Here is a 70,573-nt window from a genome sequence, read left to right as displayed (position 1 = left end):
TTACATGTGGACCAGGCCAGAGTGAAATGAATAGAGTTTATTACAACAACAGAAGGTATTAAAACAGCAGACCACATTCGCACAAACACCTGCGTTTGCTCTCACTCTCTCACACACACACACACCCTGGCCAGCCTGCAGAGAGATGACTGCCATGTTGGAAATTTAAAACCAAAATGACACTTTTCAGTATCTTAACTTTTCAATATGTGGCCTACAGAAACAGGCTTTCTATTCTGCATCTTGCCTTTGATTTCATGTCTGTCTCCCTCTCACTGACTGTCTCTCTGTCTGTTGCTCACTTACACACTCTCCCTCCAACCCAGATTGAACTAAGCTTTACAGTGACATGGCACACAGACTCTGCAATTCGCTGAAACACAGATACCCGTGCACGTACAGACACACTTACACAGACTCTGCAATTAGCAGAAACCTCAAAATCATGCACACACATCCACTTTGAAAGGGGTGCAGCCTGGGCATGCCAATTTTTGATGATGTCTCTTCCTGGCTTTGCTGCCATGATTCATGAGGGCAATCCAACAGGAAGAAGTGAAGCCGAGGCCCCAGAAATCCGAGCCCCCGAGAGTAAATGAAAGCCCAGGTGAGTGAAAAAATAATAAATGCAATCAGGAATAAATAATATATATACTTTACTTTTGTTAACTAAATGTCTGTCAGTCTGTGATTTGCATGAAGTGGAATAAAATGAATGGAAAGATCCCAAAGGAGCTATTGCTCTGAAAACACGTCGAGCACATTCCCCAATACAGCCCAGTCCAGAAAATATCAAATGGATTATTCTGAAAATAATTAAAAAATATAATGGGGTCAATTTTAACTCAGGTGCGGGGAACTGTCAGGTTCCCCGAATTTAGTGTTTCCCACATGAATCTAAATGGGTCTGTGAGATTGATGCAATTTTAACTCAATGGGCCAAATAATTTCCAACGTGTGGGAATACTTGACAATTGAGTATTTCCAGTCAGAAAGTCGCACAATATGACGTCATCATTGCTGCTGCTTTTAAGGTCCACAGCAAGACTTGCTTCTTCTGCAGGCTTCCAACCTTCAACATTAAGATGGCACAGGAGCCTGTAGGAGCAACGGCCAGCGGGAGGGCAAGAGCTGTCCCAAAATTTGATGAGGCTTCACTCCAGGTATTGCTGGATGGTGCTAGGGCCCACAGGGAGGTCCCATTCCCTTCTTCAGGGAGGAGGATGCCTCCCAGTCAGACCAAGGCTGTGTGGTTACAGGTGGCTGGGGAAGCCAACTCCTTGGGGCTCACACAGCGCACCTGGATGAAGTGCAGGAAAAGATTCCATGAACTTGATCGCACTGGAAATGTACGTACTGTACAAAGTTTCCATCACCCTCAATCTGATCCCCATTACCTTTCCTCACCAGCATTCAGCTTTAGCAATCTCTTCCTCCACATCCCACTTGACACTCACATCCATGCACCGTTAGCCATTCCCTCTCTCTATAGATCCTCACATTCACCTAACTATTAGACCATGCAGCCCTCACACTCCCTCTCACTCTGATGCTTTGAACACAACTGACAACACACAGGGAGGGCCCTTGGTCTTGCAATCTCATTGCATCTTTGTCTCCTTCTAAGTATCTAAGCTATGCAATCTCTGCACTCACTCCTTCATTCTCACTCAACCTCCACTTGTCTCCCTCATTGCAGGAAAAGAGAGCTCACAACAGGAGAGAGCGAGCCAGGACAGGAGGAGGGCCGCCCTCATTAACCCAGCTCACCCCCTGGGATGAAGACGTCCTTGAGATTGTCGGGGCTGACAGAGATGCTGAAGTTGGGGATGGACAGGCAGATGCATCCCCGCAAGCTGGTGACAGAATAGTTTTCCATCTCTCTCATTGGCATTGCATGAGTCGCTGATAATGATTCTGAAGCTATATCATATGGACTGATCATCTGCAAAATGCAATGTGCATGCAACCTTGGCATCACGTCTCTAACTTTTTCCTTGACACCCTCACAGGACCATCGCGTGCCCCCGTCCCCACTGTCCAGGAGTAAGAGCCTGAGATGCCAGAATGGTCAGAGGAATCTGCAACCTCTGAGGGCACAGCATCAGCAGAATTCTGCGCACCCAGCACCAGCGCAGACACTCACACCTCGGTGGGACCTTCGGGACATAGAGTAGTGATGTCACCTGGTATATCACAGCTCATAAGTGAGCATCAGCAGATTGTGGAGACAGGGACAGCAATGGAGTGCTAGTCGGAGGGCGCAGGACTCTGCCAGCTCGGCTCAGCTGCATGTTGACCCTCTGCCTCTGGGTCAATCCATAAGATCAGCGGGCTGCAACTCCAGGAACAATATATATTAATGATCTGGACGAGGGAACTAGGTATAATATCTCCAAGTTTGCAGATGACACAAAGCTGGGTGGTCGTGTGTGCTGTGAGGACGATGCCGAGAAACTCCAGTATGATTTGGACAGGTTGGGTGATTGGGCAGAATCATGGCAGATGCAATATAACGTGGATAAATGTGATGTTATCCACTTTGGTGTCAAAAACCGGAGGGCAGATTATTATCTAAATGGCAATAGATTGGGACAAGGGGAAGTGCAACGAGACCTGGGCGTCCTTGTGCACCAGTCGCTGAAAGTAAGCATGCAGGTGCAGCAGGCAGTTAAGAAGGCAAATGTTATGTTGGCCTTTGTAGCGAGAGGGTGTGAGTACAGGAACAAGGATGTCTTGCTGCAGTTGAACAGGGCCTTGGTGAGGACACATTTTTGAGTATTGTGTGCAGTTTTTGTCGCCTTATGTGAGGAAGGATGTTCTTGCCATGGAAGGAGTGCAGCGAAGATTCACCAGGCTGATACCTGGGATGGCAGAAATGACGTATGAGGAGAGATTGGGTCGATTGGGCTTCTACTCGCTGGAGTTTAGAAGAATGAGGGGGGATCTCATCAAAACTTATGAAATTCTAACAGGACTAGACAGACTAAATGCTGGAAGGATGTTCCCGATGGTCAGGGAGTCCGGAACCAGGGGTCACAATCTAAGGATAAGGGGAAGCCATTTAGGACAGAGATGAGGAGGAATTTCTTCACCCAGAGAGTGGTGAACCTGTGGAATTTTCTGCCAAAGAAGAAGTAGAGGGCAATTCATTAAATATATTCAAGAAGGAGTTGGGTATATTTCTTAAGGCTAAAGGGATCAAGGGATATGGAGAGAAGGCAGGAATAGGATACTGATCATTGAATGGCGGAGCAGGCTCGAGGGGCCGAATGGCCTACTCCTGCTCCTATCTTCTATGTTTAACAGATGTTGGAGTCTCTGGCAGGTTTTGTCTCCAGGGTCACTGTGATTGTGAAGCGAATGGAGGAGTCCATAGCAAACATGAGCAGAGCCTTTGTAGAGTCATTGGCGCTTGAACGCATCACCATGGAAAGGATGGCAACCTGCATGGAGGAGATAAGTCGCCAGGGTATGGAAAACATGGTGAGTGTTCATAATAGAATGACATCTCTTGAGGAGCGATGGGCATCTATTGAACAGAGAAACCAGACCTTCATGGAAGTCCTTCTGAGTAGGACTGCCAGTGCAGAAATGGGTCCCCATGATGTGCAAGCAACGTGCTCTCAAGCCACTTCCAAGTGCTTGCCCGTTCTGGCCCGTTCAGCTTCAGGTGGGTGAGCAGCAGCCTGGTGCTCCTGTTGCTGCTATTGTTCTTCCTGGTGCCACGGCTGGTGTTCGAGGTCATCTAATGCCCAGAAGGGAAGGAAATTAATGGCTCCCATGCTTCTGGTATATGCCTCTGTTGAGGAAACGCTGAGTGAAGCTGGCGAGCAGGGTTTCGCAGGAGGTCACACTGGACATGTGTGTGAGGCTGCAACCTTCCACAGGTGTTGTTAAGCCTGGTAAAATTTGCCCCAGGCCTGAAACAACAAAGTCCTGCCACCTGCAAATGATGACTGATCAAATCTCCTCTTTAATGGTTGACATGGTTGACCTGCAGCTAATAGTCAGCAAGCCAATAGTGCTCACGCCAGGTTTCACAGGCGTGATCCGCACCAGGCGTGTTTTACGTGGGGAAAGGGTTAAACAGGCCTGTTAAAATGGGATAATAATGGCCAATTAGTGCTATTTAAGCACCCTAAAGACCAGTCCCGCCTGTTGCAGGCGGGACTGATTCGGGACCAGCAGACACACCTGGGATAAAATGGCTAGGTATCTGGAACCAGGCGGGGGGGCCCGACCCCCAGGTTCTGTGATTTTAACCCCTCACATGCCTCAAAGCCCACCTGATGGCTGAGTTAAAATTGAGCCCAACATATATATAATTTGTTTTTACAAAATTATTGTCTTGTTTGGGTTGATCTGAAGGGGAGAGTAAAATCCCACAGCAGGATATGCCATGAAACACTTCACAAACATTCCCTGAGAAAGTCCAGTCCAGGAAAGTAACACACACACACACACACACACACACACACACAAAATTGCCACAAATCACTGTCAGCCATGAAAGAATGTTGAATTCGCTCATTGCTCTGCTATGTTGGGCAGTTTAAAAGCGAACTGACACTTTTCAGTATCCTAACTTTTCATTTCACGGCCTACAGAAACGAGCTTTCTATTCTGCATCAAAAGCAAAGGCTGTGGATGTGGGAAATCTGAAATAATAAAAGAAAATGCTGGGAATACTCAGCAGGTCAGGCAGCATCTGTGGAGAGAGAGAGAAACAGAGATAACGGGCACGATTTTCTGGATTGTGCGGGAAATTTTCGGGTTCCCCGAATGTCGGGTTCCGACCCGAAAATAAATGGGTCAGCCAGCTGCACGCAATTTTCCCTCAAGTGGCCAATTAAGTTCCAGCATGTGGGCAGCCTTGCTAATTGTCCATTTCCAGTCAGAAAGCCCCACAGTATGATGTCATCATTCGTGGTGCTTTTAAAGTGTCCAGACAGCTTCTCAACCTCTGCAGGCTTCTCAACCACTCTTGCAGAATTGCAGAGGAGCCTGCACCAGCTGCTTCCAGCGGCAGAGGCCGAGCTGCCGCCAAATTCAACGAGACGTCACTGCAGACATTGGTGGATGGGGTAAGGACCCATAGTGAGGTCCTCTACCCACACTCAGGGAGGATGAGGCCTCCCAAAGAGACCAGGGCTGCCTGGATGGAGGTTGCTGCAGAGGTCAACACTCTGGGAGTTACCTGTCGCACCTGGATGCAGTGCAGGAAGCGCTTCCATGACCTTCACCGCACAGGGAAAGTACGAACGAAGTTTCCATCACCCACAACCTGATTCCCATTGCCTTTCCCCAACAGCACTCAGCTTCATCAATCTCTTCCTCCACATCCCACTTCACAGTAACATCCATGCACCCTTACCCATTCCATATGTCTCTATGCACACATTCACATCTCTATTCCACCATGCAGCCCTCACACTGCCTCTCACTCTGATGCTTGGAACACAAATGACAACACACAGGGAGGGCCCTTGTGTCAGGGTTGCTGTCACGGGGCCGTGTAGACACGGGGCCATGTTGTCCAGGCAAGGCTGGTTCTGGACCCAAGTGCAGACAGACGAGGCGAGTAGCAGGTATGCAGTCTTAAATAAAGGTAATTTACTAGAATCACACAGGTAAAGAGTACAAGTATAGGAGCTCAAGACAAGCTACCACATAGGCAAACGACTAGTCAAGATAGGAACACAAGACAAGCTACCATGAGGCAACCGGCTTGTCAAGACTGAGCTCGAGACAAGCTACCACAGGGCAACCGGCTTGTTCAAACTGAGCACCTTATCAAGACTGAGCAACTTGTCAGCACCTTGTCAAGACCGAGAACAAAGAGAAAAACCACAGAACTTAAATACAATCAAAACATAACACAGATAAACAGTTATAGCGGCTCACCACAATCTTATCAAGGGCAATTAGTGATGGGCACTAAATGCAGGCCTAGCCAGCAACGTCCGCATCCCATCAATGAATAAAAAAAAAAATGGCTTGTCAAGACTGAGCTCGAGACAAGCTAACACAGGGCAGCTGGCTTGTCCAAACTGAGCACCTTATCAAGACTGAGCAACTTGTCAAGACCGAGAACAAAGGGAAAAACCACAGAACTTAAATACAAGCAAAACATAACACAGATAAACAGTTATAGCTCAAGACAAGCAACAACTAAGGCAACCGGCTTGTCAAGGCAAGCTACCACAGGGCAACAGGCTTGTCGAGACTGAGCACCTAGTCAAGACAGAGCACCTTGTAAAGACTATCTCCCTTGTCAGGACTGAGCACAGAGGGAAGAAACCACAGAACTTAAATACAAGCAAAAACACGTGAAACCAATAAAACAGATAAAAGGCAGTTAAATAATAAACACAGGAGAAACTAGTCAATTAACAAAGGGAAACCAACCAGTGAACCTCACACAAGCTCATTTTGGACCTTGCAGTCAGAGGAGCAGGTTGTGTTGCTGAGCTGCTCCTGCTGCTGTGGGGAGAGAGTGTTTGGTTGCCTTGGCCTGGGAGTAGAGTGGAAGGAAGGAGTGACCCCAGGCCACCACCACCATCAACCATCTACTAACATCATCTACCGAGGTGCCTGTAGAGAGAGGAGGAGAGGGAAAAAGGAGGCCAGCATTTACAACAAGAGAGGCTTTTCCATCACTGCCTCCCCAAATTGGCCACCATTCCAGGAGAGGGAGAGAGGGGAGAGGAGCGGCCTTCAACACCCACTAATTGCAAGGAGGGTAGGAGCAACTTCTTTTCCATTTGAAACTTCTGCAGGGGGGGCGTCATTCGGTGCATTCCCCAAAGACTTTGTATTGTGGGTAGGGGGAGGAAAGAAGACCGGGCCGGAAGACCAAGGGGTGTCAAAAGTCCCTTCCTTTGCCTGGCCTGGGTTAGCTGGAGCTGCCCAGGTGAAGCCTTCATCGCGAAGACCTGGTGTGGGGCTGAGCCTGGGCTTTTCTCCAGCTTCCCAGGCGAAGACATCTTCTCCCCCTGCCTGAAGGCCATCCGCAGAGACTTTACTTATTTTTCCATCGGGGAGTGCACCCCCTGCCGACACCCACCCACCGTCTACCATCCTTGAGTGGGGACCCTGCCTTTGCGGGCCCCCCTCCTTCCCGCCCCCCCTCTCTCTCTCTCTTTGTCCTCTCTCTGCCTCTCCAAAAGGCACCTCTTTTCTCATTTTATTATTACCAATTGAGCAGAGGGAAGGAAGGGCCCCCTCCCAATTTATTCCATCAAGGGGAGAGGTGGCCCAGTACATTTACACTCCCTCTGCTCAGGACTCTTTTTCCGAGGCCATTGAAGACCTCCAGGCCTGCGACAAAGTTGGGGTGTGTGTAGCTCTTTTTTAAGAACCACCCCATGATGGCCAGTACTTCTTCGGCGGTGACGGGGCCGGCGATGACCTATGCGGCGGCGACGGCCAAAGCCTCGGCTGCTCCCGCTGCCGCTGCTGCCCCGTCGCCGTTCCGGTTGATGACCATGAAGCTCGGGGTGAAGAGCTACACCCACCCCAACATGACTATTGAGGCGTGCGTGAAGGCTATGGCCGGGGTTGTCGGCCCTCCGGCCATAGTCGCCGCCTCAAAAATGTACGGGAAGGCTGTCTTCTTCCTGGAGTCCGAGCGGGCGGTGGCCCTGGCCATCACCCAGGGGCTCACCGTGGGCGGGACTTTCCTGCCGGTGGACCCGCTGGAGGCCACCGCGCAGAGGGTCGTCCTGTCGAATGTCCCGCCCTATATCGCCGGTGAGCTCCTCCTCCCCCACCTTCGTCAACTTGGGGAGGTGAGGTCGGGGATTTCCCCGATCGCGCTCGGGATCCGGGAAAGCAGCCTTCGCCATGTCTTCTCCTTCCGGCGCCAGGCCTTTGTCCAGCTGGCGCGGGAGGGGGAGACGGACGGGGCTTTCATGGTCCTCCATGGGGGGACCCTGTACCGCGTCTTTTGGACCACGGACGGCGTGCGGTGCCACGCCTGTAGGGAGGTGGGGCACGTGCGGAAAAACAGCCCCGCCTCCAAGGCCGCCAAGTCATCTGGCGTGACCAAGGCTGGCGCCGCCGCCGCTCCTCCCTCCGGGTCTAGCCGCGCCCCCTCCCGAACAAAAGCTAACGGGGCGCGGTCGTCGTCGGAGGCCATCGTCATCCAGGCCTCTGGCAGGGGGGAGGAGGGAGGTCCGGTCGCGAAGAAGGCGCTGGGAAAAAATAAACACCGTAGGGTGGGTCCCCCCGAGGAGGGCGAACCCTTTAATATGGACCCCCTGACGCCCGAGAGCATCGTGGCATTGTTAGTGGAGTGCGGAGCTGGGGGGGACCCCGTGCCTGAGCCCGTGGCCGCGACCGCCGAGGCGGGACCACCAGAACCTGCGGCTCGGCTTGGGTCCGGGGGACCCAAAGAACTCGCTCCTCTGGAGGGAGCAGGGGAGGCCCCTGAAGACATGGAGGCCTCCCTCTACCCCTCCGCGCTCAAGCGAAGGCGCGACTCCCGGGACGAGGGGGGGGACCGGGAGGTGGAAGGTCCCTCCGGTCAGGGGGAGTCGTCGCCCACCGCGGGCGCTGCGCCCCACCCCACCGCTATCACCATCGCGAGCGAATGGCAGGGGTCGCCTGTCCCCGGGGAGGCTGAGGCAGAAGCATCTGCCCAGCTCGTGCCTCCCGGGGACGGGGACGAGACCCTGCCCGTGGGGGGGGTCGCGGGACGACCCGCGGCGGGGATGGATCCTGTGTTGGTGGTGTTACCCCTCGACGGGTCGGGCGGCCAGGGGACCGGGCCGGGCGAGTCATCCGATGATGAGCTCGCCCAGAGCGGCCCGGAACTTTCCCAGGTGCTGCTCGACTTCGTCGAGGTCTGTGGGAAAATTACCCCATCTGCTGGGTCGGAGGCCGGTGGCGTAGCAGAGTGGGGCCCTCCGTCTGTGTCTCCGGCGCCGGGCGACTTGGAGATGATCGGTTACACGTGTTCTCCCGTCTCTCCGGTCTCTCCGGTCGTTCCGGCACCTGGGGTGGAGGGGGTCTCCGGACCGCCGCCGCCTTCTGGCCCGGCCCCCCTAGAGGAGCCCGTGGGGGAATCCTCCGCTACCGATCCTGGGGGTGGGATCCGGGCGGAGACGGGGCCGGCTGTCGCGGCCGGGCCGCCCGATGCGCACTGCGTGGCGGATGGTTCGGCCGCCGGTGGCGAACCCCCGGAGGAGGACGGGGACTCGGTGGTGGGGGCGGAGGAAGATTTAGAATCCATCGCCGACGAGGTGATGGATGACCTCGCGCCCCTCGCCGGGACCCCCCTCGTTCTTATTCCCATCAGGGAGCTCCGGGAATTTGTGGCCACGAGCCAGGGTCGCCGCAGGACCCAGCAGGCCCTCGACAGATGGTCGGTGCTGGCGCTGCTCATCGGGTCGGCCCGCGTCGCCTATAAGACCATGGGTGCGGACGCGGGCGTGAGCCCGTCCGAGCTGCGTCGGTTCCGGACATTCTTCACCGGGCTGCTAAGGGAGTGGCGGTTGGCTAGCGGCCGCCCTCCCTTCCCCCGTTAGGTTTAAGTAGGGGTTGGTTGTGCTTCTGAAATGAAGATAACCATAGCCAGCCTCAACGTCAATGGCAGCAGGGAAGCTAGCCGCAGATTTAATAACTTTTCGGTCCTTCGGGACGGGAAGTATGCAGTGTGCTTCCTGCAAGAAACCCACACCGTTCCGGGAGACGAGGCCACGTGGCTCCTGGAGTGGCAAGGAGGGGTCAACATGAGTCAACTCTCCAGTGTTTCCAGTGGGGTGGCTATCTTGTTGGCCCCGCATTTTCAGCCGGAGATCTTGGGGGTCAAGGAGCTGGTGCCGGGCCGCTTGCTCCAGGTCACTGTTCGCCTGGGCGGTGTGCCGCTCCATTTAGTGAACGTGTACGCCCCTCGGGCCGCTGCGCAGCAAGCGCGCTTCTTTGAAGAAGTGTCCACTCTTTTGGGCTCCATCGACGCGGGCGAGTGTGTCGTCCTCGGGGGGGATTTTAATTGTACCCTCGAGGCGAGGGACCACACGGGTACCCAGCCGAGCCCGGCGTCGGTGGGGAAGCTGAGGGACCTGGTCGGGTCCCTCGACTTGGTGGACGTCTGGCGTAATCTCCATCCCGACTCCAGCGCCTTCACTTTTGTGAGGTCTGGGGGAGGAGCGTCCAGGATCGACCGCCTCTACATTTCCCGGGCATACGTCTCCTGCGTTCCGACGGCTTCCATGCGGCCGGTGCCATGCACGGACCACCACCTGGTGTGGGCGGAGCTCGTGCCGCTGCGCGCCGGGAGTGGGTCCGCGTACTGGCACTTTAACAACCTGCTGCTGGAGGATGCGCGGTTCCGGGATTCGTTCGGTCGGTTCTGGGCCTGCTGGAGGAGGAAGCAGGGGGGCTTCCCCTCCTTGAGGCTATGGTGGGATGTGGGCAAGGCTCACATCCGTCTCTTCTGTTAGGAGTACGCGAAGGGGTCGACCAAGAGGCGGGAGGCCCGGGTCGGGCAGTTGGAGAAGGAGATGCTCGACCTGGAGTCCCGTCTCGGTCAAGTCGCCGAGGACCCAGCACTGAGGCTGGTGTACGAAGAGAAGAAGGGCGCGCTGAAGGACCTGCAGCTCGTCGGGTCCCGAGGCGCGTACGTGAGGTCGCGGATCCAGTTCCTGCGGGACCTGGACCGCGGCTCCCCCTTCTTCTACTCGCTGGAAAAAAGACGGGGTGTCCGTAAGCAGCTTTTGGAGCTGCTGGCCGACGACGGATCTCTGGTCTCGGATCCGGAGGGAATCCGCGGGGAGACCCGCGCTTATTACGGGGCTCTGTTCTCTCTGGATCCGTCCAGCGAGGACGCGCGCAGAGTTTTGTGGGAGGACCTGCCGAAGGTCGGCCTGGAGGGCGCCGAAAAATTGGACGCTTCTCTGAGTTTGGAGGAGCTGTCCGGCGCCCTCCACCAGCTCTCTAGGGGGAAGTCCCCGGGGCTGGACGGGCTGACCGTGGAGTTCCACAGGGCGTTCTGGGGCGTCCTGGGGGCGACTACGTGCGGGTCCTGGGGGAATGTTTGGCGACCGGGGAAATGCCCCTCTCGTGGCGCAGGGCGGTGATCGTCCTGCTGCCTAAGAGGGGTGATCTCCGCCTCCTTAAAAATTGGCGCCCGGTCTCCCTCCTCAGCACGGATTACAAAATCATTGCCAGGGCCATGTCTGTTCGCCTTGGCACCGTGCTGGCCCACATGATCCATCCCGACCAGTCCTACACGGTCCCGGGCCGGACCATTCACGGTAACATCCATCTGGTCCGGGACCTGGTCCACCATTCCCAGAGGGCTGGTCTGTCGGTCGCCTTCCTTTCCCTGTATCAGGAGAAGGCATTCGACAGGGTGGATCACGAGTATCATTTCGGGACTGTGCGTGCTTTCGGGTTCGGGACGCATTTTGTTGCCCGGATCCGACTTCTGTACGCTGCCGCGGAGTGTCTGATTAAAGTTAACTGGTCCTTGGTGGCGCCGCTTCGCTTCGGGAGGGGGGTGCGTCAGGGATGCCCCATGTCCGGCCAGTTATATGCCATTTGCGTGGAGCCTTTCCTGCGCCTCTTGCGGAAGAGGTTGGCGGGATTGGCTGTGCGAGGGCCGGGCGTGGAGGTGGTCCTCTCAGCTTACGCCAATGACGTGCTCCTCGTGGTCACGGATCCCGTTGACTTGCGGAGGATGCGGGAATGCCAGCTGATTTACTCGGACGCAACCTCCGCCAGGATGAACTGGGGGACATGTTTTGGACTCCTGGTGGGTCAGTGGCAGGTGGACTCTCTGCCGGAGGAGTTCAGGCCCTTCGCCTGGAGTACAACGCACCTCCTCTACTTGGGAGTCTACCCCAGCCCGGCCGAGGACGCCTGGCCGGCGAACTGGCATGAGCTGGAGGCCAAAGTCACCGCTCGCTTAGGACGCTGGACAGGATTGCTCCGAGTGTTGTCCTACAGGGGTCGGGCGTTGGTCATAAACCAACTGGTGGCCGCCATGTTGTGGTACCGGTTGGTTACTCTGATCCCCCCCGCTGCGTTTGTCGCCAGGATACAGAAGAAGCTCGTCGACTTCTTCTGGAACAACAGGATGCACTGGGTCGCTGCCGCGGTTCTGAGTCTCCCGCTTAGGGAGGGCGGTCAGGCGTTGGTGTGCCTCTGCACCCAGGCTGCGACTTTCCGTCTTCAGACGCTGCAGAGATACCTGTACGTCGAGAATCCTCCAAGATGGTGTGCGCTGGCGACGTATTTTTTCCGCCAGCTGCACGGCCTCAATTACGACACGCAGCTCCTGTTTTTGGAGGTGAGTGGCAGGCGTGAGAGCCTGTGGGAGCTGCCTGTCTTTTACCAGGAACTACTATGGGTTTGGAATTACGTCGCCTCCAGGCGGAGCTCTCCCCCGTCAGGAGTGGCGGCTGTCCTCCGGGAGCCGCTGTTCAGGAATCCGCACCTCCACGTCCGCGAGTTCGGGTGGCTGGCGGAGCGCAGGGCTGTGCCTGGCAGGGTGACTAGAGTCGGGGACCTATTCGATGGTGGAGGAGCGGGCTGGATGGCGCCAGAGGAGCTGGCGCGACGCATGTCGTGGGACAACGTCCGGCTCGCGGTCGATGCCATCGGGGCGGTGAAAGCGATGTTGCCCCCCGGCGCCACGAGGTGCTTCGAGGCGGCTCGGGCACGTGGGGAGATCCCGTCCGAGCTTACTCCCGTTCGGACGGAATTCCTTATCGGCGCCTTGCCCCGAAACTCCCCTCAGGGATCGGTGCCTCACAACTTGAGCCGCCTCGAGGAAATACCCTCCGTGCTTTTTCATTCTGCGCGGAGGGGTTTCCTGTACGGGCTGCTCTTGCACACCTTTCACTTTGCCATCTTCGCCTGCCGTCCGGACACGCCGTGGCGTGCCGTTTTACCTCCGGACGGAGACGGAGGTCCCCAATGGGGGGCTCTCTATGCGGGAGTCCTCCCTTGTTCTATTGGGGACTTGGCCTGGAGGGTGTTGCACAGAGCAGTCCCGTGCAATATATTTTTTAATAGGTTTACGGACTCCCAGACCGCCTGTTTGTTTTGCGGTCTGGAGGAGTCCGTGTTCCACGTCTATGTTGAGTGTGGGAGGTTGCAACCCCTTTCCCACTATTTGAAGGGGCTGCTCCTCAAATTTTGGTTGCACTTCTGTCCCACGCTCTTGATCTACGGTCACCCGGTGCGGAGGGGAGCGGGCAGGTCGGTGGACCTCCTCGTGGGCCTGCTCCTGGGCCTGGCCAAGAAAGCCATTAATTGGTCCAGGCAGCGGGCGGCCGAGGGGGTCGTCCGGCCGGATTGCCTCCCTCTCTTCCGCGGCCATGTTCGCGGCCGGGTGGCCCTGGAGATGGAGCACGCGGTGTCCGCCGGCGAGCTCGAGCTCTTTCGTGACCGGTGGGTGCCGCGGGGTCTGGAGTGCGTACTCGATTTAAGGGGCAAAATTTTAATTTGATTTATCGGGTTTATTTGAAGGGTTTATTTGTTTAAGGGTTTTTTTTGGGTTTATAAAAAAGAGGAACCAGTGAAGGTGCCATCTAGGGGTTAGTGAAGCAACTGACCGGCACCCTCACACAAGCTCAGTCTGTTCCTTGCAGTCAGAGGAGCAGGTTGTGTTGCTGAGCTGCTCCTGCTGCTACTGTGGGGAGAGAGTGTGTGGTTGCCTTGGCCTGGGAGTAGAGTGGAGTGGAAGGAAGGAGTGACCCGAGGCTACCACCACTACAACCTTCCCACACCAACCCATCTACATCATCGACAGAGGTGCCTGGAGAGGAAGGGGTGGAGGACAGAGGAGGAGGCCAGCATTAGAACAGGTGAGGCCTTTTCCAGCACTGCCTCCCAATTCGGCCTCCAGCCCAGGAGAGGGAGAGGGGGAGAGAGGATACAAACAGCTCCACTTGGAAGGAGGGGAGGAGCTGCAACTCAAACATCTGCAGGTGGGTGTCTCTGTGTATTCCCCCTAAAGACTTTTGCATTCTAGGCGGGGGGAGGGAAAGAAGACGGGCCGAAAGCCTGGCCTGGGTTGGCTAGAGCCTGCCCAGGTGAAGCTTGTTCCTGCGCATCGTGAAGATCTGGTGTGGGCTTACCTTGGGCGTTCTTCGGCCTGCCCAGGCGAAGACATCCTCTCCCCCTGCCCGAAGACCAGCTTATAGCTTAAAGACTTTGTGAGTTACCATCGGGGGAGTACACCCTGCCGACACCCACCCACCATCTATCATCGTTGAGTGGGGACCCTGCCTTTGTGCCCCCCTCCTTCCCACACCCCCTTTCTCTCTCTTTGTTCTCTCTCTGCCTCTCCAAAAGGCACCTCCTTTTCCTGTTTATTATTACTAATCGAGCAGAGGGAAGAAAGGGCCCCCTCCCAATTTATTCCATCAAGGGGAGAGGTGGCCCAGTACATTTACACTCCCTCTGCTCAGGACTCTCTTACCGAGGCCATTAAAAACCTCCAGGCCTGCGACAAAGTTGGGGTGTGTGTAGCTCTTTTTTAAGCACCACCCCATTATGGCCAGTACTTCTTCGGCGGTGACGGGGCCAGCGATGACCTATGCAGCGGCGACGGCCAAAGCCTCGGCTGCTCCCGCTGCTACTGCTGCCCCGTCGCCGTTCCGGCTAATGACTAAGAAGCTTGGGGTGAAGAGCTACACCCACCCCAACATGACCATCGAGGCGTGCGTCAAGGCTATGGCTGGGGTTGTCGGCCCTCCGGCCATAGTGGCCGCCTCGAAACTGTATGGGAAGGCTGTATTCTTCCTGGAGTCCAAGGGGCTCACCGTGGGCAGGACCTTCCTGCCGGTGGACCCTCTTGAAGCCACCGCGCAGAGGGTCGTTCTATCAAACGTCCCGCCCTTTATCACCGGTGAGCTCCTCCTCCCCCACTTATACCAACTTGGGGAGGTGAGTTCGGGGAGTTCTCCGATCCCGCTCGGATTCTGGGAGAGCAGCCTTCACCATGTCTTCTCATTCCGGCGCCAGGCCTTTATCCAGCTGGCGCGGGAGGGGGAGACGGACGGGGCCTTCACGGTCCTCCATGAGGGGACCCCGTACCGCGTCTTCTGGACGACGGACGGCGTGCGGTGCCACGCCTGTAAGGAGGTGGGGCACGTTCGGAAAAACTGCCCCGCCTCCAAAGCCGCCAGGGTGACTGGCGTGGCCAAGGCTGGCACCGCCGCCGCTCCTCCCTCCGGGTCTAGCCGTGCCCCCTCCCAAACAAATGCCACCGGGGCGCGGTCGTCGTCGGAGGCCGTCGCCATCCAGGCCTCCGGCGGGGGGGAGGAGGGAGGTCCGGTCGGAAAGAAGGCACGGTACAAGTCCAAAAACCGCAGGGTGGGTCCCCACGTGGAGGGTGTCCCACTTGATTTGGAGCCCCTGACGCCCGAGCGCGTCATCGCGCTGATCGCGGAGTGCGGAGGTGAGGGGGACCTCGTGCCAGAGCCCGTGGCCGCGACCGCCGAGGCAGGTACGCTAGAACCTGCGGCCGGGCTCGGGCCCGGGGGACCCAAAGAACTCGCTCCACCGCAGGGAGCAGGGGAGGCCCCTGAAGAAATGGAGGCCTCCCTCTACCCCTCCGCGCTCAAGAGAAGGCGCGACCCCCTGGACGAGGAGGAGCACCGGGAGGAGGAAGGTCCCTCCAGTCGGGGGAGTCGTCGCCCGCCGTGGATACTGTGCCCCACCTCACCGCTGACACCATCGCGGGTGAACGGCAGGGGTCGCCTGTCCCTGGGGAGGCTGAGGCAGAGGCGTCTGCCCAGTTTGTGCCTCCCGGGGATGGGGGCGAGACCCTGCCCGTGGGAGGGTTCGCGGAACAACCCACGGCGGGGATTGACCCCTTAATGGTGGAATTGCCCCTCGACGGGTCGGGCGGCTTGGGGTCTGGGTCGGGCGAGCTCGCGGAAGATGAGCTCGCCCAGAGCGGCCCGGACTTTTCCCAGGTGCTGCTCGACTTCGTCGAGGTCTGTCAACAATTTACCCCATCTGCTGGGTCGGAGGCCGGTGGCGTAGCAGAGGAGGGCCCTCTGTCTGTGTCTCCGGCGCCGGGCGACTTGGTGGAGGCCGGGTCCACGTATTCTCCCATCTTTCCGGTCTCTCCGGTCTTCCTGGCGCCTGGGGCGGAGGGGGTCTCTGAATCGCCGCCGTCATCTGGCCCGGCCCCCCTAGAGAAGCCCAGGGAGGAATCCTCCGCTAACGATCCTGGGGGTGGGATCCGGGCGGGCCAACTGGTGGCCGCCATGTTGTGGTACCAGTTCATCACTTTGATCACTCCCCCTGCGTTTGTCGCCAAGATACAGAAGAAGCTCGTCGACTTCTTCTGGGACAAAAGGAAGCACTGGATCTCTGCCGCGGTTTTGAGTCTCCCGCTTAGGGAGGGCGGTCAGGCGTTGGTGTGCCTCTGCACCCAGGCTGCGACTTTCTGTCTTCAGACGCTGCAGAGATACCTGTACGTTGAGAATCCTCCGAGATGCTGTGCGCTGGCGACATATTTTTTCCGCCAGCTGCACGGCCTCAATTACGACATGCAGCTCCTGTTTTTGGAACTGAGCGGCAAGCATGCCAGCCTGCGGGAGCTGCCTGTCTTCTACCAGGAACTACTATGGGTTTGGAGCTGCGTCGCCTCCAGGCGGAGCTCTCCCCCGTCAGGAATGGCGGCTGTCCTCCGGGAGCCGCTGTTCAGGAGTCCGCACCTCCACGTCCGCGGGTTCGGGTGGCTGGCGGAGCACAGGGCTGTGCCTGCCAGGTTGACTAGAGTTGGGGACCTACTCGATGGCGGAGGAGCGGGCTGGATGGTGCCAGAGGAGTTGGCGTGGCGCATGTCCTGGAACAGCGTTCGGCTCGCGGCCAATTCCATCGGGGCGGTGAAAGCAATGCTGCCCCCCGGCGCCACGAGGTGTATCGAGGCGGCTCAGGCGCATGGGGCGATTCCGTCCGAGCTTACCCCCGTTCGGACGGAGTTCCTTATCGGCGCCCTGCCCCGAAACTCCCTTCGGGGATTGGCGCCTCACATCCTGAGCCGTCTCGAGGAAATGCCCTCCGTGCCTTTTCATTCTGCATGGAGGGGTTTCCTGTACGGGCTGCTCCTGCACACCTTCCACTTTGCCATCTTCGCCTGCCATCCGGACACGCCGTGGCGTGCCGTTTTACCTTCCGATGGAGGCGGAGGTCCCCAATGGGGGGGCTCTCTATGCGGGAGTCCTCCCATGTTCTATTGGGGACTTGGCCCGGAGGGTGTTGCACAGAGCAATCCCGTGCAATAGACTCTTAAGTTTGTTTACGGACTCCCAGGCCGCCTGTTTGTTTTGTGGTCTGGAGGAGTCTGTGTATCACGCATATAGTGAGTGTGAGAGGTTGCAGCCCCTCTTTCATTATTTGAAGGGGCTGCTCCTCAAGTTTTGGTTGCACTTCAGTCCCACGCTCTTGATCTGTGGTCACCCGGTGCGGAGGGGAGCGGGCAGGTTGGAGGACCTCCTCGTGGGTCTGCTCCTGGGCCTGGCCAAGAAGGCCATTAATTGGTCCAGGCAGCGGGCGGTCGATGGGGTCGTCCGACCGGATTGCCTCCCTCTCTTCCGTGGCCATGTTCACGCCCGGGTGGCCCTAGAGATGGAGCACGCGGTGTCCACCGGCGCGCTCGAGCAATTTCGTGACCGGTGGGCGCCGCGTGGACTGGAGTGCATAATTAGTTCAAACAACCCAATTTTAATTTGATTTGTTAAGGTTTATTTAAAGGGTTATTACAGTTTGTTTACAGTTTATTTGTTTAATTTATTTGTCTCGGCAAAAGAGGAACCAACCAGTGAAGGTGCCATCTAGGGGTTACTGAAGGAACTGACCGGCACCCTCACAGGACCCCCTCCCCTAGGAACGGCTCCTGAAGTTCCTCCTGAACGATTAGGGTGGCGACGGCAAAAATCCCTGATGAGTTCATGATCCAATATGTCCCAGGCCGAAACCCAGGAACGCTCTTCAGGACCATAACCCTCCCAGTCGACCAGGTATAGAATGCTCCTCCTAACCCAGCGACTATCAAGGAGGCGACGGACAGTGTAGGCTTGCTGACCTTCAATCATGTGGGGCGGGTGGGCGGGGGGGTGGGGGGAGTCTGGAAGCAGGAACCAAAGGACTGATAAGGCAGTATTCGTGGTCCTGGTGTACAAAACTCCATGCCTGTACAGCCAAAAAAGCGTCATTTAGCACAGTCATTGCCTCTACCTTAAAACACTCAGCTTCAAACATTTAAAAACAAAACACAAAATCAATTACTCAAGACAGAACTACCAAGAGCACATTTAGCAAAACAAAAGAACCCAGAAAGCTTGCTGCCCAAGAGCAGTGGTGAAATGGCCAATACACCTCCTGCAATTTGGGTAACCAGCAACATGAGAGCAAACAAACAGCAAAACATTGCTCAAAACAAACCACTAAGCACATAACCAGGAACAGACAATTATAAAATGGCCCTTGTTTCATTATAAAGACATAAGGCATAGAATAATCATTTCAGTAAAAATAGAGCATATGCTTAAATTATCCACACTTCTGTATTATAGTGGTATGGATAACCAAAGGGGGAAAAGACTTAAAAGGCTCAAACTTGATAAATCCGAAGTCACAGTCACACGTGTACAAAAGTAGCAAGCCACACACCCTCCTGGGCATTTAGAACTAGAAGTCAAAAAAGAAAGAGTCTGTATTAGTACACATAGCGAATTTTCTTGGCTTTTCAAGCAATGATATTTTCCATTCCGACTAATCACGAACTGCAGATGTTCAGAAATCTCAAGACAAAATCATCCTCCTCATCCACTAGCGGCAGGTACATGTCATGGCGATCATATGATCATAATCTTCGTAAGCGACGGAGCCATCATTTTCCAGAGTTAGCACACTCAATGGAATATATTCCGAAGGGATGCAGGAAGGGCGAGGAAAGCACCTTAACGGGCGAGAATAGAACGAAATTCCTCCATCACTGCTGGGTCCATACTGGCTCAGTCCTACCATCAGGGTTGCTGTCACGGGGCCGTGCTGTCCGGGCGAGGCTGGTTCTGGACCGAAGTGCAGACAGACGAGGCGAGAAGCAGGTATGCAGTCTTAAATAAAGGTACTTTACTAGAATCACACAGGTAAACAGTACAAACATAGGAGCTCAAGACAAGCTACCATGAGGCTACAACACTGGCATTTACCCGGCAATGTGGAAAATTGCCCAAGTATGTCCTGTCTACAAAAATCAGGACAAACCCGACCCGGACAATTACCGTCCCATCAGTCTAGTCTCAATCATCAGAAAAGTGAAGGAAGGTGTAGTCGACAGTGCTATCAAGCGGCACTTACTCAGCAATAACCTACTAACTTACACCCAGTTTGGGTTCCGCCAGGGGCACTCAGCTCCTGACCTCATTACAGCCTTGGTCCAAACATGGACAAAAGAGCTGAACTCAAGAGGTGAGGTGAGAGTGACTGCCCTTGAAATGAAGGCAGCATTTGATCGAGTGTGGCATCAAGGAGCCCTAGCAAAACTGAAGTCAATGGGAATCAAGGGGAAAACTCTCCATTGGTTGGAATCATACCTAGCAAAAAGGAAGCTGGCTGTGGTTGTTGGAGGTCATTCATCTCAATCACATGACATCACTGCAGGAGTTCCTCAGGGCAGTGTCTTAGGCCCAACCATCTTCAGCTGTTTCATCAATGACCTTCCCTCCATCCTAAGGTCAGAAGTGGGGATGTTCGCTGATGATTGCACACTGTTCAGCACCATTCGAGACGCATCAGATACTGTCGCAGTCCGTGTCCATATGCAGCAAGACCTGGACAACATTCAGACTTGGGCTGACAAGTGGCAAGTAACATTCGCACCACACAAGTGCCAGGGAATGACCATCTCCAACAAGCGTGAATCTAACCATCTACCCTTGACATTCAATGGCATTACCATCGCTGAATCCCCCACTATCAACATCCTGGGGATTACCATTGATCAGAAACTGAACTGGACCAGCCATACAAATACTGTGGCTACAAGAGCAGGCCAGAGGCTGGGAATTCTGCGGCGAGTGTCTCAACTCCTGAATCCCCAAAGCCTTTCCACCATCTACAAGGCACAAGTCAGGAGTGTGATGGAATACTCTGCACTTGCCTGAATGAGTGCAGCTCCAACAACACTCAAGAAGCTCGACACCATTCAGGATGAAGCATGCCACTTGATTGGCACTCCATCCACCACCTTCAACATTCACTCCCTCCACCACCGGTACACTGTGGCTGCAGTGTGTACCATCTACAAGATGCACTGCAGCAACTCACCAAAGCTCCTTTAACAGCAGCTTCCAAACCCGCGACGTCTACCACTTAGAAGGACAAGGGCAGCAGACGCATGGGAACATCACCACCTACAAGTTCCCCTCCAAGCTACACCATCCTGACTTGGATTGTATCATCGTTACTTCACTGTCACTGGGCCAAAATCCTGGAACTCCCTTCCTAACAGCATTGTGTGTGTACCTACACCATATGGACTGCAGCGGTTCAAGAAGGCGGCTCACCACAATCTTATCAAGGGCAATTAGTGATGGGCACTAAATGCAGGCCTAGCCAGCAACGTCCGCATCCCATCAATGAATAAAAAAAAAAAATGGCTTGTCAAGACTGAGCTCGAGACAAGCTAACACAGGGCAGCTGGCTTGTCCAAACTGAGCACCTTATCAAGACTGAGCAACTTGTCAAGACCGAGAACAAAGGGAAAAACCACAGAACTTAAATACAAGCAAAACATAACACAGATAAACAGTTATAGCTCAAGACAAGCAACCACGAAGGCAACCGGCTTGTCAAGGCAAGCTACCACAGGGCAACAGGCTTGTCGAGACTGAGCACCTAGTCAAGACAGAGTGTAGTGGCGCTTCTTAGTTTCCAAACAGGCAGCCACTGAGCTGTGGGGCTTTTAACAACGAGTAGACGCGTGTCGAAATAAAACGTTCCCAAACGTAGCTTTGTCTTTTAAACTGTTTACTATAACACTTTACGAACGGAATTACAAAGCAAACACGTATAAACGAACACGGTCAAAAACTGTATTGCTCCAAACCTCACAACTTCTGCCTCCTTCAGCCACGTGGAGTTTAAACTGTAAAATGGCTGCATACCATGTGTGGCTTAGGGACTGTACCATTGTGGCAAGAATGAAGGGGGTTTCTCGGACTATACTACTGGAGCAAGAAAATAGGGGGTTTCTTAATACAATAAGTCAATCAGGTAAATTAACTGTATTCTGCTATTTAACCAATATTTTAAAGTATTTTCTTAAGCTTTTATGGCTCTTACACAGAGCACCTTGTCAAGACTAACTCCCTTGTCAGGACTGAGCCTAGAGGGAAGAAACCACAGAACTAAAATACAAGCAAAAACAGGTGAAACCAATAAACCAGATAAAAGGCATTTAAATAATTAACACAGGAGAAACTAGTCAATTAAGAAAGGGAAACCAACCAGTGAAGGTGCCATCTAGGGGTTACTGAAGGAACTGACCGGCACCCTCACACCTTGGTCTTGCAGCCTCACACCATCTTTGTCTCCTTCTAAGCATCTATGCTATGCAATCTCTAGACTCACACCTGCACTCTCACTCAAACTCCACTTGTCTCTCTCATTGCAGGAAAAGAGAGCTCACAATAGATGAGAGCGTGCGAGGACTGGAGGAGGACCACCCTCATTCGCCCACCTGAGCCCCTGGGAGGAAGCTGCGATCGAGATTGCTGGGGCTGATGTGCCTGTGGATGCTGGGGCAGGAGAGACAGGAGCAAGCCCGCAAGCTGGTGACCGAATAGTTCCCCATCTTTCTCATTGACATAGCATGAGTTGCTGATATGATTCTGAACCCACATCATTTGGACTTATGAGCATATGCCAAATCCAATGTGCAAGTAGCCTTGGCATAACATCTGTAACTCTTTCCTTTACTCCCCCACAGGACCATCCAGAGCCCCCGTCGCCACTGCCGAGGAGGAAGAGGCTTTGCAGCCAGACTCCTCAGAGGAAGCTCCAGCCTCTGAGGGTGCAGCATCACCAATGCACCCAGCACCAGCGCAGACACTCACACCTCGGTGGGACCATCGGGACATAGAGTAGAGTTGTCACCTGGTGTATCACAGCTCACAAGTGAGCATCAGCAGATTGTGGAGACAGGGACAGCAGTGGAGAGTCCTCGTCAGAGGGTGCAGGTCTCTGTCAGCTCAGCTCAGCTGCATGTCGATCCTATGCCTCTGGGTCCATCCGCAAGAGAGGAGGTGATGGATCTCCATGCACAGATGTAGGAGTCTCTGGGAGGTTTTGTCTCCAGGGTCACTGCAAGAGTGGAGCAAATGGAGCAGTCCATGGCGAGCATGAGCAGAGCCTTATTGGAGTCATTGGCGCATCAAAGCATCACCACGGAAAGGATGGCTACCACCGTGGCAATGCTGGCTGCAGCCGAAGAGAGGAGGGCTGCAGCCGAGGAGAGGAGGGCTGCAGCTGAGGAGAGGAGGGCTGCGGCCATGGAGGAGCTTCGTCGCCAGGGTGTCGAAAACATGGTGAGTGCTCTGAATTGAATGGCATCTCTTGAGGAGCGATGGGCATCTCTGAGCAGGACTTCCAGTGCTGAGACGGGTCCCCATGGCCCCCCTGTTGTGCAGCAAGGTGCTCTGCAGCCACTTGCAGGCGCTGAGGGGGAGTTGACCCATGAGAGGGAGGTTGTTGGCACACGTCAAGGAAGTGGTGGCTCCTCTCCACGCGCTCACACTTCCATGCCACTTCAGAGCCCTTGGTCAGAGGCCCGCCGGAGTCCACACGCCAGTGAGATAGGACTCTCAAGCCCTGCACAGCCGCAGGAGCAGCAGACTGCTGGCGATCCCTAACAGGCTCGCCACCCCAGAGGACGCCCACCAAATGTGCCGAGACAGGCGCAGCAGGAAAGTGAGCAAGGGGCCTCCACATCTGCTGTAGCCACAGGAGTATCACTACATAGGAGCATGCGTAAGAGAAAAATAAAGCACCACTAATCACAAGGGTAGTCACTTGGGTGAAAAGTCTTGTAAATAGTTTTAATGCCATCATTTTCCTGTACATAAAAAATCTGGTGGCAACTGCTGCAGTTATGGCGTCTGCCATTTGGCGAATGGTGATATCACATATAGGCCTTAGGATAACTTGCAGATGTCAGCAAGCTGGTCAAATAGGTAGGAATGTGCAGGCATCGGCCACTGTCCATGGTCAGTTAAGAAGCAGTGAGGCTGCAGTGTTTGATGTACCAGGCTATGCAAATCTGCCCAGGATTAGTGCGTTCCATGCATTCCGCCCAGCAATGTTCTCGCGCACTGCTGCCGCTGGTTGGCAGGCCTCTGCAGGATGCTCGTTTCCATCCTCCTCCTCCTCCTCCTACTCCTCCTTCTCCTCAGCATCATCCTCATCCGAGGTGGCTCTGTGAGGAGCCTCTTGGTCCTGCGGAATCGGCAAGCCACGAAGCTGTGCCATGTTGTGAAGCACACAGCATACCACGACGATTTTGGAGACCCTGGCTGATGAGTACTGTAGGGCTCCACCTGATCTATCGAGGCCTCTGAAGTGCATCTTCAGCAATCCGATGGTTTGCTCGATAATGCATCTAGTGGTAATGTGGCTGGAGTTGGAGCGCTCCTCAGCTTCGCTGGCTGGTCTCCTCAACGGCATCATTAGCCAAGAGCACAGGGGATATCCCTTGTCTCCAAGTAGCCATCCTTGAAGTTCACTTGTCGAACTGAATAGCGGAGGCACAGTAGGCTGGCGCAGTATGAAGGAGTCATGGCAGCCGCCAGCGCACCTGGCACAAACATGCAAAATCACATTCTTATGGTCACACACCAGCTGAACATTAAGGGAGTGGAAACCCTTGCGGTTGACAAAAACTCCTGGATTGTGGTGGGGTGCCCTAAGGGCCACATGTGTGCAGTCAATGATGCCCTGCACCCTTGGAAAGTCTGCCAGCTAAGCTAATCCAAGCGCTCGCACCCTCACACTTGCGCGATCCCTGGTAAAATGGATGTGATTGAGCGCGAGGGCAAAGAAGGCATCGGTTACCTGAGTGTTGCAAGTGTCTGCGGCCACCTGGGAGATGTCGCTTATGTCTGTTGCTGATCTCTGGAAGGAGCCTGAGGCATAAAAGTTGAGTGCGGTGGTGACTTTGATGGCCACTGGTAAGTAGTTTGGACCTGGTGCTCTGGGCTCCAGGTCTTGCTGCAGCATTGCGCTGATGCCAGTCACAACCTCTCGCGAAAGTCAGAGCAACCAATGGCACTGCTGCTCAATCATGTTGAGGTAGCTGACCCTGTGTCTGTAGACCCTGTTTGGGGGGTATCTCCTGCGCCGACGGCCTTCCTTGTGCTGGCCCCTGCTGGACTGTGCTGCCCCAGGTGGCTGAGCCGCAGCCTGTCTCTCCTGCTGGTGCTGCTGTTGCTGGAGTAGCTCCAGCCTCCTGTGATGTTGGAGATCCTCTAATGCCAGAAAGGGAAGGAATAAAAGGCCTCCCATGCTTCTGGCAGATGCCTCCGTTGAGGAGGCGCTGAGGGAGTGGTGAGAGGGGCTTCCCAGGAGCTCACACTGGAGAAGTGTGTGACGCTCCAACCTTCCACAAATGGGGGGGCGGTTCAGTCTGAGAGAGGGGGCGGTTCAGTCTGAGAGAGGGGGCGGTTCAGTCTGAGAGAGGGGGCAGTTCAGTCTGAGAGAGGGGGCGGATCAGTCTGAGAGAGGGTCGTTTCAGTCTGAGAGAGGGGGCGGTGCAGTCTGAGAGAGGGGGTTTCAGTCTTAGAGAAGGGGCGGTTCAGTCTGAGAGAGGGGCGGTGCAGTCTGAGAGAGGCGGGGTTCAGTCTGAGAGAGAGGGGGTTCAGTCTGAGAGAGAGGGGGTTCAGTCTGAGAGAGGGGGCGGTTCAGACTGAGAGAGGGGGAGGTTCATTCTGAGAGAGAGGGGATTCAGTCTGAGAGAGGGGGCGGTTCAGTCTGAGAGGGGGCGGTTCAGTCTGAGAGAGGGGCGGTTCCGTCTGAGAGTGACGACGGTTCAGTCTGAGAGAGCGGGCGGTTCAGTCCGAGAGAGGGGGCGGTTCAGTCCGAGAGAGGGGGCGGTTCAGTCCGAGAGAGGGGGCGCTTCAGTCCGAGAGAGGGGGCGCTTCAGTCCGAGAGAGGGGGCGCTTCAGTCCGAGAGAGGGGGCGCTTCAGTCCGAGAGAGGGGGCGCTTCAGTCCGAGAGAGGGGGCGCTTCAGTCCAAGAGAGGGGGCGCTTCAGTCCGAGAGAGGGGGCGCTTCAGTCTGAGAGAGGGGGCGCTTCAGTCCGAGAGAGGGGGCGCTTCAGTCCGAGAGAGGGGGCGCTTCAGCCCGAGAGAGGGGGAGCTTCAGTCCGAGAGAGGGGGCGCTTCAGTCCGAGAGAGGGGGTGGTTCAGTCTGTGAGAGGGGGCGTTTCAGTTCGAGAGAGAGGGAGTTTCAGTCTGAGAGAGGGGGCATTCAGTCTGAGAGAGGGGCGGTCGAGTCTGAGAGAGGGGAGGGTTGAGTCTGAGAGAGGGGACGGTTCAGACTGAGAGAGGGGGCACGCCAGTCTGGGAGAGGGGGGTTCAGTCCGAGAGAGTGGACGGTTCAGTCTGAGAGAGGGGATGCTTCAGCCTGATTGAGGGGGGCGGTTCAGTCTGAGAGAGGGGGCACTTCAGTCCGAGAGTGTGGGCACTTCAGTCCGAGAGAGGGGGCACTTCAGTTCGAGAGAGGGGACGGTTCAGTCTGAGAGAGGGGGCGGTTCAGTCTGAGAGAGGGGACATTCAGTCTGAGAGAGGGGCGGTCGAGTCTGAGAGATGGGATGGTTCAGTCTGAGAGAGGGGACGGTTAAGTCTGAGAGAACGGGCGGTTCAGTCTGAGAGAGGGACCGTTCTGTCTGAGAGAGGGGTGGTTCAGTATGAGAAAGGGGGCGCTTCAGTCCGAGAGAGGGGGCGCTTCAGTCTGAGAGAGGGGGTGGTTCAGCCCGAGAGAGGGGGAGCTTCAGTCCGAGAGAGGGGGCGCTTCAGTCCGAGAGAGGGGGCGCTTCAGTCTGTGAGAGGGGGCGTTTCAGTTCGAGAGAGAGGGAGTTTCAGTCTGAGAGAGGGGGCATTCAGTCTGAGAGAGGGGCGGTCGAGTCTGAGAGAGGGGAGGGTTGAGTCTGAGAGAGGGGACGGTTCAGACTGAGAGAGGGGGCACGCCAGTCTGGGAGAGGGGGGTTCAGTCCGAGAGAGTGGACGGTTCAGTCTGAGAGAGGGGATGCTTCAGCCTGATTGAGGGGGGCGGTTCAGTCTGAGAGAGGGGGCACTTCAGTCCGAGAGTGTGGGCACTTCAGTCCGAGAGAGGGAGCACTTCAGTTCGAGAGAGGGGACGGTTCAGTCTGAGAGAGGGGGCGGTTCAGTCTGAGAGAGGGGACATTCAGTCTGAGAGAGGGGCGGTCGAGTCTGAGAGATGGGATGGTTCAGTCTGAGAGAGGGGACGGTTAAGTCTGAGAGAGCGGGCGGTTCAGTCTGAGAGAGGGACCGTTCAGTCTGAGAGAGGGGTGGTTCAGTATGAGAGAGGGGGCGCTTCAGTCTGAGAGAGGGGGCGGTTCAGTCTGAGAGAGGGGGTGGTTCAGCCTGAGAGAGGGAGCGGTTCAGTCTGAGAGGGGGGGCGGATCAGTCTGAGAGTGGGACATTTCAGTCTGAGAGAGGGGGCGGTTCAGTCTGAGAGAGGGGGTTTCAGTCTGAGAGAGGGGACGGTTCAGTTTGAGAGAGGGGACGGTTCAGCCTGAGAGAGGGGACTTCTCCTATCATAGTAAGAGATCAAACTTAACATGAAATCCTTGTATATTTCGACCTGGAATATCCAAGTTCTACGCTCTTCGGTGCTGGACGTGAAGAGTAGGACCCCAGAGTTCATAGATGAAACTAAAGATCTAGATATTATCATTTTACAGGAAACTTGGTATAAAGGAAAAGGACACACTGGCTGTCCCCAAGGGTACACTGAGCTGGTGGTCCCCTCCAATAAATTACCAAGTGTAACCCAAGGCAGAGACTCCGGAGGCATACTGATCTGGTTTAAAACAGAACTTAAGAATTACATCAAACTTATAAAAAAGGGCGAAAACCACATGTGGCTAAAAATTGAGAGGGAGATTATCTCAAACACCCAAGATGTTTACATTTGCGCACTTTATATCCCTCCAATTGATTCCCCGTACTTTAAAGAGGACACCTTATCCAACATAGAGGGGGAAATTATCCAATACCAGGCCCAGGGGAACGTGTTGATCTGTGAGGACCTCAATTCAAGAACGGGCGAAGAACCAGACTTCACCAATAATCAGGGAAACAATTACGTATTCGGGAATAACCACTTTGACATCCCTTCCCTTCCATAAAGGCATAACTGCGACAAGCAGACAAATACCAACGGAAAACAGCTACTACAGCTCTGTCGAAACCTGGGTCTGTACATTGTCAATGGTAGGTTCATAGGAGACCTCCTAGGAAGATCGACCTATTGCTCACCTCTTGGCTGCAGCACAGTAGACTACATGATTACAGATTTGGACCCATCCTCTTTCAGAGCATTCAGAGTCAAACCACAAACAACACTGTCAGATCACAGTCAAATTACTATGTATCTCAAAAAGACAGAAACAAACAACATAGAAACACAACCCAGTAAACTGTACAACACCAAAAAATCGTACAGATGGGCCAAAAAGGACACGGAAAAATACCAGAAAACAATTAGCAATGCATCAACTCAAGCTCTCTTGGACACCTTTCTGGATAACATATACACTCACAATAAAGAAGGCGTAAACCGGGCAGTTATTAATCTAAACAATGTTTTTGATAATTTGGCAACAAGTGCAAACTTGAAAGCTCGCAAGAACAAACCCAAAACAAAAAACTATGAAAAATGGTTTGACCCAGATTGCCATAACATGAGGAAAAAACTTGGAAAAATATCAAACCAAAAACACAGACATCCAGAAAACGAGGAATTACGCCTTACTTATTGTCAGACACTAACACAATACAGAAACACACTCATAACCAAAAAAGAGCAATATATTAAGAATACACTCAGCTCCATGGAGGAATCCATTGATTCCAATTGTTTCTGGGACAACTGGAATACACTACACAAAAAACAACACGACGCATTGGCCATTCAAAATGGGGACACATGGGTAAACCACTTTGAAAAATTACACCAGAAAAACGCAATAAGACCAGAGCAACACCAAATATGCAAAAAACTGGAAAAGCTAGAAATGGCCATAAAAGATAACCAAAACCCGCTAGACTCCATAATAACAGAAAAAGAACTTTTTGAAAAACTCAAGGACCTGCGACCAGGAAAAGCTTGCGGGACAGACGGCATACTAAACGAGATGATTAAACACACAGACGACAAAATGAAACTGGCTATCCTAAAACTCTTCAACTTGGTTCTGAGTGTTGGTTATTTCCCTGATATCTGGAACAAAGGACTCATAACGCCCATATACAAAAGTGGCGACAAAATCGTCCCAAACAACTGTCGAGGCATCTGTGTAAAACAGTAACCTGGGGAAGGTATTCTGTAGCATCATAAACAAAAGACTTATAAACTTCCTTGAGGAGCACAATGTCTTGAGTAAAAGCTAAATTGGATTCCTGCAAACTATAGAACATCAGATCATATCTTCACGCTACAGACCCTAATTGACAAACACGTTCACCATAACAGAAGCAAAATCTACACATGCTTTATAGATTTCCAGAAGGCTTTCGACTCCATCCGGCATGACGGTTTATTCCTGAAACTTATCGAAAGCGGGGTAGGAGGAAAAACATATGATGTAATTAAATCAATGTATACAAACAACAAATGTGTAGTTAAGATTGGAGACAAACAAACAAAATACTTCCCACAGAGGCGGGGGGTGACGCAGGGCTCGCCAATCTCACCGACACTCTTTAATATTTACATAAATGAATTGGCAAAACTACTTCAACAATCCACAGCACCCGGCCTCACCCTATATGAATCCAAGGTTAAATTCCTCCTCTATGCAGACGACCTGGTTCTGCTGTCACCAACTAAGGAGGGTCTACAGCAGAATCTGGACCTGCTGGAGTCGTACTGCCAGACTTGGGCCCTGAGAATAAATCCCCAAAAAACCAAAGTCCTTGTGTTCCAGCAAAGATCCAAACATCAGGGACCCAAAATAAATTTCACACTAGGAACAACCAAAATTGAACAAACCACTAACTACACATACTTGGGCTTAAAAATCAGTTCTACGGGAAACTTCAAACTGGCTGTGAATGAACTGAAAGAGAAAGCAAGAAGGGCTTTCTATGCCATCAAAAAATCAATCCAAATAGAAATCCCAATTAGCATTTGGCTCAAAATTTTCAAATAAGTAATTGAACCAATTGCACTCTATGGCAGTGAGGTATGGGGACCGCTAACACAACAAGAATTTGCAAAATGGGACAAACACCCAATTGAGATCCTACATGCAGAATTCTGTAAAAGCATCCTCCGGACTCAAAGGAAAACAGTAAACAATGCATGCAGGGCGGAACTAGGCCAATATCCATTAATAATCACTATCCAAAAAAGAGCCACCAAATTTTGGAATCACCTACAAATGAGAAACCCCCAATGCTATCACTACGACGTCCTGAAATGCCAAGAGCTGACCATAAAGAAGAATACCCTCAGTCAACTAGTCCTGGGACTCAGTGAAGTAACTACTAACAATACTAACAACAACCAGCCCCAGGACAGTGACAGTGTAATACAAAGAATTCGACCCAACACAATCGTCGCTAAGCAAAAGGAAAAATATCTGACATATTGGGCAGAAACAACAAAAACCCAAAGCAAACTCAGTTGCTACTTGGCCCTAAACAGACAATACAACATAGCTGATTACCTGACCATGGTAAAGGATAACAAACTGAGAAGAACCTTGACAAGGTACAGACTTAGCGAACATAGCCGAGCGATCGAAAAAGGCAGACAGAGGCAGACCAGGCTGCCAAGAGAAGACAGGATATGCTCTCACTGCAGTCAGGGAGTAGTGGGGACAGAGATGCACTTCCTCACAGCCTGTGGAAAATATCAGGGCACCAGGGAGAATTTCTACCAAAAATTCTCACAAATATGCCATGAATTCAGAAATCTGAATGACAACCAAAAACTCCCATACCTACTGGGGAAGGAGAGAAGCTGTGTAACACTGGCGGCACACTATGTTACAGCTTGCCATGAACAGAGGGACAAACAGTAAACTAAGAAAAGAGTAAATATAAATAATGCGATTGTATATTTATACACTCAGGGATATACCTGTTTATGCACTGTATGAATAGAGCTGCGTTTATGTGTTCAACCATAAATGTATTATGATGCTTTGGCAACATAAGGTGTACCTTATCATGCCAATAAAGCGATTTGAATTTGAATTGGACTGTTCAGTCTGAGAGAGTGGGCGGATCAGTCTGAGAGATGGGGCGGTTCAGCCCAAGAGATGGGGCGGTTCAGCCCGAGAGAGGGGGCGGTTCAGCCCGAGAGAGGGGGCACGTCAGCCCGAGAGAGGGGGCACTTCAGCCCGAGAGAGGGGGCACTTCAGCCCGAGAGAGGGGGCACTTCAGCCCGAGAGAGGGGGCACTTCAGCCCGAGAGAGGGGGCAATTCAGCCCGAGAGAGGGGCCACTTCAGCCCGAGAGAGGGGCCACTTCAGCCCGAGAGAGGGGGAACTTCAGCCCGAGAGAGGGGGCACTTCAGCCCCAGAGAGGGGGCACTTCAGCCCCAGAGAGAGGGCACTTCAGCCCCAGAGAGGGGGCACTTCAGCCCCAGAGAGGGGGCAATTCAGTCCGAGTGAGGGGACGGTTCAGTCCGAGAGAGCGGGCTGTTCATTACGAGAGAGGGGGCGGTTCAGTCCGAGAGAGGGGGCGGTTCATTCAGAGAGAGGGGGCGGTTGAGTCTGAGAGAGGGGGCGGCTCAGTCTGAGAGAGGGGACAGTTCAGTCTGAGAGAGGGGGCGGTTCAGTCTGAGAGAGGGGGCGGTTCAGTCTGAGAGAGGGGGTGGTTCAGTCTGAGAGAGGGGGCATTCAGTCTGAGAGAGGGGCGGTCGAGTCTGAGAGAGGGGATGGTTCAGTCTGAGAGAGGGGACGGTTCAGACTGAGAGAGGGGGCGCGCCAGTCTGGGAGAGGGGGATTCAGTCTGAGAGAGTGGACGGTTCAGTCTGAGAGAGGGGATGCTTCAGCCTGAGAGAGGGGGGCGTTTGAATCTGAGAGAGGGGGCGGTTCAGTCTGAGAGAGGGGCCGTTCAGTCTGAGAGAGGGGGCGGTTCAGTCTGAGAGAGCGGGCGGTTCAGTCTGAGAGAGGGGGCGGTTCAATCTGAGAGAGGGGGCGGTTCAATTTGAGAGAGGGCGGTTCAGTCTGACAGATGGGGCGGTTCAGTCTGAGAAAGGGGGCGGTTCAGTCTGTGAGAGGGGATGGTTCAGTCTGAGAGAGGGGACGGTACAGCCTGAGAGAGGGGACTGTTCAGTCTGAGAGAGGGGATTCAGTCTGAGAGAGGGGGCGGTTCAGTCTGAGAGAGGGGGCGGTTCAGTCTGAGAGAGGGGGCGGTTCAGCCTGAGAGAGGGGTCGTTTCAGTCTGCGAGAGAGGACGGTTCAGTCTTGGACAGGTGGCGGTAAGTCTGACAGAGGGGGCGGTTCAGTCTGAGAGAGGTGGCAGTTCTGTCTGAGAGAGGACGGTTCAGTCCGAGGGAGGGGGCAGTTCAATCTGAGAGAGTGGGCGTTTCAGTCTGAGAGAGGATGGTTCAGTCTGACAAAGACGACGGTTCAGTCTGAGAGAGGGGACTGTTCAGTCTGAGAGAGGGGATTCAGTCTGAGAGAGGGGGCGGTTCAGTCTGAGAGTGGGGGCGGTTCAGTCTGAGAGAGAGGACAGGTCAGTCTGAGAGAGGGGTCATTTCAGTCTGAGGGAGTGGGCGGTTCAGTCTGAGAGAAGGGGCGGTTCAGTCTGAGAGAGGGGCGGTTCAGTCTGAGAGAGAGGAGAGTTCAGTCTGAGAGAGGGGGCAGTTCAGTCTGAGAGAGAGGGTCGGTTCACTCAGAGAGGGGGCAGTAGTGGCGCTTCTTAGTTCCAAACAGGCAGCCACTGAGCTGTGGGGCTTTTAACAACGAGTAGACGCGTGTCGAAATAAAACGTTCCCAAACGTAGCTTTGTCTTTTAAACTGTTTACTATAACACTTCACAAACGGAATTACAAAGCAAACACGTATAAACGAATACGGTCAAAAACTGTATTGCTCCAAACCTCACAACTTCTGCCTCCTTCAGGCACGTGGAGTTTAAACTGTAAAATGCCTGCATACCATGTGTGGCTTAGGGACTGTACCATTGTGGCAAGAATGAAGGGGGTGTCTCGGACTACACTACTGGAGCAAGAAAATAGGGGGTTTCTTAATACAATAATTCAATCAGGTAAGTTAACTGTATTATGCTATTTAACCAGTATTTTAAAGTATTTTCTTAAGCTTTTATGGCTCTTACATTCCGGCCCCTAATTGACTAGGCACATGAAGCGTATCAATTACTCAAACATTAAGAGTCATAAACTAATGAGTTCAACATATTTACAATATAAGTGTCCACTTTTTTCGTTCAGGAACTTTTCACGCTGCTTCTTGTAGCAGGCAGAGCTTTGTGATCGGTCTTTCCAGGGTACTGGTCTTGGTTTGCAAACAAACGCGACGAACGACGCCTCTGGAGTCTGGCATGGTCTTAATTATTTTTCCCATCAACCTAGAATTTCTAGGGGCTGAATCATCCACCATTAAGACAATGTCTCCAACAATGAAGTTCCTCTTTATTTTGGACCATTTTTGACGCTCCTGTAGCAGAGGTAAGTATTCTCTTGTCCATCTGGTCCAGAAAAGGTCTGACATATACTGAACTTGCCTCCACTTCCGACGGGCATACAGATCTTCCTTTTTGAAGACTCCTGGGGGCATGGCTGGCTGTGTTTTCAACAACAACAGGTGGTTCGGAGTCAGGGCTTCGAGGTCATTGGGATCATCTGATGTCTTAGTTATCGGTCGGTCTTTAATGATGGCTTCGACCTTGCACAGAACGGTTTGGAGTCCCTCGTCGTCGCGCGCTTGCTGCTTCAGTACAGCACTGAGTAGTTTTCTTACGGTGCGTATCTGTCTTTCCCAGACACCTCCATGGTGGGATGCAGCCGGAGGATTGAAGATCCACTTAATTCCTGTTTGCATCATGGCTTCCTGTATTTTAAGCCGATTCCAACCTTCAATAGCTTCCCGTAGTTCTCTCTCCGCTCCGACGAAATTAGTGCCATTATCAGAACGCATAATGGACACCTGACCTCTTCTACAGACAAAGCGCCACAAGGCGTTAATACAGGAATCAGTGTCAAGCGTGTGTGCCACCTCAATATGAACTGCTGTGATGGTCAAACAAGTGAAAAGCACACCATATCTCTTGACAAGGCTCCGTCCTCGCTTTACCTCGAAAGGCCCGAAATAGTCCACCCCTATGTTTGTAAATGGGGGCTTGTCTGGTAACAAACGGTCTTCAGGCAGGTCTGCCATTTTCTGCTCCCCAGCTCTAGCGTGTAACCGTCTGCAAACAATGCATTCAGAGAGTATTTTTCTTATTACAGAATTAGCTCCTGGAATCCAGTATCTTTGTCTTAGCTTCGCAAGCACGTGATTCCTCCCACTGTGTCCAATACTCTGGTGTATATGCTGAAGAATGAGAGTAGCAACCCGGAGGTCCTTAGAAAGGATAGCAGGATGCTTGGCCTCCTCTGGCATAGCAGATTTGTTTAGTCTCCCTCCCACCCTCAGTACTCCATCTTGCAGTGTAGGGTCCAGCTTGTAGATATGACTACCTTTCTTGATTTAAGTATTTCGCTGTAAAGCTTCGATTTCTTCTGGGTATCTTTGTCTTTGACTGAAGCAAACTATCTCCATCTCAGCCTTGGCCAAATCCTCCACGGTCAATGAATTCTTACCCAATGTGGTCTTGTGCTGATGCATATACTGATGTAGAAGCATTCTCTGCTTATCGGGGTTACTTTCAGACTGACTGATAGTGGCTCGGTACTCTTTTCTCTTACCGTTCAGGTGTAGCAGCAACTCTTTCAACCTTAGAAACCATGCAACTGCTTTCCTCAACTGGTGCCATCCTGAGAAATGGTTAACAAGCTTGTTCACTGTGTCAAAGTTCTCTTTCGTAGATATGAGATTTACTGTGACTGATCTCTTGACTTCGACGTCGTCTTCAGCAATCTGACGTGGCGTATCTGGTCTTTCTGGCCATGATCTCTCTGTTTCCAGCAGATAACTTGGGCCTTGTATCCAAGTTTCACTCCTCATGAAGTTTTCAGCCTTCAATCCCCTTGAGGCTTGATCTGCTGGGTTTAATGAGGTGTTTACATGCCTCCATTGAGATGGTTGTGTAGCTTCTCTAATGGATGAGATTCTGTTTGCTACGAAGGTCTTGAAGCGTATCTTTTCATTCTCTATATACTTCAGCACCGTCGTGCTATCCGTCCAGAAGACAGATTCTTCTAGTGGGAGCTGTAACTCTTTCCGCATCGCCTGGTCAACTTTAACTGCAACAACCGCTGCCGTCAACTCCAGTCTCGGGATGGTGACCTGCTTCAGCGGAGCCACCCTGGATTTCCCCATGAGGAAGGCACAATGTTTCTGGCCCTGTTGATTTGTCAGCAAGAGGTAAGTAGCCGTGCCATAGCCGTCCTCACTGGCGTCCGAGAAATGATGTGGTTGAGCCGTCTTTGTAACTCCAAAACTCACGGGCTTGATGCATCTACTGACGTTGAAGCTAGAAAGTTGTTGCAAATCTGTCAACCATCTGTGCCATCTCTGAGCTTGACCTTCTGGGATATCTTCATCCCATCCTCTCTTGTCTCTACACAGCTCTCGTAGCATCAGCTTCACCGGCAGAATGAGTGGTGCCAGGAATCCAAGAGGGTCGTAGATGGAACTGACCATGGAGAGAATCCCTCGTCTTGTGGATGGTCTTTCGTTTACCATTATCCTGAAGTTGAACGTGTCTTACTCAATGCACCACTGTACACCAAGAGCTCTCTCGATAGGAAGGACATCGTGGCTCAGGTCCAGATCTTTGACTTCAGTGGCTCTTTCCTTTTCTGGGATAGAAGCTAGAACTGCTCTGCTGTTGCTTATCCACTTAGTCAGATGGAATCCTCCATTCGAACACAGAGTTCTAAGGTCTCTTGACAGTGCGATGGCATCGTCTTCTGTTGACACGGACTTCAGACAGTCATCGACATAAAAGTTTCTGAAGATTGTCTCCACAGCCTCTGATGTTGCTTTGCCTTTGCCATCTTCTGCAGTTTTTCTGAGAGCGTAGCTTGCACAGCTGGGAGATGATGTGGCTCTGAACAAGTGTACGGCCATTCTACATTCCACCATCACTTGACTAACGTCGCCATCTGGCCACCAAAGGAAACGCAGAAGATCAGCATCTTCATCAGGGATTCTGACTTGGTAGAACATTGATTCTATGTCTGCCATCATGGCAACGAGCTCTTGTCTAAACCTAGTCAAGACGCCAATGCGGGTATTAGTAGGATCAGGACCTTGAAGCAGCTGGTCATTCAGTGAAGTTCCTCTGAATGAGGCGGCGCAGTCAAACACGACACGGATCTTTTTCTTCTTTGGGTGATACACACCGTGATGAGAAACGTACCAGACCCTTCCATCGTCTCTGTTCAACTGTTCCTCAGGCACTTTTACAGCATAGCCTTTCGCTATGATGTTTCTCATGAAGCCTTTGTAGTCTTCATGAAAGTCGGGGTTCTTGTTCAGCTTTCTCTTTAGACCGATGGCGCGTTGCTCTGCTATGCAGCGATTGTACGGCATCTTCGCGGTCTGTCTTCTCAGTGGCAAACCAATGTGATAGTGGCCATCAATGAACTGTGTAGACCTTGTCATCAAATCCATGAACTGATGGTCTTCTTGTGACATCTCTGTCTTTTCCTCACAGCTGCGTTCTGAAAAGTCTGCGTTGAACTGCTGTATCAACAGCTCTTCAATGCTTGCGATAGAGATGCGATTAACTGTGACATTTTGTCGTTCCTCCTTGTTTGACTTGTTGCCATCATCTCTCCTTACCGGTCCATTGACTACACATCCAAGGGCTGTCCTGACGGCGTAGGGTCCGTCATCCTTGCTGTTTATCACCTGCCATGGCTCCATAGTTTTGTAGGCATTGGTTCCAATTAATAGGCCAATTTCTGCTTCAATGTATGGGAGACGCACCTTTTCTAGGTAAGGCCATCTATCCACATCCTTCTGCAGGGCTAAGTTCCCTATTCTAACAGGAATCTCCCTCTGTGTGAAAACATTAGGCAGGTCTATGAAGTCCTTCTCTTCAAGTCCACACACTTCTAAGTCTGACAGGATATAACTTTGCATTGACTTCTCATGAACCATGCTGCGTAATATGATTTCTGTTCTTCTGCCTCTAACGTTCAGCTGTCGCATGAGTGATTCTGTGCAGAACGTTGTTGAACTACCTGGATCCATGAAGGCGTAAGTCTCCACAAGCTTCTCGCTCCTCTTAGACTTGATCTTTACTGGTACGATGGCAAGAATACAATCACTGTCACCGGCCCCAGTGAGTCCACAAGTCTCTGGTTCTAGCGACACCAGAGCACTTGAAACAACCTCCTCGTCGGTATTGTTTTCTTCACTCTTCTTAGAGACTTGTTCTTCTTTATGGATATGCAGCAGACTGGGATGTTTCCGAGTGCACTCTCTGCATGTTGTTCTTTGCTTACAGTTTCTACTCAGGTGCCCCTGAGAGAGACATCCAAAACATAGGCCGTTGTACTTCAGGAATTCGATTCTGTCCTTATGTGGCTGTGCTTTGATGTCGCTGCAGAAATTCAATGTATGATTCTTCTGGCAGAATAAGCATGGCTTCTGAAAGGCATTAGCAGGCGTCACTGTGCTGCTCTTATTGGGAGATGAGTTCTGGGGCCTTTCTTCCTCGGCCTGAGTGACGATAGTTGCAAAGCTGCTTCCCCTGGAACCACCTTTCCTGAGAGTCTTTGATTCAACAGGCTTGGCTTTCACTCTTCCATCGGTGGTCGGGCTGGCGTCCTGGATGTTTCCAAACAATGGGTTCCTAGCAATTTTAGCCTGTTTGTCTATGAAATTCACTAAGTCTGCAAACCTGGCTCTACTTTTCCGTCTCTCCATTATCTCAAAGGCTGTTCTTCTCCATTGTTCTCTCATCCTGTAAGGAAGCTTAGAGATGATGATTCTCATAGTCGTAGGATTGTCCATCTCTTCCATGAATTCAACATCCTCCATGGTGTTGCGACATCCTATGAGGAAAAGAACATATGCGTTCAATGCCTCTCCGTCCTCCGATCTGATCTGTGGCCACTTGGTAGCCTTTTCAATATATGCAGTGGCTATCTTCAGCTCGTTACCATAGTGCTCCTGCAGCAACTTCCTGGCTTCTATGTATCCCCGGTCCGGTCTCATGTGTTCACAGCTTCTGACCAGGTCTTGTGGTTTACCACTGGTGTACTGTCCCAGGTAGTACAACTTATCACTGCTGCTCTCTGTTTTGGAGTCAATGGCTTGTTCAAAGGATCTGATGAAGGGCTTATACTTGAATGGGTCGCCTTGGAACACTGATATGTCTCTTTGAGGGAGTCGAAACAGATTCTGTTGTTTTACAAGCATCTCTGTAATTTCGTTCTGACGTTGCATCACTCGCTATAGGCTTCTCCCTGTGTCTTCAGGCCTCTGGTGGTCATCAGCAGGGTCTAGTCTAGACCGTCTGACATCTGGGGTAGCATCACGTGCTCCTGTTAGTGGAGAGGCCACTCTTCCACGCTGTAATGCCAGGGGATTGCCTTCGGACTCTCTTGTAACTCTTGAAGGTGCCCTGGATCCAACTCTATGTGACAACATTGACTGGCAGTATTCGCTCCCGCCGTCCCGTGAGCTTTCATAATCTTCATACGCACTCAACCTGGTGTCTGAGACCGCAATAGCTGTTTTTATCTCCAGCTGTTCTTTCTTTGCCTGCACCTGGGCCTGTTGGGCCTGCAGTTGGGCCTGTTGGGCCTGCACTTGGGCCTGTAGTTGGGCCTGTAGTTGGGCCTGTTGGGCATGCAGTTGGGCCTCTTGGACCTGCAGTTGGGCCTCTTCCCGTTCAAGAGCTTGCTTCTCCGCTAAAGATGCTGTGCACGCCATCAACGCCGCCCGTTCAACCTCCTCTCTCATGCGTCGCGACGAGCTTGTGGTAGAAGCGACTGACCTGCGTCCAGAAACAGAGCTACCTTCTTTTTGATTTTTGCTCGGTCTGGCGGAAGTCTCTGAAATGCTATCGTCTGGTCCGACTTCATCGTCAACTTTATCTTTCTCTGCTGTATCAGCATCTTGACGAATCTTTAACATCCACTGTTCTGTGGCCTTGATATAGTCCTTAATGCTGGCTGATTTAAGATCAAACCAGTTGTGCTGATCAGCGTTTCCCTCTTCTTCAGACAGAAGTGCTAATACATCTTCATTGAGTACATTAAATTCTTCATGCAGCTTGGAGAAATCGTAATACATTATGTCTTCAGCTTTCTTAATAATAGCATTATCTTCCATGAGACGATCAATTATCTTCATTTTTCCAGTTATCTGAGCTAATTTAGCCTTCCTTGCACCTATGCTTCTATGTAACTTCTCTTCCATTGCCTTTGGGGGGAGCTTTATTTCCCTCTTTTGGCCAGCAATCCTTCTGGCTGGGGGAAGCTCCTGGCTCCGTAAGGCCTCGGCCATTTTACCCGCAGCTCTTATTTAGCTTCTCAATAGAATGAACAAAGCAAATAACAGTCACTGTACCTTCGCTTTCTAATATTGTCGTCTGGCTCCATCACCGTTCATGTATACGTTCGCCGGCGATTCCGTCCTTTCCTTCTTCGGGAGCAAGTTTTTGACTAATGTAGTGGCGCTTCTTAGTTTCCAATCAGGCAGCCACTGAGCTGTGGGGTTTTAACAACGAGTAGACGCGTGTCGAAATTAAACGTTCCCAAACGTAGCTTTGTCTTTTAAACTGTTTACTATAACACTTCACAAACGGAATTACAAAGCAAACACGTATAAACGAATACGGTCAAAAACTGTATTGCTCCAAACCTCACAACTTCTGCCTCCTTCAGCAACGTGGAGTTTAAACTGTAAAATGGCTGCATACCATGTGTGGCTTAGGGACTGTACCATTGTGGCAAGAATGAAGGGGGTGTCTCGGACTATACTACTGGAGCAAGAAAATAGGGTGTTTCTTAATACAATAAGTCAATCAGGTAAGTTAACTGTATTATGCTATTTAACCAATATTTTAAAGTATTTTCTTAAGCTTTTATGGCTCTTACAGGGGCGCCTCCGTCCGAGAGCGGCGGCGCCTCCGTCCGAGAGCGGGGGCGCCTCCGTCCGAGAGCGGGGGCGCCTCCGTCCGAGAGCGGGGGCGCCTCCGTCCGAGAGCGGGGGCGCCTCCGTCCGAGAGAGGGGGCGCCTCCGTCCGAGAGAGGGTGCGCCTCCGTCCGAGAGAGGGTGCGCCTCCGTCCGAGAGAGGGGGCGCCTCCGTCCGAGAGAGGGGGCGCCTCCGTCCGAGAGAGGGGGCGCCTCCGTCCGAGAGAGGGGGCGCCTCCGTCCGAGAGAGGGGGCGCCTCCGTCCGAGAGAGGGGGCGCCTCCGTCCGAGAGAGGGGGCGCCTCCGTCCGAGAGCGGGGGCGCCTCCGTCCGAGAGCGGGGGCGCCTCCGTCCGAGAGAGGGGGCGCCTCCGTCCGAGAGAGGGGGCGCCTCCGTCCGAGAGAGGGGGCGCCTCCGTCCGAGAGAGGGGGCGCCTCCGTCCGAGAGAGGGGGCGCCTCCGTCCGAGAGCGGGGGCGCCTCCGTCCGAGAGCGGGGGCGGCTCAGTCCGAGAGAGGGGGCGGCTCAGTCCGAGTGAGGGGGCGGCTCAGTCCGAGAGAGGGGGCACTTCATTCCGAGAGAGGGGGCACTTCAGTCCGAGAGAGGGGGCACTTCAGTCCGAGAGAGGGGGCACTTCAGTCCGAGAGAGGGGGCACTTCAGTCCGAGAGAGGGGGCACTTCAGTCCGAGAGAGGGGGCACTTCAGTCCGAGAGAGGGGGCACTTCAGTCCAAGAGAGGGGACGGTTCAGTCCGAGAGAGCGGGCTGTTCAATCCGAGAGAGGGGGCGGTTCATTGAGAGAGAGGGGTCGGTTCAGTCTGAGAGAGGGGGCGGTTCAGTCAGAGAGGGGTCGCTTCAGTCTGAGAGAGGGGGCGCTTCAGTCTGAGAGAGGGGGCGCTTCAGTCTGAGAGAGGGGGCGCTTCAGTCTGAGAGATGGTGCATTCAGTCTGAGAGAGGGGGGGTCGAGTCTGAGAGAGGGGATGGTTCAGTCTGAGAGAGGGGACTGTGGTGTATGTAACCTGTTCCACCTTAAGAGAACTTAAGCCTGTTCCACCTTAAGAGATGTACTACTTTCTCTGGCTGCTGTATACGTAATACCGGTGGTGACCACCGGTATATAAGCACTGTGTAGTAATATTGTATTTAGTAGTAGTCCTGACCTCCAACCAGTAAAGACCTGTTGAACTTTAATCTTGTAGTCTGTGTTAGTAATTACAACTAGAACACACAGACTTAACAGTGGCGACGAGTCCGATTCTTACCCTGCGGCAGTTTATATCCACAATGGCTTCGTCCACAGAACGGACGTCGAAGAGAGGCTTCCACCCTCATCACCCTGCTAGAAGACACGTCGCGCAGCAGACATCGAGATACCAGAGTGCAGAAGACATCCTGAACTCGAAGCCTCGATCAGCGGCTGTCAGCTACCTTCTTTCTACCTCGGTGGTGGGTAAGCCGGGCAGCGACGCGACCAGAAAGTCGGCCGCATTGGCTGTACAGACGGGGAGGGAAGATGGAGGAATAAGGGCGGTGAGATCGATCGCGACCGGAGATAAGGGCCGGGCCGCATTCGGGCCGAAAGGCGCAGCGCGGGGACATCAATCACGGCTGGTGATAAGGGCCGGGTCGCATTCGGGCTAAAAAGGCGCAGCGTCTGGGGCAACATGAAGGCGCGAGAGCCGCGGTGACGTGGAGACAGCGCCGGGGGACGGGTGAAGACCGCAAAGCACGGGAAAACCGCCATTTTGTAGGCGGAGGATGAAGACAAGAGCGGGAAGCCGCCATCTTGGATAAAAATAAAAATAAATTAAATTGCAACAATGCCTAAACATGGGAACATTAATACCTTTGATAGCGACATCGAAGATTGGGCCATGTATGTAGAATGCATACAAAATTATTGTAAAGCAAATAAAATCCCAGATGAAAAGAAAGCACTAACATTATTAAACTTAATGGGTGCGAAGTCATACGGGCAATTGAAACACCATTTATCACCAGATGAACTGACGGATAAGACGTTCGAGGAGATTGTTACTGTCCTGAAAAATCATCTAAACCCCACGCCGCTGATGCTAGCGGAACGATTTAAATTTTACAGCAGAAGGCAGCTGAAGGATGAAAGCAATGCTGAATATTTAATGGAATTGCGTAAGCTAGCAAAGTACTGTCAGTTTGGAACGAGACTGACAGAGGCGCTACGAGATAAATTTGTGTGTGGGTTATTAAAAGAAGATACACAAAAGCGACTGCTCGAGGAGAATGAGCTGACGCTTGAGAAAGCGGTCACTATGGCAGCAGCACATGAAGCCGCAGCGAGAGGCATGGCAGTAATGCAGCTACGGCCACCGGAACTCAGTACAAATAAATTGGGTTTGAGTACTGTAAAATGTTATTGTTGTGGAAAGACAACGCACGATCAGAACCAGTGTTGGTTTAAAAACCAAGAATGCAGAACGTGTGGCAGGCTTGGCCACATATCTAAATTATGCCGGTCAGGAAAGAAGACCAGCAACAAAAAGTCACCGCAAGGAAAATACATAAAGGTACACAAGGTGACAAAGAACAGTTCGACCGAACAGAAGTCAGATTCATACGCTAGCAGTAATGAATTGGGTAGCTTAAGAATACACAACGTTGGTAAGGATGCAGATCTCCAGACAATTTGGGTCACCCTTCAGATAGCAGGAGTCCAAATAAAGATGGAATTGGACACTGGATCGGCATTGACGGTCATGAATAAGAAAGATTACAAAAGGTTATTCCAACATATTCCCCTAGGGGATACGGAGATTATATTGAAAACATACACGGGGCAAAGAGTGTACCCCGTCGGAAAGATAGAGGTAAAAGTGGTCCACAAGGGCGAAGAAAGCCAAGTAATGGACTTATATGTGCTACCTGAAGGAGGTCCACCACTACTGGGACGGGAGTGGATTAGGAAAATGAATATGGACTGGCACTCCTTGAAGGCACTAACGGTAGATTCCGGGGAAACAGATGTCAAACCTAAACGATTGTCCAAAATATTGGATGATGCTAAAGAGGTGTTCCAGCAGGGACTGGGAACACGGAGAGGAATTACGGCAAACATCAAGATTGATGAACATGCACACCCAAAAATTTTTAAAGCCAGACCGGTACCCTATGCAATACGACCTACTGTAGAAGCGGAACTGGAAGCGCTAGAACGTTCAGGTGTACTGTCTAAGGTAGATTGGAGTGAGTGGGCTACGCCCATTGTTCCCGTTATGAAACGTCCTTCCAGCAACAAGCCAGGAGAACCAGGGAAGGATCGCGTCTGTGGAGATTTCAAAATCACCGTTAATCCGGTGCTTCACACGGTGCAGTATCCGCTTCCGCGGATTGAGGATATTTTTGCTTCGTTGTCTGGTGGGAAACATTTCACCAAGATAGACCTGGCGCAGGCGTACTTTCAGATGGAGGTTGAAGAACAGTCACGCCAATACCTCACGATCAACACGCATGGAGGTTTGTACCGGTACAATAGGCTGGTTTTTGGAGTGGCATCGGCTCCAGCAATTTGGCAGACGGCCATGGAGCAGGTATTACAGGGAATTCCAGGCACACAATGTTACCTGGACGATATTCTGATTACAGGTGATGGTGATGAAGAACACCTCGCAAACTTGGAACTGGTGCTCAACAGACTGAAAGAGTATGGACTTAGAGTTAATTGGCAGAAATGCGAGTTCTTCCTGAAGCGGATCTCGTACTGTGGTCATGTCATTGACCGGGAGGGGCTTCATAAGTCTCCTGACAAGATAGAGGCAGTTGTAAAGGCTCCCGCTCCGGATAATGTGTCTCAGTTGAGGTCGTTTCTAGGATTGATTAACTATTACCATAAATTTCTACCAAATCTATCCACGGTACTGCACCCGCTAAACACTCTTTTACAGAAGGGGGTACCATGGGAATGGAGCGAAAACTGTAAGAAGGCATTTTGCAAAAGCAAAGAATTGATCACCTCAGAGGAAATGTTGGCTCACTTCAACCCGACACTGCCTATTCGGTTGGCTTGTGATGCATCTCCATATGGTATTGGGGCAGTACTCTCACACAAGTTGCCAAATGGCACGGAAAGGCCAGTCGCGTTTGCATCCAGATCATTGACCTCCGCTGAGCGCAACTATGTGCAGATCGATAGGGAGGCTCTCAGCCTTGTATGGGGAGTGAAGAAGTTTAATCATTACCTGCAGGGCCAAAAATTCACACTTCTGACAGACCATCAGCAGTTGGTATCCATTTTTAACCCTAAGAAGGGTGTTTCAGTGATGACAGCACAGCATCTCCAGAGATGGTCCCTTTTCCTAGGGGCACATCAATATCAAATAGAATTCAAAGGTACGAAGCAGCATGGCAATGCTGATGGGCTGTCGCGCCTGCCACTACCTGAAGAAGAAGAAACGACGAAAGTTGACCCTGTTGAGTTATTTCATTCGACCATCATCGAGTGTTTACCAGTCACCAATGCAAGTATTGAAAGAGAGACCAGGAGCGACCCGACACTGTCCAGAGTCTACGAGGTGACAGTGAAAGGATGGCCAACACGTGGTGATCCTCTGTTACCGGCATTCTCGGCAAGGCGAGACCAGCTGTCCGTCTGCCATGGTACTTTGATGTACGGGACAAGAGTGATTATTCCTCCCAAGTTAATGGAAAGAGTTCTAAAAGAACTGCATGAAGGTCATCTGGGGGGAGTTAAGATGAAAAGTCTTGCTAGGGTTTATGTATGGTGGCCGGGTATTGACCAACAGTTAGAGGAGTTGACGAAAAGCTGCGCTGGGTGCCAAAAAGTGCAAAATGCACCTCCGATCACACCACTACACCCATGGGAATGGCCTTCAGCACCATGGCAATGCGTACATATTGACTTCGCTGGTCCATTCATGGACTCCATGTTCCTAATTGTGGTGGACGCACATTCCAAATGGCCAGAAGTGATCAAGATGAATACCACTACTTCAGAAAAGACAATTGCGGTGTTAAGAACAATATTCGCAAGGAACGGATTGCCAGAACAGATCTGTTCGGACAACGGACCACAGTTCGTGTCGGAAGAATTCCAAAAATTCTTAAAGAAGAATGGGGTGAAACATTATACCTCTGCCCCATATCATCCGGCGACAAACGGGTTGGCCGAGAGATTTGTCCAAACATTCAAAAAGGCAATAAAGGCCATGAACGATGACCAGATTCCGCTATAGCACAAGGTGGACAATTTCCTAATGGCGTATCGAAACGCCGCTCATGCAGTGTGATGCACTATCAATTGCTACAAAAGACTGGAAATTGAGAAAGTAATAAACAGGCTTTTATTACCAAAGAACAGAGCATGCCTCTTGTGGTTGCCTGGCATCCAAAATGGCCGGGGGCTGCCGAGCAGCGACCTTTATACCCAGCCATGAGGGTGGAGCCAGGGGCGGAGTCAGCTGAGGCATGCACAGACAAGTACAACAATATGCAAGAGTGAACAACAGTACTAACAGTGAACAACAGTACTAACAACAGTGGTGAACAACAATACTAACAACAGTGGTTTACCACATTCGCCCCTTGTTTAGAATTGAGTCCGGCGGGGTGAAGTGCACTAAAAATTCGTGTACTGAAGTCTATCAGGAGGCCTTGTAAGCCGCCCTGAGCGCCGCAGCAGCGGTGGTGATGGTGCAGCATCCAACGTTGAACCCGGTGTCTCGTTCAGAGGAGGCGTAGCAGGTGGCGGACCCTGGGGCTGCTGCATGCCGTCTACAGGGGTCAGAGCATGGGTAATGGGAGGTAGCGATGGTGGTCTCTCAGAGGCACCCGAAGGTGCGAGGTCTCATGCGGGGACTGTGTCCTGGGGGTAGGCAGGAGTAGCGGTGGGTGGCGTAGAGGGTGTTTCAGGAGCACCCGCAGGTGCGAGGTCTCGAATGGAGACTGTGTCCTCCCGCCCGTCCGGGTACACCTCGTAAGTATACTGCGGGTTGGCGTGGAGGAGGCTCACCCTCTCGATCAGGGGGTCCACCTTATGGGTCCTCACGTGCTTCCTCAGTAGGACGGGACCTGGAGAAGTCAGCCATGTTGGTAGCGAAATCCCCGACGTGGACTTCCTGGGGAAGGAGAACATTCTCTCGTGAGGAGTGGCATTGGTGGGTGTACAGATCAGCGACCGAATGGAATGGAGCCCCGCAGGGAGGACCTCCTGCCAGCGGGAGGTCGGAAGGCCCTTAGATTTTAAGTTTAAAAGGACTGCCTTCCAGACTGTCGCATTCTCCCTTTCCACCTGGCCGTTACCCCGGGGGTTGTAGCTGGTGGTCCTGCTTGTAGCAATGCCTCTCGTGAGCAGGTACTGCCGAAGTTCGTCGCTCATAAAAGATGAGCCCCTGTCGCTATGGATATAGCTAGGGAAACCGAACAATGCGAAGAGGTCATTCAGACATTTAATGACCGTGGTACTGGTCATGTCCGAGCAAGGGATGGCAAATGGGAAATGGGAGTACTCATCAATTATATTGAGGAAGTACACATTGCGGTCAGAGGAGGGGAGGGGCCCTTTAAAATCGATGCTCAGCCGCTCGAAGGGACGCGTGGCTTTGATCAGGCTTGCTCTGTCTGGCCTATAAAAATGCGGCTTGCACTCGGCACAGATCTGGCAGTTCCTGGTCATGGTCCTGACCTCCTCGATGGAGTAGGGCAGGTTATGGGATTTGATAAAATGGAAGAACCTGGTGACCCCCGGGTGGCAGAGGTCATTGTGGAGGGTCTGTAATCTATCAACCTGCGCGTTGGCTCACGTACCACGTGATAGGGCATCTGGGGTCTCATTGAGTTTCCCGGGCCGGTACAAGATATTGTAATTGTAGGTGGAGAGTTCGATTCTCCACCTTAATATCTTGTCATTCTTGATTTTGCCCCGCTGCTTATTATGAAACATTAAAGCTACTGAACGCTGGTCAGTGAGCAGGATAAATCGTTTTCCGGCCAGGTAATGCCGCCAATGTCGCACGGCTTCCACAATGGCCTGGGCCTCCTTTTCGACAGAGGAGTGTCGAATCTCGGGGCCCTGGAGGGTCCTTGAGAAAAAGGCCACGGGTCTCCCCGCCTGGTTAAGGGTTGCAGCTAGGGCAAAGTCGGATGCGTCGCTCTCCACTTGAAAAGGGAGGGACTCATCCACAGCGTGCATTGTGGCCTTCGCAATATCGCTTTTTATGAGAGTGAAGGCTGCACAGGCCTCTGCTGTCAGGGGGAAGGAGGCGGACTTGATGAGGGGTCGGGCTTTATCCGCATAGTTGGGCACCCACTGAGCATATTAAGAGAAAAACCCCAGGCATCTCTTCAGTGCTTTCTGGCAGTGGGGGAGGGGGAGCTCCATAAGAGGGCGCATTCTATCAGGGAGTGGGCCAATGACTCCGTTCTCTACTACGCAGCCAAGAATAGCAAGGCGCTTAGTATGAAACATACATTTGTCTTTGTTGTATGTGAGATTCAGCCGCTGGGCCATCCAGAGGAATTTCCCTAGATTAACGTCGTGGTCCTGCTTGTCGTGGCCACAGATGGTGACGTTGTCTAGATATGGGAAAGTGGCCTGGAGCGCGTTCTGGTCAACCATCCGGTCCATCTCCCGTTGGAAGACAGAAACTCCGTTGGTGACGCCGAAGGGAACTCTGAGAAAGTTATAGAGCCGACCGTCAGCTTCAAAAGCTGTGTACTGGCGGTCCTCAGCCCTGATGGGGAGCTGGTGATATGCCGACTTCAGATCAATCGTCGAGAACACCTGGTATTGTGCTCTGATTGACCATGTCAGATATGCGGGGGAGTGGGTATGCATCCAACTGGGTGTAGCGATTGATCGTCTGGCTGTAGTCAAAGCTAGGCGCTGTTTTCCACCAGTCTTCACCACCACCACTTGTGCTCGCCATGGGCTATTGCTGCTCTCGATAATCCCTTCGTTCAGGAGTCTCGCTACCTCGGATTTAATGAAACCCCTATCCCCGGCACTGTAACGCCGACTTTTGGTAGCGATGGGCTTACAGTCGCGGGTGAGGTTAGCGAACAAGGAGGGGGGGAGACTTTAAGGGTGGAGAGGCTGCAAATGGCGCGCAATTTAAAAACTGCTGGCTGCAGACCGTGAGAGGGGGAAGGGGTCCACCGTACGCTAAAGTGACACTCTTAAGGTGGCATTGAAAATCCAACCCCAGTAGGACGGCAGCGCAGAGATCGGGCAGGACCAGAAGTTTAAAATGTTTGTATTCAGTACCCCGCACTGAAGGAGTCACAATACAGTAGCCACCGACTTCCGCTTACTGGGCTTTGGAAGCCATAGAGATGCGATGACGCATTGGCAGGACCGGGAGAGAGTAACTGCGCACCATGTCGGGGTGTATAAAACTCTCCGTGCTCCCGCTGTCAAAAAGGCAGGTAGTGGCGCGGCCGTTTACCGTAATGTCCATCATGGACCTGGACAGTTGATGCGGGAGAGATTGATCCAGCGTCACGGAAGCCAGCGTATGTTCAAGCGCGTCGATGCGGTCGCCCGATGAGGCGGTGGTGGAGTCCGGGTCCCCCGTAACCGAAGTCGGAGGCATCCAAGATGGCGGACAAAATGGCGGCACCAACGGTCCCAATCCCCACGTGGCTGGGGGAGCCCAAGATGGCGGGCAAGATGGCTGCGCCCACGGTTCACACGCGGCGCTGCTGGCATTAGCGGTCTTCCCTTTGCAGGCGCTAACGTAGTGACCTTTCTTCCCGCAGCCGGAGCAGGTAGCATTCTTCGCGGGGCAGCGTGATCTAGGGTGTTTAGCTTGGCCACAAAAATAGAATTTTAGTGCCTTGGACATCGCTGCAGCAGTCGGAGGTGGCGGTCCCATGGCCCAAGATTGCGGCGTCCACGGCGCGGGGCGATTAGGGGAGAAAGCGTCCATATTTCTGTGGGCCGCGTCGAGCGAGAGCGCGAGGGACACTGCCTTTGTCAGGTCTATTTCAACCTTCTCCAGCAGCCTCTGCCGGGAGTAGTTGGACCTTAGACCTGCAACGAAAGCGTCTCGTATCAGTCCCTCCGCATGTGCCGCGGCCGATACATCCTTGCAGTCGCAGCCGCGTCCGAGTACCCGCAGTGCCCGTAGGAAAGCCTCCACTGATTCCTCGGGCTGCTGCCTGCGAGATCTTAAAAGGTGCCTGGCATAGACCGTGTTAACCGGGCGTGCATACTGCCCTTTCAGTAGGTCGATAGCCGCCGCGTAGGTCGTCGCATCTTGCATTAAAGTATAGACTTGGTGGCTCACCTTCGAGGCCAGGATTTTCAGTTTATTTTCATCAAGAGTCACGGTCGAGGCTTCCAGATACGCCTCAAAGCAAGGCAGCCATTGTGCGAATTTAGCCGACGAACCCGCTTCTTTGGGGTCTAGGTCCAGGCATGTTGGTCTGAGGGCTCGCAGCAGCGCCTGCTGCTCAGTGTTTTGCGCCATCGGTTGATCAGCATCCGCAGCCAACATTTAACTTTGGTAATAAAATTGATGCACTATCAATTGCTACAAAAGACTGGAAATTGAGAAAGTAATAAATAGGCTTTTATTACCAAAGAACAGAGCATGCCTCTTGTGGTTGCCTGGTATCCAAAAGGGCCGGGGGCTGCCGAGCAGCGACCTTTATACCCAGCCATGAGGGTGGAGCCAGGGGCGGAGTCAGCTGAGGCATGCACAGACAAGTACAACAATATGCAAGAGTGAACAACAGTACTAACAGTGAACAACAGTACTAACAACAGTGGTGAACAACAATACTAACAACAGTGGTTTACCACACAGTGACTAACCAAAGTCCTGCCATGATGTTTTATAACAGGAGGTTGCGGTCCAGGTTGGACTTGTTAAAACCAAATGTGCGGAGGGAAGTGGAAAACAAACAGCTCCGGCTTATTAATAACAAGACCACTCGAAGTTTCGACGTAGGACAACCAGTGTTGGCAAGGGGCTATGGAAACGAAAAATGGCAGTCCGGAACAATTTGGGCCAGACAAGGACCTCTGATGTACACAGTAGATATTGGTAACAATGTGATAAGGCGTCATGCGGATCAACTGGTAGAATCGAGAGCAAGGGTCGAACCCATGGTTGCGACAGAGACAACTGTGGAAGACGTTAATGAACCTGAAGCATCTACCTCGGCAGGGAATGTACCTGATGATGATAACACCCAATGCATGGGAGACCAACTAGAGGAGTCACCTCAGCAACAGGAATCAGAGACCACTGAAAAGCGTTATCCAAACCGAATCAGAAGGCCTCCTGAGAGACTGAACCTTTGAACTTTTTATACCTGAAGTTATATATGTTATTATGTTATGTTAAATGGGGATATGACTGTTAAGCTAAAAAGGGAGGATTGTGGTGTATGTAACCTGTTCCACCGTGGAACAGGCTTAAGTTCTCTTAAGAGATGTACTACTTTCTCTGGCTGCTGTATACGTAATACCGGTGGTGACCACCGGTATATAAGCACTGTGTAGTAATATTGTATTTAGAAGTAGTCCTGACCTCCAACCAGTAAAGACCTGTTGAACTTTAAGCTTGTAGTCTGTGTTAGTAATTACAACTAGCACACACAGACTTAACAGGGGCGGTTCAGATTGAGAGAGCGGGGGCGCTTCCATCCGAGAGCGGGGGCGCTTTCGTCCGAGAGCGGGGGCGCTTCCGCCCGAGAGCGGGGGCGCTTCCGCCCGAGAGAGGGGGCGCTTCCACCCGAGAGTGGGGGCGCTTCCGCCCGAGAGAGGGGGCGCTTCCGCACGAGAGAGGGGGCGCTTCCGCCCGAGAGAGGGGGCACTTCCGCCCGAGAGAGGGGTCGCTTCAGTCCGAGAGAGGGGGCACTTCAGTCCGAGAGAGGGGGCACTTCAGTCCGAGAGAGGGGGCACTTCAGTCCGAGAGAGGGGACTGTACATACAGAGAGAGGGGGAGGTTCAGTCCGAGAGAGGAGGCATCAGTCTGAGAGAGGGGGCATCAGTCTGAGAGAGGGGCAGTCTAGTCTGAGAGAGGGGACGGTTCAGTCTGAGAGAGGGGACGGTTCAGACTGAGAGAGGGGGCGCGCCAGTATGGGAGAGGGGGCATCAGTCTGAGAGAGGGGACAGTTCAGTCTGCGAGAGGGGGCGTTTCAGTCTGAGAGCGTGGGCGTTTCAGTCTGAGAGAGGGGGCGGTTCAGTCTGAGAGAGTGGGCTGTTCAGTCTGAGAGAGGGGGCGGTTCAGTCGGAGAGAGGGGGCGGTTCAGTCTGAGAGAGGGGGTGGTTAAGTCTGAGAGAGGGGGCTGTCCAGTCTGAGAGAGGGGGTGGTTCAGTCTGAGAGAGGGGGCGGTTCAATTTGAGAGAGGGGGCGGTTCAGTCTGACAGAGGGGGTTTCATTCTGAGAGAGGGGACGGTTCAGCCTGAGAGAAGGGACTGTTCAGTCTGAGAGAGGGGGCGGTTCAATCTGAGAGAGGGGGCGGTTCAATCTGAGAGAGGGGGCGGTTCAGCCTGAGAGAAGGGACTGTTCAGTCTGAGAGAGGGGGCGGTTCAATCTGAGAGAGGGGGCGGTTCAATCTGAGAGAGGTGGCGGTTCAGTCTGAGAGAGGGGGCGGTTCAGTCTGAGAGAGGGGCCGGTTCAGCCTGAGAGAGGGGGCGGTTCAGCCTGTGAGAGGGGCGGTTCAGTCTGCAAGAGGGGTTGGTTCAGTCTGCGAGAGGGGGCGGATTAGTCTGAGAGAGGGGGCAATTCAGTGTGAAAGAGGACGGTTCAGTCCGAGGGAGGGGGCGGTTCAGTCTGAGAGAGGGGGCGGTTCAGTCTGAGAGAGAGGACGGTTCAGTCTGAGAGAGAGGACGGTTCAGTCTGAGAGAGAGGACGGTCCAGTCTGAGAGAGGGGCGGTTCAGTCTGAGAGAGGGTGTTTCAGTCTGAGAGAAGGGGCGGTTCAGTCTGAGAGAGGGGCGGTTCAGTCTGAGAGAGGGGGGTTCAGTCTGAGAGAGAGGGTGTTCAGTCTGAGAGAGAGGGGACTCAGTCTGCGAGAGGGGGCGGTTCAGACTGAGAGAGGGGGCGGTTCATTCTGAGAGAGGGGGCGGTTCAGTCTGAGAGAGGGGGCGATTCAGTCTGATAAAGTGGGCGCACCAGTCTGAGAGAGGGGGTTCAGTCTGAGAGAGGTAGCGGTTTAGTCTGAGTGAGGGGGCAGTTCAGTCTGAGAGGAGGTGTTCAGCCTGAGAGAGGGGGGCGGTTCAGTCTGAGAGAGGGGGTGGTTCAGTCTGAGAGAGGGGCGGTTCAGTCTGAGAGAGGGGCGGTTCAGTCTGAGAGAGGTGGCGGTTCAGTCTGAGAGAGGGGGCGGTTCAGTCTGAGAGAGGGGGTGGTTCAGCCTGAGAGAGGGGCGGTTCAGTCTGAGAGAGGGGCGGTTCAGTCTGAGAGAGGTGGCGGTTCAGTCTGAGAGAGGGGGCGGTTCAGTCTGAGAGAGGGGGTGGTTCAGTCTGAGAGAGGGGACGGTTCAGTCTGAGTTAGGGGGTGGTTCAGTCTGAGAGAGGGGGCGGTTCAGCCTGAGATAGGGGGCGCTTCTGTCTGAGAGAGCGAGCGGTTCAGTGTGAGAGCAGAGGGTTCAGTCTGAGAGAGGGGACTGCTCAGTCTGAGAGAGGGGACAGTTCAGTCTGAGATAGGGATGGTTCAGCCTGAGAGACGGGGAGTTCAGTCTGAGAGAGGGGCCGGTGCAGTCTGAGAGAGGGGGGGTTTCATTCTGAGAGAGAGGTGGTTCAGTCTGAGAGAGAGGGGGTTCAGTCTGTGAGAGGGGACGGTACAGTCTGCGAGAGCTGTCGGTTCATTCTGAGAGAGGAAGGTTCAGTCTGAGAGAGGGGACAGCTCAGTCTGAGAGAGGGCGGTTCAGTGAGAGAGAGGGACGGTTCAGTCTGAGAGTGGGGGCAGTTCAACCTGAGAGAGGGGGTGATTCAGTCTGAGAGAGGGGCGGTTCAGTCTGAGAGAGGGGCCGGTTCAGCCTGAGAGAGGGGGCGGTTCAGCCTGTGAGAGGGGCGGTTCAGTCTGCGAGAGGGGTTGGTTCAGTCTGCGAGAGGGGGCGGATTAGTCTGAGAGAGGGGGCAATTCAGTGTGAGAGAGGACGGTTCAGTCCGAGGGAGGGGGCGGTTCAGTCAGAGAGGGGGCGGTTCAGTCTGAGAGAGAGGGCGGTTCAGTCTGAGAGAGAGGACGGTTCAGTCTGAGAGAGAGGACGGTTCAGTCTGAGAGAGGGGGCGGTTCAGTCTGAGAGAGGGTGTTTCAGTCTGAGAGAAGGGGCGGTTCAGTCTGAGAGAGGGGGGTTCAGTCTGAGAGAGAGGGTGTTCAGTCTAAGAGAGAGGGGGTTCAGTCTGCGAGAAGGGGCGGTTCAGACTGAGAGAGGGGGCGGTTCAGACTGATAGAGGGGGCGGTTCAGTCTGATAAAGTGGGCGCGCCAGTCTGAGAGAGGGGGTTCAGTCTGAGAGAGCTAGCGGTTCAGTCTGAGTGAGGGGGCGGTTCAGTCTGAGAGGAGGTGTTCAGCCTGAGAGAGGGGGGCGGTTCAGTCTGAGAGAGGGGGTGGTTCAGTCTGAGAGAGGGGCGGTTCAGTCTGAGAGAGGGGCGGTTCAGTCTGAGAGATGTGGCGGTTCAGTCTGAGAGAGGGGGCGGTTCAGTCTGAGAGAGGGGGTGGTTCTGTCTGAGAGGGGGCGGATCAGTCTGAGAGAGGGGCGGTTCAGTCTGAGAGAGGGGCGGTTCAGTCTGAGAGAGGTGGCGGTTCAGTCTGAGAGAGGGGGTGGTTCAGTCTGAGAGAGGGGGCGGTTCAGCCAGAGATAGGGGGCGCTTCTGTCTGAGAGAGCGAGCGGTTCAGTGTGAGAGCAGAGGGTTCAGTCTGAGAGAGGGGACTGTTCAGTCTGAGAGAGGGGACAGTTCAGTCTGAGATAGGGATGGTTCAGCCTGAGAGAGGGGGAGTTCAGTCTGAGAGAGTGGCCGGTGCAGTCTGAGAGAGGGGTGGTTTCAGTCTGAGAGAGAGGGGGTTCAGTCTGAGAGAGAGGGGTTCAGTCTGTGAGAGGGGACGGTTCAGTCTGCGAGAGCTGGCGGTTCATTCTGAGAGAGGAGGGTTCAGTCTGAGAGAGGGGACAGCTCAGTCTGAGAGAGGGCGGTTCAGTGAGAGAGAGGGACGGTTCAGTCTGAGAGTGGGGGCAGTTCAGCCTGAGAGAGGGGGCGATTCAGTCTGAGAGAGGGGCGGTTCAGTCTGCGAGAGGGGACGGTTCAGTCTGCGAGAGCGGGCGGTTCATTCTGAGAGAGGAGGGTTCAGTCTGAGAGAGGGGACTGTTCAGTCTGAGAGAGGGGACAGTTCAGTCTGAGAGAGGGATGGTTCAGCCTGAGAGGGGGCGATTCAGTCTGAGAGAGGGGTGGTTCAGTCAGAGAGAGGGACGGTTCAGTCTGAGAGAGGGGGCGGTGCAGTCTGAGAGAGGGGATTTCAGTCTGAGAGAAGGGGCGGTTCAGTCTGAGAGAGGGGCGGTTCAGTCTGAGAGAGGGGGGGTTCAGTCTGAGAGAGAGGGGGTTCAGTCTGAGAGAGGGAGCGGTTCAGACTGAGAGAGGGGGCAGTTCAGTCTGAGAGAGAGGGGATTCAGTCTGAGAGAGGGGCGGTTCCATCTGAGAGAGACGATGGTTCAGTCTGAGAGAGGGGGCGGTTCAATCAGAGAGAGGGGGCGCTTAAGTCTGAGAGAGGGGGCGGCTCAGTCAGAGAGAGGTGACGGTTCAGTCTGAGAGAGGGGGCGGGTCAATCTGAGAGAGGGGGCGGTTCAGTCTGAGAGACGGGGCGGTTCAGTCTGAGAGACGGGGCGGTTCAGTCTGAGAGAGAGGACGGTTCAGTCTGAGAGAGAGGACGGTTCAGTCTGAGAGAGAGGATGGTCCAGTCTGAGAGAGGGGCGGTTCAGTCTGAGAGAGGGTGTTTCAGTCTGAGAGAAGGGGCGGTTCAGTCTGAGAGAGGGGCGGTTCAGTCTGAGAGAGAGGGGGTTCAGTCTGAGAGAGGGAGCGGTTCAGACTGAGGGAGGGGGCAGTTCAGTCTGAGAGAGAGGGGATTCAGTCTGAGAGAGGGGCGGTTCCATCTGAGAGAGACGATGGTTCAGTCTGAGAGAGGGGGCGGTTCAATCAGAGAGAGGGGGCGCTTAAGTCTGAGAGAGGGGGCGGCTCAGTCAGAGAGAGGTGACGGTTCAGTCTGAGAGAGGGGGCGGGTCAATCTGAGAGAGGGGGCGGTTCAGTCTGAGAGACGGGGCGGTTCAGTCCGAGAGACGGGGCGGTTCAGTCTGAGAGAGAGGACGGTTCAGTCTGAGAGAGAGGACGGTTCAGTCTGAGAGAGAGGATGGTCCAGTCTGAGAGAGGGGCGGTTCAGTCTGAGAGAGGGTGTTTCAGTCTGAGAGAAGGGGCGGTTCAGTCTGAGAGAGGGGCGGTTCAGTCTGAGAGAGGGGGGTTCAGTCTGAGAGAGAGGGTGTTCAGTCTGAGAGAGAGGGGACTCAGTCTGCGAGAGGGGGCGGTTCAGACTGAGAGAGGGGGCGGTTCAGTCTGAGAGAGGGGGCGGTTCAGTCTGAGAGAGGGGGCGATTCAGTCTGATAAAGTGGGCGCGCCAGTCTGAGAGAGGGGGTTCAGTCTGAGAGAGGTAGCGGTTCAGCCTGAGAGAGGGGGACGGTTCAGTCTGAGAGAGGGGGTGGTTCAGTCTGAGAGAGGGGCGGTTCAGTCTGAGAGAGGGGCGGTTCAGTCTGAGAGAGGTGGCGGTTCAGTCTGAGAGAGGGGGCGGTTCAGTCTGAGAGAGGGGGTGGTTCAGCCTGAGAGAGGGGCGGTTCAGTCTGAGAGAGGGGCGGTTCAGTCTGAGAGAGGTGGCGGTTCAGTCTGAGAGAGGGGGCGGTTCAGTCTGAGAGAGGGGGTGGTTCAGTCTGAGAGAGGGGACGGTTCAGTCTGAGTTAGGGGGTGGTTCAGTCTGAGAGAGGGGGCGGTTCAGCCTGAGATAGGGGGCGCTTCTGTCTGAGAGAGCGAGCGGTTCAGTGTGAGAGCAGAGGGTTCAGTCTGAGAGAGGGGACTGCTCAGTCTGAGAGAGGGGACAGTTCAGTCTGAGATAGGGATGGTTCAGCCTGAGAGACGGGGAGTTCAGTCTGAGAGAGGGGCCGGTGCAGTCTGAGAGAGGGGGGGTTTCAGTCTGAGAGAGAGGGGGTTCAGTCTGTGAGAGGGGACGGTACAGTCTGCGAGAGCTGGCGGTTCATTCTGAGAGAGGAAGGTTCAGTCTGAGAGAGGGGACAGCTCAGTCTGAGAGAGGGCGGTTCAGTGAGAGAGAGGGACGGTTCAGTCTGAGAGTGGGGGCAGTTCAACCTGAGAGAGGGGGCGATTCAGTCTGAGAGAGGGGCGGTTCAGTCTGAGAGAGGGGCCGGTTCAGCCTGAGAGAGGGGGCGGTTCAGCCTGTGAGAGGGGCGGTTCAGTCTGCGAGAGGGGTTGGTTCAGTCTGCGAGAGGGGGCGGATTAGTCTGAGAGAGGGGGCAATTCAGTGTGAGAGAGGAGGGTTCAGTCCGAGGGAGGGGGCGGTTCAGTCTGAGAGAGGGGGCGGTTCAGTCTGAGAGAGAGGGCGGTTCAGTAAGAGAGAAAGGACGGTTCAGTCTGAGAGAGAGGACGGTTCAGTCTGAGAGAGGGGGCGGTTCAGTCTGAGAGAGGGGGCGGTTCAGTCTGAGAGAGGGTGTTTCAGTCTGAGAGAAGGGGCGGTTCAGTCTGAGAGAGGGGCGGTTCAGTCTGAGAGAGGGGGGTTCAGTCTGAGAGAGAGGGTGTTCAGTCTGAGAGAGGGGCGGTTCAGTCTGCGAGAGGGGGCGGTTCAGTCTGAGAGAGGGGGCGGTTCAGTCTGAGAGAGGGGGCGGTTCAGTCTGAGAGAGGGGGCGGTTCAGTCTGATAAAGTGGGCGCGCCAGTCTGAGAGAGGGGGTTCAGTCTGAGAGAGGTAGCGGTTCAGTCTGAGTGAGGGGGCGGTTCAGTCTGAGAGAGGGGGCGGTTCAGTCTGAGAGGAGGTGTTCAGCCTGAGAGAGGGGGGCGGTTCAGTCTGAGAGAGGGGGTGGTTCTGTCTGAGAGAGGGGCGGTTCAGTCTGAGAGAGGGGCGGTTCAGTCTGAGAGAGGGGGCGGTTCAGTCTGAGAGAGGGGGTGGTTCTGTCTGAGAGGGGGCGGTTCAGTCTGAGAGAGGGGCGGTTCAGTCTGAGAGAGGTGGCGGTTCAGTCTGAGAGAGGGGGTGGTTCAGTCTGAGAGAGGGGGCGGTTCAGCCAGAGATAGGGGGCGCTTCTGTCTGAGAGAGCGAGCGGTTCAGTGTGAGAGCAGAGGGTTCAGTCTGAGAGAGGGGACTGTTCAGTCTGAGAGAGGGGACAGTTCAGTCTGAGATAGGGATGGCTCAGCCTGAGAGAGGGGGAGTTCAGTCTGAGAGAGTGGCCGGTGCAGTCTGAGAGAGGGGTGGTTTCAGTCTGAGAGAGAGGGGGTTCAGTCTGAGAGAGAGGGGGTTCCGTCTGTGAGAGGGGACGGTTCAGTCTGCGAGAGCTGGCGGTTCATTCTGAGAGAGGAGGGTTCAGTCTGAGAGAGGGGACAGCTCAGTCTGAGAGAGGGCGGTTCAGTGAGAGAGAGGGACGGTTCAGTCTGAGAGTGGGGGCAGTTCAGCCTGAGAGAGGGGGCGATTCAGTCTGAGAGAGGGGCGGTTCAGTCTGCGAGAGGGGACGGTTCAGTCTGCGAGAGCGGGCGGTTCATTCTGAGAGAGGAGGGTTCAGTCTGAGAGAGGGGACAGTTCAGTCTGAGAGAGGGATGGTTCAGCCTGAGAGGGGGCGATTCAGTCTGAGAGAGGGGTGGTTCAGTCAGAGAGAGGGACGGTTCAGTCTGAGAGAGGGGGCGGTGCAGTCTGAGAGAGGGGGTTTCAGTCTGAGAGAAGGGGCGGTTCAGTCTGAGAGAGGGGCGGTTCAGTCTGAGAGAGGGGGGGTTCAGTCTGAGAGAGAGGGGGTTCAGTCTGAGAGAGGGAGCGGTTCAGACTGAGAGAGGGGGCAGTTCAGTCTGAGAGAGAGGGGATTCAGTCTGAGAGAGGGGCGGTTCCATCTGAGAGAGACGATGGTTCAGTCTGAGAGAGGGGGCGGTTCAATCAGAGAGAGGGGGCGCTTAAGTCTGAGAGAGGGGGCGGCTCAGTCAGAGAGAGGTGACGGTTCAGTCTGAGAGAGGGGGCGGGTCAATCTGAGAGAGGGGGCGGTTCAGTCTGAGAGACGGGGCGGTTCAGTCTGAGAGACGGGGCGGTTCAGTCTGAGAGACGGGGCGTTCAGTCTGAGAGAGGGGCGGTCGAGCCTGAGAGAGGGGGTGGTTAAGTCTGAGAGAGGGACACTTCAGTCTGAGAGAGGGACACTTCAGTCTGAGAGAGGGGGCGGTTCAGTCTGAGAGGGGGCAGTTCAGTCTGAGAGAGGGGGGGTTCAGTCTGAGAGAGGGGTGGTTCAGTCTGAGGGAGGCGGAGTTCAGTCTGAGAGAGTGGGCGCGCCAGTCTGAGAGAGGGGGTTCAGCCTGAGAGAGGTAGCGGTTCAGTCTGAGAGAGGGGGCCGTTCAGTCTGAGAGGGGATGTTCAGTCTGAGAGAGGGGACGCTTCAGGTTGAGAGAGGGGATGCTTCAGCCTGAGAGAGGGGGGCGGTTCAGTCTGAGAGAGGGGCGGTTCAGTCTGAGAGAGGGGGCGGTTCAGTCTGATACAGGGGACGGCTCAGTTTGAGAGAGGGCTGTTCAGTCTGAGAGAGGGGGCAGTTCAGTGTGAGAGAGGGACGGTTCAGCCTGAGAGAGGGGGCGGTTCAGTCTGAGAGAGGTGGTTTCAGTCTGAGAGAGGGGACGGTTCAGTCTGAGAGAGGGGCGGTTCAGTCTGAGAGAGGGGGCGGTTTAGTCTGAGAGAGGGGGCGGTTCAGTCTGAGAGAGGGGGCGGTTCAGTCTGAGAGAGGGGGCGGTTCAGCCTGTGAGAGGGGACAGTTCAGTCTGAGATAGGGATGGTTCAGCCTGAGAGAGGGGGCGATTCGGTCTGAGAGAGGGAATGGTTCAGTCTTAGAGAGGGGACAGTTCAGTCTGAGAGAGGGGCGGTTCAGTGTGAGAGAGGGACGGTTCAGTCTGAGAGAGGGGGCGGAGCAGTCTGAGAGAGGGGGTCTCAGTCTGAGAGAGGGGACGGTTCAGTTTGAGAGAGCGGATGCTTCAGCCTGAGAGAGGGGGGCGGTTCAGTCTGAGAGAGGGGCGGTTCAGTCTGAGAGAGGGGCGGTTCAGTGTGAGAGAGGTGGCGGTTCAGTCTGAGAGAGGGGGCGGTTCAGTCTGAGAGAAGGGGCGGTTCAGTCTGAGAGAGGGGGCGTTTCAGTTTGAGAGAGGGCGGTTCAGTCTGAGAGAGGGGGCAGTTCAGTGTGTGAGAGGGAAGGTTCAGTCTGAGAGAGGGGGCGGTTCAGTCTGAGAGAGGGGTCGGTTCAGTCTGAGAGAGGGGACGGTTCAGTCTGAGAGAGGGGGCGGGTCAGTCTGATAAAGTGGGCGCGCCAGTCTGAGAGAGGGGGTTCAGTCTGAGAGAGGTAGCGGTTCAGTCTGAGTGAGGGGGCGGTTCAGTCTGAGAGGAGGTGTTCAGCCTGAGAGAGGGGGGCGGTTCAGTCTGAGAGAGGGGGTGGTTCAGTCCGAGAGAGGGGCGGTTCAGTCTGAAAGAGGGGCGGTTCAGTCTGAGAGATGTGGCGGTTCAGTCTGAGAGAGGGGGCGGTTCAGTCTGAGAGAGGGGGTAGTTCTGTCTGTGAGGGGGCGGTTCAGTCTGAGAGAGGGGCGGTTCAGTCTGAGAGAGGTGGCGGTTCAGTCTGAGGGAGGGGGTGGTTCAGTCTGAGAGAGGGGGCGGTTCAGCCAGAGATAGGGGGCGCTTCTGTCTGAGAGAGCGAGCGGTTCAGTGTGAGAGCAGAGGGTTCAGTCTGAGAGAGGGGACTGTTCAGTCTGAGAGAGGGGACAGTTCAGTCTGAGATAGGGATGGTTCAGCCTGAGAGAGGGGGAGTTCAGTCTGAGAGAGGGGGAGTTCAGTCTGAGAGAGGGGCCGGTGCAGTCTGAGAGAGGGGTGGTTTCAGTCTGAGAGAGAGGGGGTTCAGTCTGAGAGAGAGGGGGTTCAGTCTGTGAGAGGGGACGGTTCAGTCTGCGAGAGCTGGCGGTTCATTCTGAGAGAGGAGGGTTTAGTCTGAGAGAGGGGACAGCTCAGTCTGAGAGAGGGCGGTTCAGTGAGAGAGAGGGACGGTTCAGTCTGAGAGTGGGGGCAGTTCAGCCTGAGAGAGGGGGCGATTCAGAGTGAGAGAGGGGCGGTTCAGTCTGCGAGAGGGGACGGTTCAGTCTGCGAGAGCGGGCGGTTCATTCTGAGAGAGGAGGGTTCAGTCTGAGAGAGGGGACTGTTCAGTCTGAGAGAGGGGACAGTTCAGTCTGAGAGAGGGATGGTTCAGCCTGAGAGGGGGCGATTCAGTCTGAGAGAGGGGTGGTTCAGTCTGAGAGAGGGACGGTTCAGTCTGAGAGAGGGGGCGGTGCAGTCTGAGAGAGGGGGTTTCAGTCTGAGAGAAGGGGCGGTTCAGTCTGAGAGAGGGGCGGTTCAGTCTGAGAGAGGGGGGGTTCAGTCTGAGAGAGAGGGGGTTCAGTCTGAGAGAGGGAGCGGTTCAGACTGAGAGAGGGGGCAGTTCAGTCTGAGAGAGAGGGGATTCAGTCTGAGAGAGGGGCGGTTCCATCTGAGAGAGACGATGGTTCAGTCTGAGAGAGGGGGCGGTTCAATCAGAGAGAGGGGGCGCTTAAGTCTGAGAGAGGGGGCGGCTCAGTCTGAGAGAGGGGCGGTCGAGCCTGAGAGAGGGGGTGGTTAAGTCTGAGAGAGGGACACTTCAGTCTGAGAGAGGGGGCGGGTCAATCTGAGAGAGGGGGCGGTTCAGTCTGAGAGAAGGGGCGGTTCAGTCTGAGAGACGGGGCGGTTCAGTCTGAGAGAGGGGCGGTCGAGCCTGAGAGAGGGGGTTGTTAAGTCTGAGAGAGGGACACTTCAGTCTGAGAGAGGGACACTTCAGTCTGAGAGAGGGGGCGGTTCAGTCTGAGAGGGGGCAGTTCAGTCTGAGAGAGGGGGGGTTCAGTCTGAGAGAGGGGTGGTTCAGTCTGAGGGAGGGGGAGTTCAGTCTGAGAGAGTGGGCGCGCCAGTCTGAGAGAGGGGGTTCAGTCTGAGAGAGGTAGCGGTTTAGTCTGAGAGAGGGGGCCGTTCAGTCTGAGAGGGGATGTTCAGTCTGAGAGAGGGGACGCTTCAGGTTGAGAGAGGGGATGCTTCAGCCGGAGAGAGGGGGGCGGTTCAGTCTGAGAGAGGGGCGGTTCAGTCTGAGAGAGGGGGCGGTTCAGTCTGATACAGGGGACGGCTCAGTTTGAGAGAGGGCTGTTCAGTCTGAGAGAGGGGGCAGTTCAGTGTGAGAGAGGGACGGTTCAGCCTGAGAGAGGGGGCGGTTCAGTCTGAGAGAGGTGGTTTCAGTCTGAGAGAGGGGACGGTTCAGTCTGAGAGAGGGGCGGTTCAGTCTGAGAGAGGGGGCGGTTTAGTCGTAGAGAGGGGGCGGTTCAGTCTTAGAGAGGGGGCGGTTCAGTCTGAGAGAGGGGGCGGTTCAGCCTGTGAGAGGGGACAGTTCAGTCTGAGATAGGGATGGTTCAGCCTGAGAGAGGGGGCGATTCGGTTTGAGAGAGGGAATGGTTCAGTCTTAGAGAGGGGACAGTTCAGTCTGAGAGAGGGGCGGTTCAGTGTGAGAGAGGGACGGTTCAGTCTGAGAGAGGGTGCGGAGCAGTCTGAGAGAGGGGGTTTCAGTCTGAGAGAGGGGACGGTTCAGTTTGAGAGAGCGGATGCTTCAGCCTGAGAGAGGGGGGCGGTTCAGTCTGAGAGAGGGGCGGTTCAGTCTGAGAGAGGGGAGGTTCAGTCTGAGAGAGAGGCGGTTCAGTGTGAGAGAGGTGGCGGTTCAGTCTGAGAGAGGGGGCGGTTCAGTCTGAGAGAAGGGGCGGTTCAGTCTGAGAGAGGGGGCGTTTCAGTTTGAGAGAGGGCGGTTCAGTCTGAGAGAGGGGGCAGTTCAGTGTGTGAGAGGGAAGGTTCAGTCTGAGAGAGGGGGCGGTTCAGTCTGAGAGAGGGGTCGGTTCAGTCTGAGAGAGGGGACGGTTCAGTCTGAGAGAGGGGGCGGTTCAGTCTGAGAGAGGGGGCGGTTCAGTCTGAGAGAGGGGGCGCTTCAGTCTGAGAGAGGGGGCGGTTCAGCCTGAGAGAGGGGACAGTTCAGTCTGAGATAGGAATGGGTCAGCCTGAGAGAGGGGGCGATTCGGTCTGAGAGAGGGAATGGTTCAGTCTTAGAGAGGGGACAGTTCAGTCTGAGAGAGGGCGGTTCAGTGTGAGAAAGGGACGGTTCAGTCTGAGAGTGGGGGCAGTTCAGCCTGAGAGAGGGGGCGATTCAGTCTGAGAGAGGGGGTTTCAGTCTGAGAGAAGAGGCGGTTCAGTCTGAGAGAGGGGGGTTCACTCTGAGAGAGAGGGGTTTCAGTCTGAGAGAGAGGGGGTTCAGTCTGAGAGAGGGGGTTGTTCAGTCTGAGAGAGAGGGGATTCAGTCTGAGAGAGGGGCGGTTCAGTCTGAGAGAGGGCGGTTCAATCTGAGAGAGGGGGCGGTTCAGTCTGAGAGAGGGCGCGGTTCAGTCTGAGAGAGGGCGCGGTTCAGTCTGAGAGAGGGGACGGTTAAGACTGAGAGAGGGGACACCAGTCTGAGAGAGGGGGCGGTTCAATCTGAGAGCGGGCGGTTCAGTCTGAGAGGGGGCGGTGCAGTCTGAGAGAGTGGGGTTTCAGTCTGAGAAGGGGGGGGTTCAGTCTGAGAGCGCGGGATTTCAGTCTGAGAGAGGGGGAGTTCAGTCTGAGAGGGGTTGTTCAGTCTGAGAGAGGGGGAGTTCAGTCCGAGAGAGGGGGCGGTTCAGTCTGAGAGAGGGGGCGGTTCAGTCTGAGAGAGGGGGCGGTTCAGTCTGAGAGAGGGGACGGTTCAATTTTGACAGAGGGTGGTTCAGTCCTAGAGAGGGGGCGGTTCAGTCTGAGAGAGGGACAGCTCAGTCTGAGAGAGGGGGCGGTTCAGTCTGAGTGAGGGGGTTTCAATCAGAGAGGGGACGGTTCAGGCTGAGAGAGGGGACGGTTCAGTCTGAGAGAGGGGACGGTTCAGCCTGAGAGAGGGGACTTTTCAGCCTGAGAGTGGGGGCGGTTCAGTCTGAGAGAGGGGGCGGTTCAGTCTGAGAGAGTGGGCGCGCCAGTCTGAGAGAGGGGATTCAGTCTGAGAGAGGTAGCGGTTCAGTCTGAGAGAGGGGGCGGTTCAGTCTGAGAACGGGCGAAGAACCAGACTTCACCAATAATCAGGGAAACAATTACGTTTTCGGGAATAACCACTTTTACATCCCTTCCCTTCCATACAGGCATAACTGTGACAAGCAGTCAAATACCAATGGAAAACAGCTACTACAGCTCTGTCGAAACCTGGGTCTGTACATTGTCAATGGTAGGTTCATAGGAGACCTCCTAGGAAGATCGACCTATTGCTCACCTCTTGGCTGCAGCACAGTAGACTATATGATTACAGACTTAGACCCATCCTCTTTCAGAGCATTCACAGTCAAACCACAAACAACACTGTCAGATCACAGTCAAATTACTATGTTCCTCAAAAAGACAGAAACAAACAACATAGAAACACAACCCAGTAAACTGTACAACACCAAAAAATCGTACAGATGGGCCAAAAACGACACGGAAAAATACCAGAAAACAATTAGCAATGCATCAACTCAAGCTCTCTTAGACACCTTTCTGGATAACATATACACTCACAATAAAGAAGGCGTAAACCGGGCAGTTAGTAAACTAAACAATATTTTTGATAATTTGGCAACAAATGCAAACTTGAAAGCTCGCAAGAACAAACCCAAAACAAAAAACTATGAAAAATGGTTTGACCGAGATTGCCATAACATGAGGAAAAAACTTAGAAAAATATCAAACCAAAAACACAGACATCCAGAAAACGAGGAACTACGCCATACTTATTGTCAGACACTAACACAATACAGAAACACACTCAGAACCAAAAAAGAGCAATATATTAAGAATACACTCAGCTCCATGGAGGAATCCATAGATTCCAATTGTTTCTGGGAAAACTTGAAAACACTACACAAAAAACAACACGACGATTTGGCCATTCAAAATGGGGACACATGGGTAAACCACTTTGAAAAATTATACCAGAAAAACACACTAAGACCAGAGCAACACCAAATATGCAAAAAACTGGAAAAGCTAGAAATGGCCATAAAAGATAACCAAAACCCGCTGGACGCCATAATAACAGAAAAAGAACTTCTTGAAAAACTCAAGGACCTGCGACCAGGAAAAGCCTGCGGGACAGACGGCATACTAAACGAGATGATTAAACACACAGACGACAAAATGAAACTGGCTATCCTAAAACTCTTCAACTTGGTTCTGAGTGTCGGTTATTTCCCTGATATCTGGAATAAAGGACTCATAACGCCCATATACAAAAGTGGGGACAAAATCGACCCAAACAACTATCGAGGCATCTGTGTAAACAGTAACCTGGGGAAGGTATTCTGTAGCATCATAAACAAAAGACTTATAAACTTCCTTGAGGAGCACAATGTCTTGAGTAAAAGCCAAATTGAATTCCTGCCAAACAATAGAACATCCGATCATATCTTCACCCTACAGACCCTAATTGACAAACACGTTCACCATAACAAAAGCAAAATCTACGCATGCTTTGTAGATTTCCAGAAGGCTTTCGACTCCATCTGGCATGACGGTTTATTCCTGAAACTTATCGAAAGTGGGGTAGGAGGGAAAACATATGATGTAATTAAATCAATGTATACAAACAACAAATGTGCAGTTAAAATTGGAGACAAACAAACAAAACACTTCCCACAGGGGCGGGGGGTGACGCAGGGCTCGCCAATCTCACCGACACTCTTTAATATTTACATAAATGGATTGGCAAAACTACTTGAACAATCTACAGCACCCGGCCTCACCCTATATGAATCCAAGGTTAAATTCCTCCTCTATGCAGACGACCTGGTTCTGCTGTCACCTACTAAAGAGGGGCTACAGCAAAACCTGGACCTGCTGGAGTCGTACTGCCAGACTTGGGCCCTGACAATAAATCCCCAAAAAACCAAAGTCCTTGTGTTCCAGCAAAGATCCAAACATCAGGGACCCAAAATAAATTTCACAGCAGGAACAACCAAAATTGAACAAACCACTAACTACACATACTTGGGCTTAAAAATCAGTTCTACGGGAAACTTCAAACTGGCTGTGAATGAACTGAAAGAGAAAGCAAGAAGGGCTTTCTATGCCATCAAAAAATCAATCCAAATAGAAATCCCAATTAGCATTTGGCTCAAAATTTTCAAATCAGTAATTGAACCAATTGCACTCTATGGCAGTGAGGTATGGGGACCGCTAACTCAACAAGAATTTGCAAAATGGGACAAACACCCAATTGAGATCCTACATGAAGAATTCTGTAAAAGTATCCTCCGGACTCAAAGGAAAACAGTAAACAATGCATGCAGGGCGGAACTAGGCCAATATCCATTAATAATCACTATCCAAAAAAGAGCCACCAAATTTTGGAATCACCTACAAATGAGCAATCCCCAATGCTATCACTACGACGCCCTGAAATGCCAAGAGCTGACCATAAAGAACAATACCCTCAGTCAACTAGTCCTGGGACTCAGTGAAGTAACTACTAACAATACTAACAATAACCAGCCCCAGGACAGTGACAGGGTAACACAAAGAATTCGACCCAACACAATCGTCGCTAAGCAAAAGGAAAAATATCTGACATATTGGGCAGAAACAACAAAAACCCAAAGCAAACTCAATTGCTACTTGGCCCTAAACAGACAATACAACATAGCTGATTACCTGACCATGGTAAAGGATAACAAACTGAGAAGAACCTTGACAAGGTACAGACTTAGCGAACATAGCCTAGCGATCGAAAAAGGCAGACAAGGCAGACCAGGCTGCCAAGAGAGGACAGGATATGCTCGCACTGCAGTCAGGGAGTGGTGGAGACAGAGATGCACTTCCTCACAGCTTGTGGAAAATATCAGGGCATCAGGGAGAATTTCTACCAAAAATTCTCACAAATATGCCCTGATTTCAGAAATCTGAATGACAACCAAAAACTCCCATTCCTACTGGGAGAGGAGAGAAGCTGTATAACACTGGCGGCACACCAATTCCAATTCCAATTAAAATGCTTTATTGGCATGAAAGTTTACAGAGAACCATATTGCCAAAGCTTACATAGCAAAAAGGTACAGTTTTCCAACATTCTGTAGGTGTCAATCGATTTGACATTTGTTGGGTACATACAATATTACTTTTAAACAATATTAATTTTAAACAGTCTTTGTACTTCATTTGGTACGTTCAATATTAATTTTAAACAGTCTTAATTTTAAACAGTCCTCAGGTTGTGACATGTTGTTACATATTTGGCCCCAAGGTATGGTCTGTCTCCTTCTCCTAGGACTAATCTCAATTTTGACAGATCATCCAATTCCTTGAAATCTGGGGTTGTTTGGCTTAGCTTGTTGAATAATATGTTTCTTGATGTGTTGAATTTTTCGCATTTTAGGAGGAAATGCATTTCTGTTTCAACCTCGCCAGCCAGACATTGATCGCATATTCTATTCTCTCTAGGCTGCCAGGATTTCTTGTATCTGCCTTTTTCAATTTCCAGTTTGTGGTCGCTTAGTCTGTACCTGGTGAGGGTCTGTCTCTGTTTTGTGTCTCTGATGGTCGTGAGGTAGTCTGCCAGTTTATATTCTCTTTTTAGGGCCCGGTAACATTCTAATCTGCTTTGGCTTTCGGTTATTTTGTTCCAATGTTCCAGGTAGGTTTCTTTGCATTTTTTAATGATTTGGTTCACTCGGATTGGTGTTTGGGCGGCTGTGTTGGTCTGGGGCTGGTCAGGGTCCGGCTGAGTACTTAGTTTCCGTAACAGCTGACTCAGGGGACTCTTTTCTGGGTTTAGCTCTTGGGTCTGAAAGGCTTTGAAATGAAGGGTGTCTGGGGAGCTAGATTTGAGGTGATTTAGGAAGTTTAGTGCTCGTTTTTGGATGTTTATTATCAGTGGGTATCTGCCTAGTTCGGCTCTGCATGCATTTGTTGGCGTTTTCCTTTGGGTGCGAAGGATGCTTCGGCAGAATTCTGCATGTAGGGCTTCTATTGTATGTTTTTCCCATTTAGTGTAGCTTTGGTGATTTAGCGGGCCCCATACTTCACTACCGTACAGTGCAATGGGCAGGATTATGCTGTCAAATATTTTGAGCCAGATTTTGATTGGGATTTGGATGTTGTAGAATTTTCTTTTTATTGCATATAGGGCTCTTCGGGCTTTTTCTTTTAGTGCATTCACTGCTATGCTGAAGCTCCCTGATGCTGTAATAGTTAGACCAAGGTAGGTGTAGCTCATAGTGTGTCCTATAGTGATATCACTGAGGGTAAACTATGCTACAGCTTGCCATGAACAGAGAGCCAACCAGTAAACTAAGAAAAGAATATATATAAACAATGCGAATGTATATTTATACACTCAGGGATATACCTGTTGATACACTGTATGAATAGAACTGCGTTTATGTGGTAAACCATAAATGTATTTTGATGCTTTGGCAACATAAGATGTAACTTATCATGCCAATAAAGCGATTTGAATTGTGAATTGTGAATTGGGTGTACAGTCTGAGAGAGGGGACGGTTCAGTTTGAGAGAGGGGATGCTTCAGCCTGAGAGAAGGGGGCGGTTTAGTCTGAGAGAGGGGCGGTTCAGTCTGATAGAGGGGAGGTTCAGTCTGAGAGAGGGGGCGGTTTAGACTGAGAGAGGGGGCGGTTCAGTCTGAGAGAGGGGGCAGTTCAGTCTGAGAGAGGGGGCGGTTCAGCCTGAGAGAGCGGACAGTTCAGTCTGAGATAGGGATGGTTCAGCCTGAGAGAGGGGGCGATTCGGTCAGAGAGAGGGAATGGTTCAGTCTTAGAGAGGGGAAAGTTCAGTCTGAGAGAGGCGGTTCAGTGTGAGAGAGGGACGGTTCAGTGTGAGAGTGGGGGCAGATCAGCCTGAGAGAGGGGGTGATTCAGCCTGAGAGAGGGGCGGTTCAGTCTGAGAGAGGGACGGTTCAGTCTGAGAGAGGGGGCGGTGCAGTCTGAGAGAGGGGGTTTCAGTCTGAGAGAGGGGACAGTTCAGTTTGAGTGGATGCTTCAGCCTGAGAGAGGGGGGCGGTTCAGTCTGAGAGAGGGGCTGTTCAGTCTGAGAGAGGGGCGGTTCAGTCTGAGAGAGGTGGCGGTTCAGTCTGAGAGAGGTGGCGGTTCAGTCTGAGAGAGGGGGCGGTTCAGTCTGAGACAGGGGACGGTTCAGTCTGAGAGAGGGCGGTTCAGTCTGAGAGAGGGGGCAGTTCAATGTGAGAGACGGATGGTTCAGTCTGAGAGAGGGGGCGGTTCAGTCTGAGAGAGGTGGTTTCAGTCTGAGAGAGGGGACAGTTCAGTCTGAGAGAGGGGGCAGTTCAGTCTGAGAGACGGGGCGGTTCAGTCTGAGAAAGGGGACAGTTCAGTCTGAGATAGGGATGGTTCAGCCTGAGAGAGGGGGCGATTCGGTCTGAGAGAGGGAATGGTTCAGTCTTAGAGAGGGGACAGTTCAGCCTGAGAGAGGGGGCGATTCAGTCTGAGAGAGGGGCGATTCAGTCTGAGAGAGGGACGGTTCAGTTTGAGAGAGGGGGCGGTGCAGTCTGCGAGAGGGGGTTTCAGTCTGAGAGAAGGGGCGGTTCAGTCTGAGAGAGGGGGGGTTCAGTCTGAGAGAGAGGGGTTTCAGTCTGAGAGAGAGGGTGTTCAGTCTGAGAGAGGGGTTGGTTCAGTCTGAGAGAGGGCGGTTCAGTCTTAAAGAGGGGTTGTTCACTCTGAGAGAGGGGGGTTTAGTCTGAGAGAGGGGTCGGTTCAGTCTGAGAGAGGGGGCGGTTCAGTCAGAGAGAGGGGGCGCTTAAGTCTGAGAGAGGGGGCGGCTCAGTCAGAGAGAGGTGACGGTTCAGTCTGAGAGAGGGGGCGGGTCAATCTGAGAGAGGGGGCGGTTCAGTCTGAGAGACGGGGCGGTTCAGTCTGAGAGACGGGGCGGTTCAGTCTGAGAGACGGGGCGTTCAGTCTGAGAGAGGGGCGGTCGAGTCTGAGAGAGGGGGTGGTTAAGCCTGAGAGAGGGGACGGTTCAGACTGAGAGAGGGACACTTCAGTCTGAGAGAGGGGGCGGTTCAGTCTGACAGGGAGCAGTTCAGTCTGAGAGAGGGGGGGTTCAGTCTGAGAGAGGGGTGGTTCATTCTGAGGGAGGGGGAGTTAAGTCTGAGAGAGTGGGCGCGCCAGTCTGAGAGAGGGGGTTCAGTCTGAGAGAGGTAGCGGTTCAGTCTGAGAGAGGGGGCCGTTCAGTCTGAGAGGGGGTGTTCAGTCTGAGAGAGGGGACGGTTCAGTTTGAGAGAGGGGATGCTTCAGCCTGAGAGAGGGGGGCGGTTCAGTCTGAGAGAGGGGCGGTTCAGTCTGAGAGAGGTGGCGGTTCAGTCTGAGAGAGGGGGCGGTTCAGTCTGAGAGAGGGGGCGGTTCAGTCTGAGACAGGGGACGGCTCAGTTTGAGAGAGGGCTGTTCAGTCTGAGAGAGGGGGCAGTTCAGTGTGAGAGAGGGATGGTTCAGCCTGAGAGAGGGGGCGGTTCAGTCTGAGAGAGGGGCGGGTCAGTCTGAGAGAGGGGGCGGTTTAGTCGTAGAGAGGGGGCGGTTCAGTCTGAGAGAGGGGGCGGTTCAGTCTGAGAGAGGGGGCGGTTCAGCCTGAGAGAGGGGACATTTCAGTCTGAGATAGGGATGGTTCAGCCTGAGAGAGGGGGCGATTCGGTCTGAGAGAGGGAATGGTTCAGTCTTAGAGAGGGGACAGTTCAGTCTGAGAGAGGGCGGTTCAGTGTGAGAGAGGGACGGTTCAGTTTGAGAGTGGGGGCAGTTCAGCCTGAGAGAGGGGGCGATTCAGTCTGAGGGAGGGGCGGTTCAGTGTGAGAGAGGGACGGTTCAGCCCGAGAGAGGGGGCGGAGCAGCCTGAGAGAGGGGGTTTCAGCCTGAGAGAGGGGACGGTTCAGTTTGAGAGAGCGGATGCTTCAGCCTGAGAGAGGGGGGCGGTTCAGTCTGAGAGAGTGGCGGTTCAGTCTGAGAGAGGGGCGGTTCAGTGTGAGAGACGTGGCGGTTCAGTCTGAGAGAGGGGGCGGTTCAGTCTGAGAGAAGGGGCGGTTCAGTCTGCGAGAGGTGGCAGTTCAGTTTGAGAGAGAGGGGGAGGTTCAGTCCGAGAGAGGAGGCATCAGTCTGAGAGAGGGGGCATCAGTCTGAGAGAGGGGCGGTCAAGTCTGAGAGAGGGGACGGTTCAGTCTGAGAGAGGGGACGGTTCAGACTGAGAGAGGGGGCGCGCCAGTATGGGAGAGGGGGCTTCAGTCTGAGAGAGGGGACGGTTCAGTCTGAGAGAGGGGATGCGTCAGCCTGAGAGAGGGGGGCGGTTCAGTCTGAGAGACGGGGCTGTTCAGTCTGAGAGAGGGGCGGTTTTGTCTGAGAGAGGGGGCGGTTCAGTCTGAGAGAGGGGGCGGTTCAGTCTGAGAGAGGGGGCAGTTCAATTTGAGAGAGGGCTTTTCAGTCTGCGAGAGGGGGCGGTTCAGTCTGAGAGACGGGGCGGTTCAGTCTGAGAGAGGGGGTTTCAGTCTGAGAGAGGGGACGGTTCAGTCCGAGAGAGCGGGCTGTTCAGTCCAAGAGAGGGGGTGGTTCAGTCCGAGAGAGGGGACGGTTCATTCAGAAAGAGGGGGCGTTTCAGTCTGAGAGAGGGGGAGGTTCTGTCTGAGAGAGGGGGCGGTTCTGTCTGAGAGAGGGGGCGGTTCAGTCTGAGATAGGGATGGTTCAGCCTGAGAGAGGGGGCGATTCAGTCTGAGAGAGGGAATGGTTCAGTCTTTGAGAGATGACAGTTCAGTC

Source organism: Somniosus microcephalus, unplaced genomic scaffold, assembly GCF_052327205.1.
Source record: "Somniosus microcephalus isolate GS21.2 unplaced genomic scaffold, FLI_Smic_1.0 unresolved_chr2, whole genome shotgun sequence".
NCBI classification, from domain to species: Eukaryota; Metazoa; Chordata; class Chondrichthyes; order Squaliformes; family Somniosidae; genus Somniosus; species Somniosus microcephalus.
This window is presented reverse-complemented; position numbering follows the sequence as displayed.